Source organism: Anopheles marshallii, chromosome X (genome assembly GCF_943734725.1).
Source record: "Anopheles marshallii chromosome X, idAnoMarsDA_429_01, whole genome shotgun sequence".
In the NCBI taxonomy this organism is placed as follows: domain Eukaryota; kingdom Metazoa; phylum Arthropoda; class Insecta; order Diptera; family Culicidae; genus Anopheles; species Anopheles marshallii.
In genome coordinates, this window is record NC_071325.1 from 9191343 (window position 1) to 9260306 (window position 68964).

The 68964-nt window shown below is 46.5% G+C and overlaps 11 protein-coding genes across 11 annotated transcripts in view; 6 read left to right on the top strand and 5 right to left on the bottom strand.

The window, feature by feature from the left end:
* Window positions 1-5890, bottom strand: part of LOC128712665 (uncharacterized) — a 9976-nt gene extending 4086 nt beyond the window's left edge. The window contains exon 1 of the mRNA XM_053807556.1: window positions 5852-5890. Within this exon, the coding sequence (XP_053663531.1) occupies window positions 5852-5890 (39 nt within the window). The remainder of the gene's footprint in view (window positions 1-5851) is intronic.
* Window positions 5891-15217: 9327 nt separating this feature from the next.
* Window positions 15218-18685, bottom strand: LOC128719000 (syndetin). Its single transcript, XM_053812624.1, has 4 exons — window positions 18632-18685; window positions 15988-18504; window positions 15802-15914; window positions 15218-15614 (listed from the first exon to the last, which is right to left on the bottom strand). Exons 1-4 carry the CDS (start codon window positions 18683-18685, stop codon window positions 15218-15220), a joined length of 3081 nt encoding a protein of 1026 aa, XP_053668599.1.
* A 984-nt stretch (window positions 18686-19669) lies between these two features.
* LOC128709824 (inhibin beta chain) lies at window positions 19670-20770 on the bottom strand. The gene is made up of 2 exons (XM_053804846.1): window positions 20561-20770; window positions 19670-20500 (listed from the first exon to the last, which is right to left on the bottom strand). The coding sequence occupies exons 1-2, from the start codon at window positions 20768-20770 to the stop codon at window positions 19670-19672; spliced, it is 1041 nt and encodes a 346-aa protein (XP_053660821.1).
* Window positions 20771-21345: 575 nt separating this feature from the next.
* Window positions 21346-22609, top strand: LOC128708772 (uncharacterized). Its single transcript, XM_053803755.1, has 5 exons — window positions 21346-21437; window positions 21518-21690; window positions 21768-22016; window positions 22092-22254; window positions 22324-22609. Exons 1-5 carry the CDS (start codon window positions 21346-21348, stop codon window positions 22607-22609), a joined length of 963 nt encoding a protein of 320 aa, XP_053659730.1.
* A 675-nt stretch (window positions 22610-23284) lies between these two features.
* LOC128719012 (carboxypeptidase N subunit 2-like) lies at window positions 23285-25007 on the top strand. The gene is made up of 4 exons (XM_053812635.1): window positions 23285-23302; window positions 23370-24165; window positions 24247-24416; window positions 24495-25007. Exons 1-4 carry the CDS (start codon window positions 23285-23287, stop codon window positions 25005-25007), a joined length of 1497 nt encoding a protein of 498 aa, XP_053668610.1.
* A 975-nt stretch (window positions 25008-25982) lies between these two features.
* LOC128707586 (E3 ubiquitin-protein ligase Hakai) lies at window positions 25983-27144 on the top strand. The gene is made up of 2 exons (XM_053802547.1): window positions 25983-26940; window positions 26999-27144. The coding sequence occupies exons 1-2, from the start codon at window positions 25983-25985 to the stop codon at window positions 27142-27144; spliced, it is 1104 nt and encodes a 367-aa protein (XP_053658522.1).
* A 2259-nt stretch (window positions 27145-29403) lies between these two features.
* LOC128713239 (regulator of nonsense transcripts 2) lies at window positions 29404-33213 on the bottom strand. The gene is made up of 2 exons (XM_053808102.1): window positions 29809-33213; window positions 29404-29730 (listed from the first exon to the last, which is right to left on the bottom strand). The coding sequence occupies exons 1-2, from the start codon at window positions 33211-33213 to the stop codon at window positions 29404-29406; spliced, it is 3732 nt and encodes a 1243-aa protein (XP_053664077.1).
* A 662-nt stretch (window positions 33214-33875) lies between these two features.
* LOC128719023 (phosphomevalonate kinase) lies at window positions 33876-34525 on the bottom strand. The gene is made up of 2 exons (XM_053812646.1): window positions 34428-34525; window positions 33876-34362 (listed from the first exon to the last, which is right to left on the bottom strand). The coding sequence occupies exons 1-2, from the start codon at window positions 34523-34525 to the stop codon at window positions 33876-33878; spliced, it is 585 nt and encodes a 194-aa protein (XP_053668621.1).
* Window positions 34526-36849: 2324 nt separating this feature from the next.
* Window positions 36850-39096, top strand: LOC128713252 (TATA-box-binding protein-like). Its single transcript, XM_053808112.1, has 3 exons — window positions 36850-37884; window positions 38041-38293; window positions 38750-39096. The coding sequence occupies exons 1-3, from the start codon at window positions 36850-36852 to the stop codon at window positions 39094-39096; spliced, it is 1635 nt and encodes a 544-aa protein (XP_053664087.1).
* Window positions 39097-43706: 4610 nt separating this feature from the next.
* On the top strand, window positions 43707-45507 carry LOC128712941 (uncharacterized). Its single transcript, XM_053807809.1, has 3 exons — window positions 43707-43828; window positions 44349-44653; window positions 44753-45507. The coding sequence occupies exons 1-3, from the start codon at window positions 43707-43709 to the stop codon at window positions 45505-45507; spliced, it is 1182 nt and encodes a 393-aa protein (XP_053663784.1).
* Window positions 45508-47504: 1997 nt separating this feature from the next.
* Window positions 47505-55449, top strand: LOC128708977 (protein virilizer). The gene is made up of 4 exons (XM_053803963.1): window positions 47505-47564; window positions 48635-53622; window positions 53835-54697; window positions 54797-55449. Exons 1-4 carry the CDS (start codon window positions 47505-47507, stop codon window positions 55447-55449), a joined length of 6564 nt encoding a protein of 2187 aa, XP_053659938.1.
* Window positions 55450-68964: the final 13515 nt, after the last annotated feature.

The window sequence follows — 68964 nt, forward strand, 5'->3', positions numbered from 1 at the left end:
AGAAAACGAGAAGGATCGAAGTAATCGCCGATCGGCCGATGTAAATCGCCCGCGGCAACAAATCGCAAAAGGAAAGGAAAAACTTACCCCACTCTCCCCCCCATACCTTCCACTGCCTTCCAGCCTTCACCCCCGCCCCAGCACGGACTGCTCATCCACGTACGCGAGTGGAACGAAAGAAGCGCACCCGCAAAAACCCATCCCCAGCATGCAGCAGCGGCGAACGCGCCAACAGCCAATTTCATGGCCATCCAAGGCCGTTCAATGTCGTTACCGTGGGCACACGCTAAATCGCTCCTTTTTGGCCTGCCCGGTGCCTCGGAACGGAAGGAGAAACTTCTGTGCGCGCGTCTTCGCGTTTGCTGCCTTTCGGACGTCCGTCATACGCTGGCTGACCCGCAATTGGGGTCTTTTGGGGGGGGGGCAATGAGTCTCCCTAGACGACAAGGTTCAGCTGCGGTTGCACCCGGATTCTAAACCCGGAACCATGGCATGGCGTCATGATTAATAGGGCCAGCCAGCCGGGAGTGCGCAAAGCGCAAACAAAACACCACTCAACGGCAGACCTCGACAGCCTCGGCTGGGCAGTGATTCATGCCAGCTGTGAGTGCAACCGCGAATGTCCCGGGCTCCGTTAGCAAGACCGCAATCGTGTTTAGGTTCCCGGGAGCAGGACCAGCACCGTACCGTGGCCTTTGCAATGGCCTTCGTACTGCAGTGACCACCGATTACCTGCCCGGCCCCGGTGGAGGAGGGATTGGTTTGGGCAAGTGTTCGCATGAATGGGCAATATAATTAGCAGTAGCGGTAGCGCTCGCGCACATATGCGGCGCGTGGGTGTCGAGTGGGAACCCTTCAGCAAAAACTCAATTCTGTGGCCCTGAAATGCTTTTTGCACGCCGGCCAACAGCCGGGGCCGGGAGGTTTGACAGTGCGCTCTTGCCCGGTCGCATGCTCAATCTAGCGGCGGAAAGGTTTGTCCGGCTGTCTGAAAGGCCCAAACCTGCCGGATACGTATCAATGAAGCGGTGTCTTGGCCGGTCAATTACCGCAACAACCGTCATCCGCCCCGGTCCATTGATGAGCGTTTCACAACGGCGGTAAGCACGCCGTCTTGCAAGGGCTCTCCTTCCCACACCCATGTCGCAAGGGTGCTGGTGCGGTCGCCATTAATCACCACAGCGTCGGCGAAACATTCAGCTGGCTGCCACCTGAATTCCTCACCCGAACTGACATCCGAGGTCCGTAGCGGTCATCCAACATCAGCCGGACCGCAATGAAACGCCAAACACTTCCCGCTCCGAACGCGAACAGAGGTGGAAGGGAAGGCATTGCAGGTCCAGGCATGGCACAGGAAATGGAATCTCTTTCTGTCCAGCGCCAGAGTGCGATCTGAATTGCGTCAAACGCCGCACAGACAGTCGCTCAGCACAGCATTGTCTGAAGCTCAAACGTCCAACTCCATTAATCATGACGCAAATCATCCTTTTCCGGAGCATGCCCGCAAAACTGTGACGTATGTCAAACGTCAAAAGTTCGGGTGCGGCATCCTTAACGTAGGAGATGGAGCAATAGCAGGCGAAAAAACTGGATCGTGACCCTAACGCGTCTCGTCACACCTTCAAACAGTGCTTCGTCCAAGCTCGTGGAGACTGCACATTCCAGAGCGTTTTAGCGATTCCCGGGGACGGTGGAAATGTCACCTCAGGTGCGTACTTGAGCGTGGCTTTGACTCCGTTAGGCGACGTCCGAATGGAAAGTATCGCATTACCGCAGAAAAAAAAACCCCTTGTCGATATGCCAGCCCGGCTGCACACCGCAAGAAGTCGGCAGGCAGAAAGTCTGTCAATGTCAGGTGGCGCAAAAACTGTACAAGCACAACGCCACTTCCACGTGGCGGCGGGGAGTTCTGAGTGAGGCAACCTAATTTCTTCGGTAACTCAACCCCGGCCCGGTGGCATCCGATGCGCGCCGGTCTCATTTCGGTAAGGCCTTGCACTCGATGCCAAGCGATACGCGAGGGTGCCCCGCGTGCCAATGCGGTGAGACGCAAACCGATTGCGTTGGCGCTCCACACCTCGGTGGCATTCGGCGAGGTACTTTCACGTCCATAAGTCCATGGGCATTCCAGCGGGAATGCGAGATTCTAAAGATCTCCAAAACATGTCGAACGCAAGTCTTTGCGAAGTTACTCCGAAATCCCAAAGGCCCAAAATCTTAAACTCCAAAATTGGAGTTTAGCCGTCAACTGTACTTGACAAGTCGATCAATCTGTCAAATGGCGGTCCTAACTTTGTGTCATTTTTTTTTATTATCTGTCTTTTTCCTATGGGTCTTTGCTACCTACTACTACGCATAGTAGTAACAGGGTCATTAAAATCCCAGTAGCCCAACACGCAGTAACAAAGAACGAATCCAAAATATCGCCTTCAGAATTCAGAGCGAAAAATCGAAAGTACTGCCAGTAGCCGCTATTAATCGCGCAGAATTAATATTCCCAGCAATCCCGCTGCAAAAAAAAAACAGAACAAGCTTCATCCGCTCCACAACAGCAGAGGACCAAAGCCGCCGGCCCTCGCTAATTACCATTTTTGCAAACAAAAAAAAATGTATCGCTCCCTTTCATTCGCTCCTGTGCTCGGCCGCTCGGTTGCAATGTCTGCCACCGCCACTTCCCTGTTGGCGGCACAAGGATAAGGAATTTTTGGGAGTGTTGCCCACCGGTTGGACCGTGAGAAACACACGACTCGTGCCGATGCAAAGTGATTAACGCTGCGCCGTTGGACCAGGGCAACCCGGTCACCTGCCGCGATGGGTCCTGCACGGGTGCTTCGCACATCCAAGCGCCATTCTGACTGGCGAATGATGCAGGCGATAAGATAGCGAGATAGCTTGGTGTCCCCCCCCCCCCCCCCCCCTCCGGGGGGAGGGAGTTGCAAATTAGGTGCAAACGCTGACGCACCTTCCAGGCGGGCAATTGAGATGGGGACCGTGTGCGTAGTACGGTTGGGTCCTCAATGGAGTTGCGCGGTTACGTAACGCGGACACATATCTAGAACCGGGTCGAGCCTCGGGCCGACGGTACACCCAGCCAATATATCATGACGGAAACAAGACGTCTGACAGGTTGCCTTACTTCCTTAGCCAGCTCCAAACGGACTGTACACTGGTGGCGCGTGTCACCAGGTTGCGTCGTCCGGTAGATAAAACTGATGTCATCACGAACTGTTCTCCGTGATCCACTCTCTCTCTCCCTCAGGTTTGTCTTCTCAAGTGGCGTGTGAAGTGAAAGCATTGTATGTCCACCGGCCGGAATCTCTGTGGTGATTTCGGTGACAAATCAGATGCCCGCCGCTAGCTGATACCGAGCCCCGCGGTAGTCTTGGGACGCAAACCTGTATTTCCTTTCAAGTTCACAGCCGAAGCTGTACTGCCCCGTATCGCAGCACGGGGCAGGTCCGACCATCAGGGAGGACTTGCAAACTTGCCCAGAAAGAGCGATCGGCTGCAACACGCCTCTGCGTTCTAATTCAGCGCATTCGGCGCTACTGCTTCCAATGGGACCGGACCTCTTTCCCGTCCGCCTAGAGACGTGTCTCTCGCTCGCTCTCGCTCCTGACGGGGGGAGACCCAGAATCTTGACTTGGAGTGCTTGGATCGATCCAGTTTGTTTTTTTTTTGTGCTTTGCGTTCCCTTCCCATTCAGGTTTTCAGCATGGGGACTTTTTTTTGTCGATTGTCACACGGCTAGTGCTGATCGGCTCCGTAACTGTTTCCTCGTCATATCTGACATATGTACGTGATCACTGATCGATCACGTGATCCTACGAGCCTGACGGATGACGTACCTGTAGCATGATCGTCCAGTGCTTCGGCACCAACCAACGCCCAAAGGAGGTACCTTTCAGACATTCAATAATATGCTGCTCATTCTTCTGGCAAGCGATCATCACATTCGTTCTACGCCACTTGATTTTCAACACTTGTGGTGTTACAAATTAAAACCACAACAAAAAAAAGCCCCAATAAAAAATAAAATGCATACCCCACTTACAGGCGAAGCGGAATGGAAAAGTGAAAGTCACTCCACCCGCGCGGTTCGCGTGAAAACCGAACCTGTGGTCGCCCTTATTTACCACGGGGCCCCCCGTTCCGCCAACGTGGGTACCGTGCTGCTCGCGAAAACAAAAATTCCTTCCAAAGCACCAAACCAACAAAAAAAAATCAATGAACCACTCTCGGGAGGGACACACCATTGAGCCATTTCTGTTTCCCTTTTTGCCACACACACGCCGAGGGGGGAAAGAAGGGGAGGGGGGGAGGGGAAATAAGATCAAGGTTGAATACTAATTAGTTCGCGCGCGCAGCGCCCAGTTCCTCCAATTGAACGGAGCAACACCAACCGAACGTAAACGAAACGAACAACGGGCAAAGGAACTGCCGAGCGGCCACCCTAAGTCGGTGGCGGTAACCACAGCTAACCGTTCGCACGATGAAAGACAAAAAAAAAAACAACGGCCCACCACGGATCCTCGAACTGTACCAGGAACCTTTCATTATCAGGCGCCCTGGTGGTGAAGGGTGAAGACGCACGTAACTCCGCTAGGGGAGTTGACTCCCTGGCTGGTTGAAATTTCGTGCAGCTCCTCTAGCACGGTGCTACAGACGATATTTTCGATGGCGAGGTGCGTAATAATGGAAGCACTTCAAGTTATAATGAGTTGCTGATACGGAAATGGATGCCGATATAGCAACTCTCAACAACGACTCTGTTGCTTACAGATTGCCTTTTACATCTCTGCAGTATTTGGTGGACTGAGCGAACGAACTGAAACAAATCTGAGGTCTTTTAATAATCTATTAACCGCTGGAATGTGTCGAGGGCCGCCAGCAACGTGTTGGCGCTGGTACAGTTATGGATACGGTGGGAACGGTACACGCAGCACAGCTGGCCAGCTGGCAGAAGGTCACGGCTAAAGACACGCTTGTATGCATCGCAATGCGCATGCAACCGGCATTATGCTTTCACCCACCACTCGCACGCGTACCCCGAACAGGCACGGCGAGTACGAGCTGATGTTCGGCGAGCAAGAATGCACCGCGTCCAAGCGCGGCTTTCGCACAACATTCCGAGGACTCGGTGCGCGTTCGCACGGAACCGATCGGAACTGGCAGGCTGTGGCCCGCGTCTAGGGCAAGGTTAGCGCTAGCGATCTTCATCGCACCGGACGTAAGGTCCCTGTGTCCCATCCTCGAACAGTGTCAACCTGTCAAGCTGTCACGCAGGCCGCGCTGGGCACGGCTGGACAACTCAATGGGGCGTCCCTGGGTCCCCCTAAAACCGCACGCTGACATCAGATGTCTTATTCCTTCCGAGTGCCCCCTGGCCACTAATTGATGTCAATGGCGCACATGGGGAGGGAGAAAAAAACGCCTCCTTCACGAGCGAATGGCGTGCTTTACCAAAAAACGCTAGAACACGCACAGTGCAACGTAGTTACAACATCACTCGCGACTACCCGTGCAACTGTCAGTGGAGAAAGTTCCAAACTACCATTGGAAGAGACTCCGAGAAGTCCGCCCGCTCCGGAAGATCTCGTACAAAAACGATCGGTTCTAACGACTTCCACGAGATGATCTCCTTCTTTGGCCCATGGCACTGTGAAAGCCCGCGAATCCCGCTCGTCCAAACTCTGCCTCACGTCAAACGATGTCCACTGAGTCACCACTGCCTTGGCCTTGGGTTTCCCACGGTTTAGTTCCCCGTTCCCGGGTGGGGGGATTTTAGGGAGTTGTGTCACCCAAACGCGGAAAATCCTACCCGCTGTCAGGTTTCGGCAGCAAAACTTACCATTAAAAAGCAGACAATCGAGGTAACGATCTGTTCCATCCTCCCGGCGGTGCCTGTCGTCATGCGAAAAAGGCGAGTAGAGTGAGAGAGATCGTGTAACGCTCCTGTGTGTTCCAGCCCGATGAGGACGCGTGGGTCCCAACTTTGACGTTTTATAGCCGCGTCCGCCTTCCCTTTCCGGCTACCTATGAAAGACTTCCGTGCTGTGGCAGTTTCGCAGTGTTTCCTTCTGTTGGCACCAATTACTTCCCGCTCGACGGTGAGGAAGTACGGCAAAGAACTGAAACTATTTTCTGCCGCTGAGCTGATAACACGAGTTTCGAGTACTAGAACCGTTGCGGAATGAACTGAACGTAGTAACCTCACACGCACGCGCACATTTTATGTCCCACCCGGGGATACACAATGAAAACGGATTTTTGGAACAAACACTAAATGAGACTCCCCTTCAGAAGCACAATGTCAACGTACACGCAGAAAGCTTAACGCTCTGTTCTGTTTACAGTTTGTCGCTGATTGCTTGTGCCAGCTCTGGCGCACACTCCGACCCAGTCCTAATGCAACGCATTCTCGATAGCAGGGCAAGCGAAGGCAAGGAAGCGGTCCGTCGACAGCACCAGCACGACACGGTTCTGCTGCTGGGGCAACCGTCGCTCCGTTGGCTGCGTCGACCGGCAGACACCAGGCAGCACCCTAATGGCGGCACAGTACACGGGCCGAACCATATTGCATTCTGCTTCAGAACTTCAACACCGATTCCAGCAAATATTCGGGCAATAATCCCCAGCACATCACAGTCCCGGCCCTGCCTAAAGGTTGAGCTCGTCGCGCTAATGAAGTTGATTGATGTGATCACAAAACTCCGCACTTTCCCGCTAGATGGCGCTCGTGCCCGTAGCTCCGTCACTGTCCTGGTAAGCTATTGGGGTGCGATTAACTGCTCCCAAAAATCTGTTCCAGTCGCGGGCGACTTCTTTGTCGCACGGTACCTCCGCAGTATTCCGGTTGATTGGCAGTGTCCTTTCTTTCCGCTGATGGATCCATACAATCGTACACGGGTACCGATCGACCAACCAAGCCGCTTCCGGGCAAACTGACCGCACTGGCCGGACAGTGCACACAAGCACACCCTTTCTCTCTGATATGACGGTATCAGCAGATGAATCGAACCTCACCGCACTGGCGATAACAGGCGCGAGTACTCCTCTGCGGCTCGGAGCGATCCCGAGGCATCTATTCTACAGCGCGGACGATTCAGCACTGACAAATGCTAAGTGAAACAGAAATTAAATTGGCACGATATACATATTTTGTTTCCATTCTCGCTGCTGCCGAGCGGGCTCCACCACCCAGCCCACCACCACCGTCACCGCCACCTGTCGCTTGCTGCAAGTCGCGCTGGTTGCGGTTGGGCGTCGCTGGCTAGCCACCGGCGGCGGGTGCAAGGTACAGGTACGGCGCTGCTGGTGGCAGCAAGCGGAGAGGCCTTTACGTTCGTGCGTTCTCGTTCTGCTCCGCTCCTACGGTGGTGAAGGTCCGCTGCAGGTCCGCGCACACGGTACGGTGGGAAGCTGCTAGGAATGCGGAACGGGGGCAATAGGATGAAGCTACAGCGGGAGGCGCACCCGAGCAAGAGTGTGAGCAAGCGAGAGAGTGAGAGAGAGAGAGAGGGAGTAACTGGCAAAGCGCAACACCGCACACGCCACACATACCCGATGGTAAGAGCGCACGGGCCACGGAACGATGTGTTGCGGCTGATCGCACTCGCGTGCGATCGATCGCTTTACCTGCACACACACTCACACCCATACATGTACGCATATGAGCGATCAACGCTAGCGCTAGAGTGGAACGCCATCGATAGTACCGTCGCTTTAGACAACAAAATGGATTCTGCAGAAACAGAGGACACATCGGGGAAAGTTTGGGAACGTTACGGTGTGGAATCCAGCTCGGAACAGCTTGAGAAGCCGTGGGAAAGTTCGGAGTAATCGGAAGTCCCAGTCAGAACTTTTTTCTCACCGCACCAAGCTTCTCCAAAGCCTTATCGTTTGCTGCACTGCAAGAATTCGCCGCTCTTACCCGGACGACGTCTATTCCTGTAGGACGCGAATACCTCAGCACAACAGACCCAAGCGCTGCCCGTACAAACACCCCAGCCCAACCAGTTATTGGCAAATGTGCGAACTATCCCATCCATTACCGTGGGCTATTGGCCCCTGTCGGATGACCATTAAGCGTAAGCGGCGCGTAACGCGGTTGGAAAATGACAACCAAGTGGTTCCATCTTGCACAAATTGACTACACCGCCACGAATACCCGAGCGGGAGGCGGGACTGCGAAAACAGGATCACCACAAGCAACCAAATATAAAACCAAAAAAAAAAAAAACAAAAGTAAGCGTAGCTGCTGCATCGTTGCGGATCCGCGTACCGCCAACGGGGCGAGCATCCTCCAAAACCGAAAGGGAACGGCAAGGTAAGGCGACTTCCTTTCACTGTACCAGCGGCACCGATTATGACGAAACGTGTCTTCGCGCCTCAGCTGAGCGCGAAACGTCATACGGGCAACGTTCCAGGGAGTCAAGTTCAAGATCACAAGGGCGTTAAGGGAGTTGTTGGAGTTTGGTTTGACGCTGGGGCACGCGCCTGGTTACGTTGAACTTCAACCGCTGGCAGAAGTTCGGAACTCCCGATGTGTCCTCCCGGTGGCCTTGAGTTGCGTGATGCAATACGGACATTCCGCGCTGGATATCCACGGTGGTTGCTCAAGATCACGGACATACCTTGAAAACTGGTTACTCCGGGCGCCCGGACCACCGTTTGTCAGAAAAAACCTCGCCACGACCATTGATTGACAATCTTCGCCGCGCGAGTTCGGTGAACGCTTCGCCAATCCTAGCATGATCAATTGACGACACGGGTGCGTCGTTGAACTGGTAAACCCATCCAGGGAACCAGGGTTCAATACCTTGGGACATCTCGTGTAGGACCTTTGGGCAGGACGGCACGATGCGATGGGTGATAATTCGATAATTCAATAAACGTTCCTACTCCATTCCATTCCATTCGCATCGTCACCCCGGAGGAGGAGTCCGCATTGCGTGCGAAAGTATCCCAGCACCGGTGCACTCCGGGTGCGCGGTGGTCTCGCACCCATCTGCTAATGGTGGCTCCACTACTGCAGTCCGTATGTTTTAAGCCTGGTGGTCTTTAAGCGTAGGCAATGCTAATGGCATTGCCTGCGGCGGCTGTACACCTCCTGCCGGGTGCGAAAATGCACTTCTGCCACGAAGATACACGCGCCCTGGACACCGCCCAAAACTGCCCCAACTTACGATGCTCAATTGCACTCGTAAACCGTACCCACGGCACCTCCATTAAGGTGCCTCACCGTTGCACTGTCCGGTTTTTAACGCGCTCGGGGTTTGACGAACGACATAAAATCCTGCAGTGCGCACTTCACAATGTGTCCGCCCTGAAGATCGCGCTGTATCGCTAGACTGTGCCGCGCGGTACTGCACCAACTCCAAGCGTGCTTCCAAATATGTAATCCGTCCGAAGGAGCCGGCTGGAACCCCTTTCCAGGCTCCGCTCTTCTAACTGCGCAAATGTCAACCGGGGATGATGGAGTTGGTTGGCGGCAAGTTCCTTCCAGCTCATTGAATCGGAAACACCGATCGTGTGACGTCTGAAAGGATCTGTCCAAACAGTATCCACAGCAGCCCGGAAAGATTTATACAGCGCTGTTATGTTTGCCTGTTTGCCAGCTCCATCCTGGGCGTTCTTCACAATCGTTCGTGTTGTCTTTTTTGTCTGTACCTTCTGCATTCCCGACGATCTATCTCGGTGCCGGGTTTTCTATATCAAAATTGGTTTTGCAACAAGTTTAATAAGCTAGCAACGCCACACTCCAACGACAAAGTGGTTCTGGGACCTGTTTAGCAACAGGTAGCATTCCCGGCGAAGGTCCACCATTGCACGTTTCGTTCGTCTTCTGCTGGACGCTTCTGTGTTTTGTTTTTTGCTGCTTCTTGCGCACCGTGCTTTGCGGATCCATTTTGAGCGTGCGTTTGTTTTTAAACCTTACCTTACCCCACCGGCGATGGTACAACCGTCCCGGTTCGGGTTAGGATTAAACACACCCTCCAAGCAACCAGTGTGTACGGATAGTCTTTCCGGTACGTCAGGCTCTCTTTACAACCACTGGCTTTTTTTTTTGAATTATGATAATTTGCACCGATCAGGCGTGGCACGAAGTTCCGCACCACACCGAATGGTATCGGTTGACCTTTTCTGCGCCAGCGCGCTAAAAATAGCCGGCAGAATTGATAGCCTTCGTTTGATGCACAGGAACGGTGGCGGAGATCCCGAAGGTGGACCATGCCCAGCGCTCGCGGCACAATTTGATCGACTCGCACGAACAAATAGACGCAACAAATTAAAAGCAAAAAAAAAAGAGTCACACAAACACATTCTTAGCAAGTGGAAGTCTTTCAAGTGCGCTGGTACGTTCTTGATCGGCCACCAACTTTTGGACATGGTCCCATTTACTGCACACCGCGTCAGAACGTCCCGGAGGGAAACCAGTTTATATGCCGTGCGCAAAGGAACCGGGAGAAGGAGGAAACCAAGCCGTTGGATCCTCATCGTGCTGCGCTGATGATGAATTCGACATCCCGTGCGTGTGTGCAGAGACATGCAGCCATCATAATCTTCATCCTGTACCGGAAAGAGGCGCCAGCCTGGTTCCAATTAATCAATTAAAGCCACCACAATCACTGGTAACAACATTATTTCGCGCATTATTTGCATATTTAATCACACACTCGCCACCCAGACCCCGTAATAAGTGGCCACCCGCTGGGCAGGGATGGGTTCGATTCATTCCATTGCAGGGATTTCCCCACATCGTACCAGAGTGGAACAGGGTGGAAGTACAATAGTCGAACACTCCTGCAATTGAACGCTGATTGCACAAAATGGGGTTTTTTTTTGCCCATTAATAAACGATCGATAATACATTGGTGACAACGTAACCTGCCCTACGGGATCTTCGACACTGCCGGCGGCAATTCGTGCTGCGGACGCCGGAGTGTGATTGCGTAGAGATTCGCTCGGCAATCCGTTTAACTTTCGCTACGGCCGTTACGGTGCGACTACTTCCGTGCAGCGATGATTATACTGGCCGGACCGGCTAGACGCCGTACGCTGAAAGACGAGCCGTCGATAAGGCGCAGCCAGTCGAGACATCGAGCCATAAGGGATTGGCTCGACTAGCACCAACTATCACTGGGGTCTGGAGCTGTGAGCTGCAATTAAAGCATTTATGAAACAATGAAGAGATATTCTAGCGTTTATCAAGAATTTGGACGAAACCTCAGGTAAGCCAGAGTGCTTGGAGCTGAAGTTTATTGGGTGGCAGTAAAACAAAGAATTGTAAACTGGAATATGGTTTACATCTACAATATTCTTCAAGGATTTCTTCCAATCTACTTGGGCGAAGGAGTAATCATAATGAGAGTCAAAACCTTGGAAAGTGACTTCCGAAATATTCAGATGTAGCGGAACTCTTGAAGTGTCGAAATTCATATAGTCTAAACCTGAAGTTCTTCAAGGATTCTGAAGAGGATACGTCAATTTCCAGTTATCTTAATTAACTAGCACCTTTCAAAGAATTTCAAAATATCCTAGAGACAAACTCGTTCCTCACAAGAGTTGGGACTCATCTTTGTCACGCTTTATAAAAAAAATACGCTGGCGCATCTCTTCCACATGCGAATACCTTGCGGAAGACAACCAGATATCGTTATTAACTAGCACCTTTCGAAGAATTTCAAAATATCCTAGAGACAAACTCGTTCCTCACAAAAGTTGGAACTCATCTTCGTCACGCTTTATATAAAAATACGCTGGCGCATCTCTTCCACATGCGAAGACAACGGCTAACACGAACGTCCAATGAATCACCCATGCCGTCGGGAGGAATTTAACCGGACGGGTAAGTTTCGAACGCGCATCGAGCGTAAGGAATGCTGAGGTGTACTGGACATTGCTTCCAATCAGTCGTGCGGGGAGTGGGTATTGCCATCGTTCCATCAAACAGGTCAGCTAGTGCACTCAAGATGCTAAGCTGTTACGATTTACGTAGATGCTTCCAGTACGGATCGAAGACGGATAGGCACAATTGCACGGAACAGCAAACGTAACAACACTGCCACCGTTACTATTATCTCTGCGTAGCAAACTAAAATACCTAGAAGCAACATTCACCGGGTACTTTAGGTCGTAAACTATTAATGCCATCGCGCAAGGGCACTGTTTTTTAGGACACCCGGATCATATTTGTGCATGGTGGCCTGAAGAATCTACTTAGGGTAGATGCGTAGGCAGCTAGATGGGCAGCTTCTGACAGGTGAGTAGCTGTCACCAGCACGGGAGTACGCAAATAGAGCAAAACGGTTCCCGCCCAGCCGGTATTAACGCATGCAAATCGGCTACGTCTTTAATGCAAAACTGTGCTGCTCACATTAATTACAATCGTTTCGCGCCGCGGCCGAGGATTAAGACGGGTCACCATTTTTACGATTCCGCCGAACGCCGGTGCGTATATGGATTATAAATTTCCTACTTGTTCGCACCGCCCGGCCGCGGTGACAGTAGCCGATGCAGGAAGTGCATTGCGCCGAAGTGTTGCTGCACGGTGTTAATACCACCAGAAGATCATGCAAATGCCACCCGAAGCGATCACGCGCCGCGGAAACCCTTTTATTTTTTTGCTGTTGTTGCTGACCGGTGGAAAAGAAAACACAATTAGCAATCCTTTATACCCACGGCAGTTGCCTTACCCGCGTATCAGCAATATGAATATCAGCGCCGTACCGTGCGGGTGACATGTGGCCACGAGAACGGCAAGGTACAACACGAAATCGCATTCAGCACCAGTTCCCGGCGCAGACCATTCTGGTAGCCTAATTTATGTTGGTTTTATTTTTTTCCATTCGTGCGACATGCGTGCGTAAAACCGTGCGGAATGTGGTGGACGTGGAGTGTAAATTTTAATTTACGACCTGGGCGACCACCGACCGGGACACCGTTGCGGTTTGCTGATACCGGGTGGTGTATTAAAGCAGATTTGTAATCGGTTTTACGACGCTGAGATTAGGGTGAAGTTTAATGGAGTGTTTATTTTGCGATCGGACGGGTGACAAAACGCATGTAATCTTCGCGAGGTGCTTAAAGCGAACTCAAGGCATTCCAGGTATATTATACGGATGAATTAAAGATGTAGTTGCAATGCTTATATGCAATCCACCGCACATAATTGGGTCAAAACGTGGAATTTCTTTGATCCAGTAATGGTACGACGACCGGGCCAATTCAAGAGGTGAGAGATCTCTCTTAGCTTATCGTACCAGAGTTACTGGAGGTGGTCTGCAGTACCTACCGCACCCTTATTGGTTAAAGTTCCATACGTTGGCAAGACTATTTTACACCGAAACTCAACTGATATTCATTCTTCAGCTTCATATTTTTACACTTTGTTGGACAGTCTTCAAAACTGCATCGAGACACCCAACGAGGCAGAGCCTCTTGAGGTTAAGGTTGAGGTGTTCTTAGAAGGTTAGAATGTATTCAGAACAACTCACCCCCCCTTTTCTGCTTGTGGTGACGGTACGTCAAAGTACGGAACAACTTCCACGTTGTTTTATGTTGTGTTACTGTTTTGTTGTTGTTTGTCCGTCTTGTCCGTCTATTTTGGAAGGCGCTGTCCGGCCATCATCGGCTTTGATCTAATTATTATAATTTCGACGCGTACGCTTCGCACCAGTACCTTTGGTTCATGTCCGTGTGTGCTGCAAGCATTCGTTCCTTTCCATTTTTTTTTTTTTTTTGTTGCTGTTGTTCTACATCTTTACAAGTGACTTATGGGCGGTCATAAATCAGCCAGAAAATAAAAAAAAAAACACCTATATGAGAACCGTACCACTAAAACACAGCACCGCAGAACCGATGTTTGCTTTGGAGCGTTTGTGTGCTTTGATGAGGTTTTCTTAGTTGTGTTGTAAAAGCTGTTATTACAGCTTCGGCTTAACCGAATGACTCGAATGTCCGGACTTACTGCATCTCTTTAATAAAAAAAAGCATACCAACATCCTTCGCGTTGGGTGTGGTACGGGCTTTACTGCCCACAATTCGCGAGTAAGAATTTGCGATCCATAAAAAAAAGAGGAACATATAAAGTTACCTTACAAGACAAACAAAAGTACACCCTAATACTTTGTGTTTTTTTTTTCAGCTCGACATAGGTCAATTGATCAGATGCTGACAGATACTGCCGAACATGGAGTGTGAAAATAATAAAAAAAATGTTTAAACTAGCTGCAGCATGTCTGAGCTTCACAGAAGAATTAAAACCGGACCTTTATGCATATATTTCCTCTTCGTTGAGATCCATTATCAAGATTTCAACGTAACCATATACTTATAATCCATTCCAAATACCAAGCTGTGAATGGTAACACCGGCAAATAGTACTAGAAGCTGCTTCTAGTACAATTTATCTCTTCCATTACGCGCTTATTTAACAAACAAAGAACTCTATGTACAAATCAACAATATTTTACCCTTTTCATATACCACTGTTTTCAACCATTTCTGGTCTGTTGTCTTTTTATTTCATCAGGTGTTAGCTTACAATTAAATAAGATTCGCTCTAAAGTGCGTTCCGGGAACATAGGAAACACGAAACGAAGGGGTCAGCCATAATACTGCATGATAATGGGTCCCTTCCTTCCGATAGGATGCGTAGTTAGCTTATCGTTCCACCGGAACCGGAATACGTACAGCGGAAACCGCGTTAAAGATAATAACGAATGAGCATATAACAATCATAAACTAAACTAACTACCAAACGATGAGCATACGCTATATTGCATATAGGAGAGAGAAAAATACACAGACAAGAGAGGACAGTAAAGAGAGGAGCAGTAATTGAGATTGAAAATGTAAATTAATTGTAATACAGGTCATGCGGTTTTGTTCGAGATTTCAGTTTTTGTTTTAGCTCTTCTAGAGCTGGTTTGTCGATGTTGACCGATCCTAGTCCTAAATCTTATCGGGTTATCTGTGACTGATTGATTTATCTATAGCCGTAAGAGGCTAGGGAAGAGACGATACCATTCGAGATTAGAACCCAGAATGGGCATATTGTTACGTCAGCGACCGTACTGTGAGAACAGACCGATGGGGCTAAACGAAACATATATAAGAATAATCAAACATAATGCACATCACTACACCTAATGGAGGGAAACGTAACAAAACAAAGCGATAAAACAAATACCGAACAGCAGGGCTACACTGTTTAGCCGTCCTTTTTCGGTCCATCGCCCAGCGACGAACCATCCCCGGACGGTTGCTGCTGGGCTGGGGATGAGTTAGTGGTGGGGATGGACGCAGCGTTGATGGGATTACTACTCGACTCGACGAGCGCAAGCAGCCGTTGGCGTGTTTTCTTATCGCTGCTGCACGCACACTGTACCAACCCAACCAAATGCTTCGGCGAGTAGCCGTGCGGTTCTAGCAGCCACTGTTCAAGCAGATCCTTCGGCAGATAGTACGCCTTTACGTACTGCTCCACGTACGCCCGATGCTCCGGATGTTTGCCGCCCGATACAATTTCCAGCAGCGACCAGAAATGGGTAAAGTCAAGCTGCATCAACGCCCGTCCACCTGCCGAGCACTTTTTGGCGTTCGAGAATCTGTTTGAGATGTTAAAGAATATTAATAATACGGTACCTGAGCTCAAGAATTTCTGGCAATTTTCCGATGGAGTCAGAAATTTTTAACAATCTTTTGGGAGAATTTTTAGTCCAGAAACATATGGGAAATAGGGGATCTGGCATTTCTTGAAATTTTTTTTAGCGAATTCTTGAAACAATAAATTACCCCTCAACGAGCATATGCGTCAACACGTGCACAAAGCTATCCCACAGTACATCTTGTGGCAGCATCACAGTGGAGGTTTGTTCTTCCAGCTTCATGGCAAAGTACTGTATTCCCTGCAGATAGAAGAATGGTTGAGCAAAACTGGTCCCCTTCTTATGCAGCTTTGGTCAAACTTTGATTACTTACGCGATTGATGGTATCGATGTATGGTGAGTGTTGCACATTCACATGGTTCACGTCCCATTTCACCTTGGCCATCGCGTTTAATACCGCCTGCAGATCGATAACGCGTGCGGTCGAGCACATGAAGATAGGCTTCCGTACATCCGGCACGTACTCGGTGGTGCCTACGAGATATTCGCGCAATGCTGCCTGCGTCCAACCATCTTCCCCACTACCCGCCGGTATCGTCGTCAGCGTTCCACCAAGCAAACCCCCCAAATAGCTCTCCATCTGACGGAACTGGGCGACAAGGGTGACACAACTCTCGGACGCCACGATACGCTTCTGCAGTCCGTACAGTGTGTCGGGATCGGTAAGATCTGGACGTACCATCTCGTCGGACAGGGGCCACACACGGCGCAACTTCGGTAGCAGCTCCGCTTGGATGCGCTGCATCGCCGTCCTTAGTCGCGCACTGGACAGGTTATCGCGTGGCACCGGCAAATCGGCCGAGAAAAGGTCATGAACGGAGTACAGATAATAGTCGATCAGCTCCGCCATCGAGCGCACGATGTGGGGTGTGATTGGGTGAAGCAACTTGCAAAAGTACAGATACCGTCCAATGCAGCGCAATACGGTCAGGGAGGTGTTAACCACGACGATCGGTGGAGCGGGCGGTGACTGTGGAGATTGCGCAAGTTGCGATTTCCGACTGTGTCTAGGGGATCCCGGCGAGCCTGCCGACTGTTGCTCATTGTTATCGCTACTGTCCTCCGAGCAGTAGTAGGACGATTCGTCCGCAATCCCGGCCAGTATATCCTCTTCAAGCATCGTACTGTCGAACCCACCATCGAATGGGGAGCTTTTTTCGGTGAAGCGTAAAAAGTACCCACAGGAACCGTACAGTGAGCTTTCGTCCTGCGAGTGCAACGATGAGGCACTGTCCGGGAGCAGCTCCGTTCCGGCCGGGCTAGTACGAGCGGCGGCCAATGTACCAACAGCCGTACGTGCGAGCGCATGCCGAAAGTTCCGATACTCCTGCAACTGTGTCACATCGTGAAAGCTACCGATCGGTACCCACACCTCATGGTCGAAGAATAGCCCAATCTCCTCCAGGCAGGACGCATGGTATCGCTGAAAAAACTCCATACTTTGGCGCTGCATCGCTCCGAGCAATTTTTCCGACCGGCTTTCGCAGAATTCTCCGCCCACCTTTTTGAGTCGTTGCACAATCGCCAATATCTGCACGAACTGATCGTACTTCAGTGCGTACAACCTCCCGGTGCCGATAAACACGCAAACCTTCGCCTGGATGTCATTCCACAGCCGAAACTGTCCACTCTCAAGCTTCTGGCGGATGTACTCCTGCTGAAAATTGGCCGACGAACGGTCCGGTGATATGTCACCCTCAGCACTCGGTGCCTTTTCGCACAGACAACGATTCTGATGCCAGCAGCGTATCTGATGGTAAGACACCAATATCTTCCAAAATGCCCGGCAAAGCGCGGTCAAGCAGTGGACGTAACGGTCCATCGGCACACACTCGCACATCTGCTCGTAGGTGAGCTTTTTGCTCTCCTCCACGCTAACCTCCATGTGCTGGCGAAGCACGGTAAACGCGGCCGTATGTACGGACGAGACAAAGTTCATGTGCAGCTGATCCATCGCGATCAGCTGCTTGCCGAGCAGTTGGTACGCTTCCTGCAGCTTCTGGTAGCGAGCCGGTTCGAACTCGGACGGCATCTCGCCCAGCACACTCTCCAACTGTACCTCCGTCAGTAGCAGCGTATCCTGCAGCTTGTGAGACAGTGACTCCACGCACCGGTATTGGTGAAACCGCTGCGACAGGTTTTTATTCTCGAGCAGTATCGCAATCGCACCACCGTAATCCGCATCGGTAAGCCTTCGCTGCAGGCGCTGATCGATGGATCGCATGCTTTTCAGTGCGTTTAGCGTGCGCAACAGATTGACCAGCGTCTGGCGCTTCTTGTACGCCGCCAATATCTCGAGATTGGTCGTGGTAAGCAGCAGCTTCGAGGTGTCCAGCTTAAGCCGCGCGGTTCGACACATTCCAATTGTATCCCGTAACAGTCGTTCCGTTTCACGAATGCGCTGAAACTCCTCATCGCAGGCGGCTCGCTGTTCCAAGATCAGTTGTAGGACCTTTTTCGAGATAACACGATGCTGACGCCGCAACACACCCATCGACTGTTCGATCGATCCACAGTCGAGCAGCTGACCAGATTCGGACAGTTTGCGCAGCTCATGCAGGCCGGTGTTGCTACCACCGTCAAAGTAGATCGCTTCGGTTGATTCCAACACTTCCTGGTCTGAGGCAGCCTGCTCATCCGGCTCACCTGTCCGGCCAGATATCTCTTCCGCCCAGTCGTACTGCGGCATGCCACTAACCGCTGAAGTAGGAACGTTTTGGATTGAAGCTTTCGCGTGCCCACCCGGAGCAGGCGTTGCGGCTACACGGGCAACCTGCTGCTGGTGCACATAATAATCCGTGAAGCCCATCTTTGGAATCTTTACCTCTTTCTAAAAACGACAAAACAACAGTAGCAGCGTATAAAACACAGTTTCATTGAACATTCCAAAGAATTGCAATCCGGTGGTGAAAGTTGTTATCCAGCTGATCACCACCTACACATACACACATACAAACCTTTTTGTTGATCAGTTCCAGCACTTTGTACTTGATTTCTTCTACCTTTTCCATCGCTGAAACAGGTTGAGTTGCGGTGCGTTGATGGGCGTACGTGATCGACGGTTGGCCGAAGGCAAAATGGTTTCGCTTTTGTTATTGTTGCTGCTACCTGCTGTTGCACTACTGTGAATCACCATCAACCCTTCTGCAGGCCCGTACTGCGTTTGTTCTACAATGCAGAGAACTACCTCGTACGCATTGTCACACCATTTACGAACATTGCACTGTGAAAACTATACGGGAGAGATTTTTAATTAACGTTACTATCGCTTTTCCCGGTACTTTCCTAAGCAGGAAAAACTCTTCCCCATATGCACTAAACTAACCCCCAGATCGTGTTGTACATAATCAACACATTAAATAAAAGAAACAATACTTGACTGTTTCAGTCATACGGTCATACCGTTGTATGTGTTGGTATTGTTTGCTGACACACTGGGCTGCCCGTTTATTGTTCTGGGTCCAGCACTTCATCGCTTGCTAAAGCAACGTTTACACGTTCGTGGAAATAATTCAAATTTTAACTGTAACTCGAAACGTGCTAACTGAAACGTGTTTGTGTTTAATTTGATCCAGGTTTGGGTTATACTATCTACTCCATCAGACAGTTTTATAGCAATAAATCAGAAGATTTAACAAAAAAAAAATAACACCTAAATCTAGTTACTTTAAATGTTGCTGAAGTCTGCCTATTTGAGATTCATTTGAAACTGAAATTCAGCATCATTCAGCAATCTCTTTGAAGAAATCGTTACTAAAAGTGTCATCACTGTCTTCACACCTCCCGAATACCCAACTGAAATCACACCTGAATAGAATACAAAATGCGATCAAAAGTATAACGCCCACATACTGTCAGGCAATATGATAAAAAACTTCCACGCGATATTATACATCAATGTATCATTCGAATAACGTATAGAAATTTTATTAAGCATTGCTTATTGCAAATCACCGTCAAATTTCGTATATGTGCGTACGTTGTTAACCATAAGTTCACGGACAACCACACTCCTCCACGATCATTTTTGCCAAATCCTGCTTGATGATGCGCCCATCGGGACCGTAAAATATAAGCGACATCGGCGAGTACTTTACCGGCGCGCAGCATTGATGTATACCGGCCAATCCTGCCCCACCGGCAGCGCCACCCGCACCACCACCGCCCGATTTGTGGTGCATCTTGCCCAGTCCTCGCCCACCAACATTACCCTGCCGACGGTACTGATCAATCACGTAATGATACTCGGTGCTAAACTTATCCACCAGATGGCAACTACCTTTGCAGTAGTTCGCATAGTACCCGTGCGGTCTTATAATCCAATCGTCCCACTTGAGTGCCTTAAAGTCGACGTAAAACTTCTGCTTGCAGCACTGCTCGTTCGGAGCACCGGTGCAGTCGAGGGCGCGGCGACGCAACCGACGGACCTGCGTCGTGTCCAGGCTCACGAACAGATGCGGCCGGTTGTAGTCATCATCCGTGCCCTCGCCATATTTGGCCTTCCGTTCCTGACTTTTGGGATGCTTTACCTTCATCATCGAACGCGGTGCACCGTTCATCATCACCAGCGGCTTCTGCTTACGGCTGCTGTACAGACCGATGCGCGCGAAATGGTGCAACTGGTGATGGTTGGCCGCATGCTCGAAGATGTGCACACGGATTTTGTTACCGCAGCCGGAGCAATCGACGAACAGCTTGAGACTGTCGTTACGCTTTTCGCCGTGCCACTGCCGGACGGCATTGGTCAGATCGATCTGCTGCCAACCGAGCCCGGACTCGTGCGGGATAGTGTGCTTGGCGATCATTTCCGTGTGCTTGGAGAATTCCTGAGAAATTTGATGTCCAAGTAATCTTGACCCACTCAAAACGAGACTGGCGATTCTTACCTCTTCCTTGCTCATCGTTTCCGCCGGTTTCGACCCGTTTATGATGCGAAACACCCACAGTATCAGCACCTTATTGCCACCGTGAATGCTCCAATGGTTATCCGTTCCGGACATACCACCAGCACCTTTGTTTGCTTTACTTTTCGGCTTCAGTTTGAGCTCTAGTCGAATCCAGAGTGTCGCATTGTAAACCCGCATCGTAGCATCCATTGACGATGGGATCGAGTTAAGGGAGGGAAACGTAAAGAACTGATGGCCAGGAATGGTTTCACCTTGAAACGGTCATAAGGCAACGTCGGTAAACAACATACATCACAAGTCAGTCAGGTTAGGAATCGGTTAAATTGGAGGTAGAATGCGTACAACCGCATCACAGACATATCACATTATGGACTAAAACAAATGCCATTTACATACTGTTGTAAGGGGAGTTTATTAGACATCATAGCGAGATAACTCAATATCACAGTTTACCAAAAAAAAACCATTATCATCTTACCTATCTGCTGCAAGTTTCAGAAGCGCTAGGGAATGTATCCACTACATATCAATCGATATTATCAAACCCGTGCTTACATACCGTTGAGAAGTAGATTAGGGTAATGGTGTATGTGTTTTACCTTTTACCTGATGTGGGCTCGTGTTGGTGTACGTCATCCATCATGCTGCAGATAACTGTCGGCGGTGATAATACCATCTTCGGTAGATGGTGGAATATTAGCAACAAATCAGTTACTCACCGCGCTTACTACTCGGCACAGTGCATTCATCCACTCGTACCAACCATGCTGACGACGTTCGCCGGAACCTTAAGCTGCCCGGTGGCCACCGGGCACATCTTTCAAATACGGGGCAAATCCATCGATGACGCTGAAAGGTAGACGGTCTTATAACCTGTGAGCTACATCTGTTATAGAGCGCTTTTTTCTCCATTCCCTTTGGTGTTTGTTCGAACAGAGTCGATATTGGGTTTCAAGCAGACAAGTCGAACGATGCGGACGCACTGTTGCACCTGTCCATACGGTACGAAGACCAACGGATAGTGCGTAATGTCCGGTTGGGTGGAGTGTGGCAACAACCCGAACAACACGGAGATCCATCCTCGAAAGTGCTCCAAAGGATTAAACCCGGTGCGACATGTGGTTTGACGTACGTGTGTTGTAGGTGATATTAACGCTACTCCCAACATTTCAACCACATCCACCAGGTAACGTGTTCACCGTGTACGTGCTCGTCGGAGACCAGCAGTTCCACATCGCATTCGAGGGCAGCCATGTTTGCTCGTTCCCGATCAAAGGCCCGTTGGCTGTAATGAAAGCGATCACAATTACGAAAGACGTCCATCAGGTGCTGTGCGTAGACCATCGACAGTCGTTCCCATTCCCGTTCCCCGCACTGCAGATCGTCGATAGTGCATACTACTTTTCCAACGATGTTCCCAAACCATTCCTCCCAGGTATGCGTAGCCACCGTTGCGTTCGCGAACGCTCTCCTGTCTGGTGTACATTAGCAGCCACTTTTACACTTTCAGGTCACATCATCATCCTGACTGCAATCCCGTTCGGTAATCCGCGCGGTGGTTTCATCCTGAAGTTTACCGAAAACGGAAGCAAAAAGCAAGCGCTACACTTTAATCCACGCTTCGATCCGCACTACGTGGTCGTCCGGAACTCGCACGCATCCGAAGCCCTCGAGTGAGTATGGCTGCATTGTTGCCGCATCGCCAGCGCTACTAGAACCTCTATTCCTTTCTTTTGCGTTAGCTTCCGACAAGAGGAGCGATCTGGCGGATTTCCCTTCATTATCGATCAGCAGTTCAAGCTGGCTATCGGGCTGGCGGAGCAAGAGTTTAACTTTGCCATCAACGGCAGAAAGTTCGAGACGTACACCTATAAAAACCAGCGTCAGCTGGACGTCCTCAATGGGTTTCACATTGAGTGCCAGAATGGTTTGCAGCTTGAGGTGACCGCTGTAGACCACTACTATTCCGGGGTGCCCAACTGTACCGGGTTTGAGGAATACTCCGATCTGGACGTGGACATTATGTAGTGAAAGTTACGCTAGCGGTAGCTAGTTACTTCATACTCGGTACGATATCTTTCGAGCCTATCAGGCTGTAGGTGTGGAAAAAACTGACTGTCATCCCTTTTCCCTTCCCTACATGTTTTTTTTTTTGCATCGGGAGATTTTGTAAGCATGCGCCATGAAGGCAAAGTTGAATCAGACATCAGCATTTCATATACCCGATTCACATAAAGTTCTGTTTCGAAAATATACATCCACAATGTGACAAACATCAGCAACAGTTCGTTATCTTATTTATATATCGATAAGTGATTAACCTACACGTTTGCACGATATATGGACTAGCTCCTTAAAGCTGCTTTACTGATATTCGACAGATGACCAAAGTCTAGGTATGGTAACCCAGCAAAAATTACAAATTCCACGAAATTCTTAAAAAAACACACACAAATAATGTGTAGCGAATGCTTCGTTATCTGTTCATAGCTGTAGATACACATGAACACGCAACTACCACCACCACACCCAACGCAGTGCTATCGATGACAAACCAGCCAACCAAGATAAGATAATGCATTGTACCAGATAACAGATCGAAAGGCACAAGCAACCAGGTGTAAAGTATGCTCTGTCTAAGTTTGAATACAAAACCCAACTGCAGTGAAGTTGTAGTATTGGTTTGTTCGCGCTGGAGAAACAATGAGAACACTGAGTACCGTAAGACGACACCTACTTCTATTCATTAGCGCTGTTCAACTGCCTTACATGTCGTTTACTTCTGCAGATACTAGTGTTGTTGGTGATTTTTGAAGCAGTAGCGCCAGAAACCTACGAAGATGGGGCATCCATTTGTGATAGGTGCGCGTGCGTGATCGCCAATAAGACGGCTAGCGTGCTGAGTTACGATTTGCTCGACTGCTCGCGAAAAAATGTTCAGCACATGATCGGCAGCTGGCCGGAACGGTTCGACACCACCGACCCGGAGCGGGAGATTGTCCTGTCGCTGTCCGGCAATAACATCACAAAGCTGCAGCAGATTCCTGCCACCAACACGACGTTGGTGTTTAGCTGTCGCCAGTGCGGCTTGGTAAGTTTGGCCGGTGGTCTGTTTATAGATACGGCCAATATCTTGCGCGTCGATCTCAGCTTCAACCAGCTGTCCGGTGATGCGCTAAGCAGTGATGTGTTCCGGGGACAGTACAATACGGCTGACAGCAGCTTACTATTGTCGTTGGATGAGCTGGATCTTGCATCGAACGTGATTACGCAAATCCAGGACAATGCATTTGAGCATATTGTTAGCTTGCGTCATCTGTCGCTCGCTCGGAATCCACTCGGGCAGATAACGGGCACTACGGCAAGAGCATTGGCGCAGTTGGTAAATTTGGAGCGTCTGGATTTATCGTACGCCACGCTGACAGATATCGACGATACGGTGTTTGCGGAAATGCACGCGCTCAGAGAACTCTACATTCAAGGCAACTTCTTCACAACGATACCGCAGGCAGTGTATCAGTTGATATCGCTGCACCATCTGGACCTTGCCGAAAACCCTATCGAAGTTCTTAACTTTGCTCAACGTGAGTGAACGATAGGTTCTTTACCACTGCACATTGTTGTAATTAATGATTTTCATATTTTAAAATATCTTCTGCTTCTAGCACTGGATCAATTAGTTCAGTTAAACATCAGCAGCATGACAGTACTGCATACCATTGAAATTGAGTCATTTCAAAACGTAAAACTGCTACAAACATTGACTGGACGTAACAACTCGGCGCTAGAAGTGTTTGACTTGACCGTATTGCAACACATTTCTTCCCTGAAAGAGGTATGTCTCATCCACCTTTCATGAACCGCTATATCCTACTTCACCCTATGTGTTGTTTCCGCTCTTCCTATTATTCAGCTGGATCTATCACAATCAAATCTTAAACACCTGCATACACCGTTAGAGGACGGTACTACGGAACAGCAGGACAAGAACGCTTTCAAAGGTGCTCTGGAGGTACTGCTGCTGAGCGAAAATCCATGGCACTGTGACTGTGCCCTTCAGCGGGTACTGAATTACGTACAATTTGCTAACCTACCAGACTACGATGAGGTAGATGAAACGCGTTGCGAAACGCCCTACATACTAACGTCACTACACCTGTCCGATCTTGCCTACATCGAGGTGTGTGATCAGCCAGACCTCGATGGACCAAACAGTCCGGGTTACGAGAAACCCGCCTTCCTACGACCTGGTGCCATCTTCCTGTCGCTACTTTCGGTGGCCATTGTAGTCGGTCTTGGGATCATTATAGGACTAGTAATTGTGTGTCTAAAGCGAAGGCTCAAGGCGCAAGGGTTGGGATTTACATCGCCAGTTCGGTATACCTCGGTAAGGGATAGCACAACGTCGGCAGTATATCAAACATAACACCATCCGCAATATAACACACACAATATGATGCAAAATCAGTTGTTCAACATTACAATGTTCGCCATTGGATAACAGGTTAGAATTAGAATAATTTGTACTGAAAGTATTGTATTGAGTTGTCTGTATAATATCAGCAAAGTATAGTAGTAAACATGTTCAACCAGTAGTATACTTATTGCTTCTAATTTAACATTACACTCTTAGAACGAGTTTGCAGATGAACACGTGTAGGCCTTTTTTTCGATTAACGGTAAGATATCGAACTGTAGTGTTATTGAATTCCACTTCTATAAAAGAATTTTTGATTGAAATAATCTAGTAAATATTTGTGGGGCGCAATCAATATTCATGTCCTTGGTCGAATAACGTTGAAACACGTGCTATATTTAAATTGCTGTAAATATTGCACACAAATTGCAGATCCATTTTTACAACGGTACACACAAATGCACAAATGTAACCCACGAATAAACTGTCAAATTTGACAGTTTACAATGCCCTCTCGACAGTAATCACGTTGACACTATAAACAAAGCAACCGAAAACAAATCAAGAGAATAAAACAAAACAAGGACGCAAAAATTCCTAACGTTGTACAAAGAAAGGCGCTTTATGGTGGGAAAAAAGTGAAAAATAAGGATAAAGGCGTATAATCCCGTCAATTAACGAAATAATATAGCTGAATTACATCTTGTATTTGTAAGTATAGCTACTGTACAACTTATCCAGCTGCGTCTGAAGCCAGTCCTGTGATTATATTAATTTCCTCAGGTTCTTCACGGAAGCAATCGTAATTGAACAGCATTTCGTAAGGCGAAAGTGTGCGGTCAAGTCTCTTCTCTTCCTTTATCATTCCACTGTTAATAACTCCACAAGAAGTTGGGGCTGGAAACGATATTGAACGATCATAGAATTCAGAGAGAAAGAGTTCGCGTGTTCACTGCACCTATTATTACACCGTCGTACAACACCATGGATTCGGACGATGGTAGTACGAAAAAATCGAGCCGAGGACGTGGAAAGACCAGAGGCTCCCGAGGACGTGGTCGCGGTCGTGGTCGTGGACGTGGAAAGAAAGCTACACGAGTAATCTCTTCCGAGGAAGAAGAGGAAGTCGCATCACCCGAACCGGAAAAGCAGCATTCAGCTGCTGTCAAAGAATCGGCGGTGATTGTACCGATTGTACCGGACCCGCCCGCCGAACCGAACCCGGAACCATTGACGAGCATTCTACCGGCGCCTGGTAGTGCTCCGCTTATTATCGACATGGAGGCAGACATTTCGCAGTTGGAAGCACCCACCTTTACGACGATAAGCCGTGGTCCTCCGGAACCGATGCTGCGTCTGAGCTGGAACCACAAGGTGAACCTAATCGGAGAGAAGGTGTTAAACCCGATGATCTATTGCTGCGATCAGTGCGACAATCCAATACTTATCTACGGTCGAATGATACCGTGCAAGCATGTGTTTTGTCTTCGGTGTGCACGCTCCGAAACATTCAAGGTGTGTCCACGCTGCAACGAGAAAGTTGTCCGGGTGGAACAGACGCGCCTCGGTACGGTATTTATGTGTACGCATGGTGGCACTCGGTACGGGAATACTGGCTGTCGCCGGACATACCTTTCTCAACGAGATCTACAGGCACACATTAATCACCGACACGTTACAAATCCGGCCCCACCGGCACAGTCAACGATACAACCGCTGGTTATACCGTCCCCACAACAAACCGTCTCGATTCAGCCAATGGAACTGTCACCTATGAGTAAGATGCTGTCGGAAAAGGTAAACTCCGGTGGGGTTGCCTCATTGCGCAAAAACTCCAGCGAACAGCACAGTTCTCCACGGTCCGGAATAATGCGTCAGTCCGAGCTGGGCGATAGTTACTACAATTACGGTAACTCTAGCTCGTACAGTACAAACCATTCCGGTAGGTAAAGTATAATTTATGGTGCGTTCAGGTTTTTACTGCTTTTATATGCTTTTAGCTCCGAATCAGCATTTGTCCCGCGCCAGTTACTCACCTTACGCACATCAGACATCATCTCCGCAACAGCAACAAATGCAACCGTCTACGACATCATCCATATCGTCGAACCACTGGAGCCAATCCACCAGTCAGTACTATCGTTAAACTGTACTGATGTTAATACGGTTTTGAGATGTCCAAATTTAAGGTGTTAATTGAGTAAGATAAATCGAACCGTATACTTGTTTATAAATCATACAATGTGGTTCCTGATGTACCATTTGATGTTATTTTTCCACTTGGTAAACCATGAAGTGCAACCATCGAATACGCATTCGATACGGTTAGCGGTAAAGATCTCGCTTCAATTTTTGGAGTGAGGATGTATATAATATTTAAATACACAAAAAGCGTTGTATTGATTTACGCTTAAACTGATTGGAAATTATAAAGATAGTAAGAAGTTCAACTGTAAATGTTTATTTTTCTCAAATGAATAGATCTTTTCACATTGATTTTTTTTTCAGTAACTAGCATGCTCTAATGGTTTTCATATTTTAAGATCATTTAATTATTCAAGATTATGCAGACATAATATTGAATATCGTAGGGTTAATGCTATCTATTCCATCAATGAAACAAATAAGATTTGCACATCATCAATGAACGATAAAAAGAAAATATTTTCTCAAAATTTTGAATATTCTATTCGATCAACACTACATTCTGTTGAGAAAAAAATCTCATTTGAATAATTCTTACGTATGCAGGAGTCTAGCTATCATACTTCAGATAAATAAAAGTAAAAAAAAAACATAAATGGCAGACCAAGACATTCAGTGTAGTAACACAGTAGTATTCCAAAAACTATGTTTTACTTCATATTTATTTTATTTGGTACTTTATATAACTTACTAACATAGTCCATCATCAATAGGTACGGTTTTTTTTTCGTTAGAACGTAAGACTGTCTCTACACAGTTAGCGATTGTCGCAATTGCGGCTGCGACTTTGTCAAACTCTATACATGAGTCGTCACATCGCGACATTTCGCAATTTTTTTTGTTTTTTTGTATAGAGTATGACAAAGTCGCAGTCGCAATTGCGACAATCGCTAACTATGTAGAGACAGTCTAACGCCTGGCCGTATCGACTTATTTTACCACGTAACCGGATAGTCAGTCCTTGCTACGGGGGATTAGTCCGGGATGGGATTTTGGTCCGGTGCGTTCGTGTGAAGAACGGCGCCGCTACCATCATGCCACCGAATTCCCAAGAACAATAGGTACGGAGACACGATACAAATCTTTAACTGCAAATCTTACCCATACCATCACATACAGTATGAATGAAAACAAATTCGCTTGTGTTTCATGTTCAAACGATACAAATCTTTTATGGGCATGTTTACCTTTTTCCGGCTACTGAGATCAAACCTTATGGCTGAACATATGGCTGAAATTCTAAGCGGTTGTCAAAAGGTTGCAAGCAAAAGATTTGTGTTGTCTAGTGTTGGGTAAAGTAGCAAAATTCAGTGTGCTGTGTGCACAGTGCTTGCTTTAAGCGCTGTGGAGCGCTGTTCCGTACCAAGACTATCATCCCACTAGTTTTTTTGAGAATAACTCAAAAAGTTCAAGAGATAGAGTAACATGGTGTTGTACAAAATTGTTCGGAATAAAAAAGTGCGTATTTTCACGTACTACAACACGTGGGGAGTCGTGCCAATTACGGATAACTTTTTGACTTCGCTCCAAAACTTATCCATAATTGTATCCACAGTAAGAAACGAATGGATCTATTTTGTTTACCGCATTTTATAACGTCACTAATATGTTGTTGGGATTGTTAGAGTTAGTGTTAGATATATTGGGGTGATAGAGTACAATAGTGTTTGGTACGAATTTACGAATGGCCTAATAGTCATGGCACGGAATGTACCATGCATAAAATTATGCTAATAATGTATGAAATGATGCGTTTTTTTTTTATTCCAAACAACTTTGTAGAACAACGTGTTCGCTTATTTCTTAAACTTTTTACTTAAACTTAACTTAAAAAACTAATGGGCTGATAGTCAAGCTGAAGCTGATTGTGCGCACAGTGCTGGTGATGAGCACTATCCGCACAGTGCTTGAGGCGAGCACTGTGCGCACACTTCAAGCACTGTGCTGTACTGTGCGCACAGTAAGGTGTGCTGTGAGCACTGTGCGCACACCAGCACTTTACCCAACACTATTGTCGACCAAAGTTGGCCAATCTTTTCAGCTCAAAAAGATTTGTCAGCTCTGCTCGAATACATGAACACAAGCAAAAAAAGTTTTGCAGAGGGTGAAAAATCGAGAAGGAATTGTATCGTGTGTATGAAATTGTATGAAAGATGGCCACCCTTAGGGGAGGGGGCCCTTGTAACATACCATCCATCCATCAATGAAAGATGGCATCGAGGTCCGGTACACCCTTCGGATGTTTAAACTTGGCCGGTTTTAGTGGTCGCATTCGCAACGGATCCGAGGTACGTGACGGTTGATTCAGCGACTCCTGGTAGTCCTCTTCCTCAAGGCGTTCAGAAATATTTAACGTCAGCCGTTTGACACTATCCTTCTCCTCCTGTAACTTCCGCTCCTGTTCGCGTATGTACTGTGCCAGCGAACTATCTTCCGGTGCTTCGAACGTTTTATATAGTTGCTGCTTGCCCTTTCCACGTATCATCAGCGCGAACGGTACGGTGTCTGATTTAACGTTCGTAGGTTCCTAAAATTAATGTTACGATTTTATAACCTTTAAAATTTCCAATTACGATTGAAAAGTTACTTAAAACTATTTACTTACCTGTAGCTGATCGTAGGTTTTCTTCGTCTCATTGCGAAATGTGATTGGGATCGGTACATGCTTGGGATTGACTTTGGCAGAGTCCTTTGCTCGTTGCTGACAATACTCCGATGCCATCCGCTCGAACTCCCGCTCAAATTCGAGATCTTCTGGTTGCTTCTGTGGGGGTGGTTCCGAAACCACCTCCAGTTCGCCTTCCCGATCGTCATCATAATATTCGGGATCCTCTTCGTTATCATCTTCCTCGTCGTCCTCATCGTATCCCTCAAGCTCCTGGTCCGCGCCTTCCATAGGAGGTGAAGGCGTATCGTCATCCTCATCGTCTACCGTGTGCCGCTTACCGTTCGGACGCTTCGAACCGTATCCCTCGGAAATGTCATCGCCCGCATCGGACGTACAATCGTCCGATTGTAACGAGTCTTCATGATCGGATGACTCCGGTGCATCACTTATCGTTCGCAGGCTATGCTGTCCATTAGAGTCCTGATCTTGGTTCGTTCGCTCCAATCCCTCACCCGGGAAAATCTTCTGGCGCAACGAATTTACTGCTTCTTTCGCCTGCTCGAAACTGGCATAAAGTTTCAATTTTGGTCTCAAACTCTTCAAGCACTCACGGTACATGTGATCCATAAGTATCGGGAACAAATCTTTCACGGTCGGCACAGCGCCCGGGGCCGATTTTTCTTCATTGTTTGCAGCTCCGGCACCACCAGCACTACTCCCCGTAAAATACGGATGGGATTTCTTGTACCAGTAGTACTGTTGGAAAAATACGAGAAAATAGTCAAGCCTGCGACGATTCTCACCCGTGGTGAAGTACTGCCCGCATGTATCCAACAGCACACATACCAGCTTCAACCGAAACAAGGACTCCGGCGGATCGACAACCGAAGGTGGCCCATCATGCGAAAGGATAATTCCGAACGAAATGATCGAGTACAGCGTGTTGAGAATGTTATCCGAGTCGACCAGCTGATAGTTGTACAGTTCACCCAAGTACTTTACCATCGCTACACGGCGTTGCGCTAGCTTGTTGTCATGTATTTCCAATCCTGCCCGTATATCCTCCAGCACTGTATCGATCACATGGATTACGGCCCGTTCCTGATAAGAATTCAAACCGGCCAGTAAGTCGGCCAGACTGCGAATCAGATGGTAACGAATATTATACGCACGAGACAGGCACCGTACGGCGTAGTTGAACGTTCCCACATCGTCCCAATTTAGGCGACGCAACAGCTGTATCATTTTATCCACGTTCGCTTTATCCAGCTCTTTAAAGATCAGTTGACGGATGTATACATGGATGAGTGGACGTTCCTTTCGAGCTACCTTCAAACCTTCCGGTCGCTTCACCAGATAGTAGACATTCTCCACCTGTTGCACATACCGTTCCTGCATCGTGGTGTTCATCTTCAGTCGCATCATTTGCTCAAGAAATGCGTTTGTACGCATACGGCTATCCGGACAGTTGTAGAGATAAACACCACACACCTCCAGGAACGCACATGTCATCTCAACGTGGTGGTGCTGGAAACTGTGCAGCAAACATCGTAAGCAGTATAACGCCTCCAGTTTCTTGTAAATACCGAACTTTACCAACTCTCCAATGTAACGGACTACCTTGATCTTCGTCTCGATGTTGATTTGATCCTTTTTCTTCAAATGATACTTGAAATCAATCTTCAACATCTGGCACAGCTCATGGGCAACATCGGGCGATACTAGGTCGATGATAGTGACAAAACGCGCGTACATCGGTAATAGATCCAGCCGGGTACGCTGCACTCCGAATAGCACCTTCACCAATCGCTTTCGTTTGCTTTTCGTATTCAGATTCAGCAGGAAGTCGATCGCTGCATTGTCGATTAGCTCACGGTTGACACAGTTTTGCAGGTTTTGCACGAATTGCTCGAAATAGCGCCGGTTGCCGTAATTGCTCGGTGTGCCGTTTCCACCACTGGCAGCCATACTGCCGGAATTCGCTCCATTTTTCAATGTTTCCTCTTCAGCCACTTCAGGATCCACGGTAACTCCCGCATCTTCCTCGTCATGCAGTGATGATGTAGACTCCGAATAACTGAGATCTCCATCCAACTCTGGCATATCCGAGTCAAGCGTTTCCTCCGTGACGGGCGGACCGGCCAATATGTTCGGTACCAAATCACCCGTATCCTCGCTGTCCTCTTCGTCATCCTGCTGCTGTTGGTCTTGCAGTTGTTGCTGCTGCTGTGGATTCTCTCCTTCGCCGCCTGATTGCTTTTTATCGCAGTAGTTTGGTAGAAATTGACGCAGATCGGGCAAATCAACATAGAATGATTTCGTTTCCTCATCTCGCCAAGGATCCAAGTTACCAAACTGCATCTCCTCGCCGGCCCGACCATCAAGTACGGACCCTTCAATCGATGGTCCCGTTTCTTGCAGTTCCTCCAGCTGTGGCATAGCTTCCCCAAGCAGATCTGCCAACGTGCTGGTCGATGCGTGCAGCTTTTCATACGATGCCTGCAGCTGAGCCAATTGCTCACGTTTCTCTGCGGTTACCTCGCCTTTTGATTGCAACATCTTGCGCCGCGATTTCTCTGCCAGCTGTACCTGCCGGTGTTCCGATCGCAGGTGTTCGGCTAGCGACTGGTAATAATCGCGCAACAAATTCCGCAAATTACTTTGCCGATCCGGTGGCAGCAGCGGTGACACCGGCATTGTAACTCCATACTTTTTAGCCAGCTCAGTCATCCGTGTTGGTACCAAACCGGCATACTCATCACCGCAGTGCTTACAGAAAGATAGCACAATTGACAAATTCACGTGCTCTTCCTTATCCTGTGTGATCAACCCGGTCAGGCACGCACCGAGCAGCGGCAGACCCGTCTTGTTCGAAAAGATGCCCATACTGATCAACTCCGCATAGAATCGCAGATCGACGCGCATCTTACTCGGGTTGGCCACTTTCTCGCCTGGTTTAATCAGCAGCAGTTTCTGCCAATTCTCGAATAGCGTCGGCGCAAAATCGGCATAATGCCGATGCAAATGATTGCAAAGCGTTAACACTGCTCCAATGTCACTCATTTTTAGCTTCGCTTCCACCAGTGCTGCACTTACCTCCGAAATGTATTTCGTCAAATTTAATCCAGAAACATCCTGCATTAGGGATGGCAGTTGTTGGGCAGTGAACTGTTTCAATCGCTTCACAAACGCCGTGTTCTTCTTCAAACTCGAATCATAGCGGAAGAAATCCTCTTCCGCTGGTCGTTCCGGTGCTTGATTTCGTTGGCGCTCTTGTACCTTTAGCTGGTAGCGTCCCTGCAGGCTGGCTACAAACGCTTCCAGTTCTGCTTTTTCAGCGTCCTCGTCGACGGCCATGCCAGGCTGACAAACCTCTCCACTTTGTTCAGCACCGTTCTCCATGCTTCCTACGTGGTTCGATCGAACTTTTTCAGTCAGCTGCAATGCGGTTCCGTTTCCGAGCCTAGCTAATCTGTGAATCAAATTCGCAACGTTTAAAAAATAAACACTGGGCAAGTAGATCACATTTGTTTCTGTTTCTTCTGTACTTATGTAGACGGGTTTCACAAAACTGGTTATGTTCACCCTCTAATGTTTACCATATAAACACAGTTTATAACTACAGGCTTAAAGATCGAATCTGATATTATTATTATTATTCTTAATGTTCCGTCTCAAACAGGTAGTTTTTTTCTAATTCTACTTTCATGTAATTTAGTTAAAACTACAAAACCGTATATCTGCTAATGAAGGCAAGTCATTGCTATAGTAATATTGCTTCAAGTTCAAAATAGTGATGTGATAATTACCCTGTTTTGCGAGAGATAACATTAAAAACTCTCATATTTCTTTAATGAAACAAATATCTTTCGCTTACATTAACATTTACGTTAAAGATCAGTTTATAATTTTACTTTTATGACCCCAACCACTTTCAATAACAGATAACATTATCAAAATAAATATATACTTAGTTTAACCCTTCAAGTATGTTCCCTGTGCATATTTTATGTTGTTTTGCTTTGCGAGTGCTCTGTTTTCGTTGAGATTTTCTTTTCCGTGAATCATTTCTTTTTGTTCTCCACTAAGCTCTGTAGAGTTGCTAACAGTCCGTCCACATCATTCGCATGCTCATTCGTCAACAGCAGATCCCACGAACTGTAGTTGTCCAGATCGCACTCCGACTGTACGTCATCTATGCCCGGTTGAAATTGCCACCCGCGTCCAGCACGCACCGCTTCGCTCGTCTCAATTCGCACCGTTCGTATCCGTTCAGATCCGTACGTTTCCTGGAAGTAGCGCACATCGGTCTGTCGCCGTACGTCACTCACGATGCAGATGCTGCGGTCGATTGAGGTACAGGCCGCTCGACAAAACACACCGTAATCTTCCTGCCGACGTGCATCGCTCCACTCGATCATCTCCTTACGGTATCGCTCTTTGTACGCGCCGTCACCAAGCAGCTCGCTTAAGTCCAAACCCTTCCAGTCAGCCCAGTGCCGCTTGATCGGTTCTGAGATCCGTATAATTTGTGCTTCTTGCGTACCGAGCCTAAAAATAATGATAATAAAACCCATGAGCTCGGAATAAACGCGATCAAATAGATGTTCTCGTACCTCTTCAGCAGCGCATCCGCCAGGAAATCTTTGCCGCATTTCCGTTTTCCACTCAGCAAAAGTATAACTCTCGGTACGGTACCCGGTAAATTATCCATAGTGATGCTTTATGTTGCGGATTATTCTTACCCAAAAGGGGGACGCTTTCTCCAACGGAATTGAAGCTCGCCACAGCACACCCAACGGGAGGTGGTAGTGCTGTCATGTTGTGACAGATCCCCAGCGGCCTGTCTAAATATTTACAACTCCAAATAAAACGAACAGTAAAACTCATTTAATGCAGGAAACCTTTTCCAAGTTTGTTGTCTAAATTGTAAACGATGAACAATTTACAACTACACTTCATGCACAGCTACAATAAATCACTAATAAGTTGAATGCAAATCACAAACAGACAAGAATTTGATTTCTGGCGGAACTTTCAAAATTGTCTCTTCTTTTTGAAAAGAATGCAGGGTTGGTCATACAAAACGAATACAGGTAGTAGGCGAAATACGCGGTACCTTCTACACGTGGATTCGAGGGTACAGTCAATACCCCAGTTCCGCTACAACAGCGTATCGCGGTTCGATACTTATTTGTCCTGCTTACTAATACCTTCGCTCGAGGCAAATTTCAATGAATTTCTTCGTTTTTAGCTTTGGGTAGGACACAAATTTGCAAAACGCCACCGAACATATGATGATATCTTATGTGTCTTTTCTAGGTCAAATCGACGCTAAAACACAACGGTTTGCTGGTGCACCGTGCAAAGGGTGTAAACCCCTCGACTCAGCTGATATAAACCCACATCAGACAGGTCGAACAGAGGCAGATTGACGGTCCTGACGGCGCAGTCTTATTTCCCAGCACGAAAATGGCTGAGTTGTGAGCGTTGCTCTTTTAGCAATATTTCCGGTCGATTCCAATGGTTCCTTTTACACGCCGAGCATCTTCTTGAACGTTTCGTATCCCCGTTGCGCATTGGACGCAGATTTTTCTCACTACTCGGTCAGCACATCACCAATGCAAGTGTTCCTGCCGAATGTAATTTAAAGGGAACAAAAGGGCAGACGAACGTACCACGGAATCTCGAACGGGGAAGAGAAAATCGTGCCAATCGAAAATACTGCATAGCAGCTTAAAGCAGAAAAGTCCGTGGCCGTGGTGATTGGCAGCAAACCCTAGATTCCTGTCCAGAAACAGTGAAAGGATACGCACATGCCGTGCAGGTTCCAGGTCACACGATTCGATCGTTGACTGCAAAAGGGGAAGGATTGCAATAGACGGGAAGGTGTATAGTGCCTGTTAACCTGTTAAGTATCATCTACTTGTTAAGTGAACTTCGCACACACAAACGGAATGCAACGCCAAACCCCAATCACGCCTAGTAAGTACTAACCTGCGGAGGGTTTCACATAATTTTCAATTGTTTTATTTTTCTTTCTCTCTGAGCTATTAGAGGATTCTGTTATTCATTGAAACCACTTCCTGCACTTACAATTGAAGGAATTTGTACGCCCCCGGGAAGGAATGTTCGTCCCCAAAAGTAATGAAACGTTTTCGACGTGCACGGTACGGTTCCGTATTGATTCTATATCCTTTTTTGTTATGTGATGCATAATCTGCTATCCTTAGATTGGCAAGGATATACATTTGCTAGTCAAAGGATATTATGACTACTACCGTACCCCACGGATATCGTGGAATGATTTGTGGTACAACACAATCTCTTTCTAGGTATTTCCGACATCTCCAAACGAGCATTTATGTTGAATTTGTATGAGTCATGCAGCGTTACAAGACGATGAACTCACGAAGCGATCATTGATTAATTTGTTTGACCTATACATCGCTGATTGCATTTTAATGGAGAGACGATTCCAGTCGTTCAAGATTGATAACAATGAAGCGTGCTTTGAAAGTTTGGTGTAAGCATAAATTTTATATAATTTTTGTTCTTTTTGTGAAACAAGTTATAGGTCCTAAACATCTATTAATTATCACTCAAACGAAGCTCTACATGCCTGAAAGTGGCAGCATATCCCATTAATTAAGTTGCAATAATGATTTTTTTCTGTACGTCAATTAACAACGCAAGGACTGATCTTAATCTACTCTTTAATGAATGTGCGATTATCGAGAGAAAAACGAAAAGATTGTTTACTGTTGTGCGCATTTTATTTGTTTAGATAGAAATTCGTCAAAACTACAGTTTTTTTCTTCACTATTTCAGAACGACCATCTATCAACGCCTAGAGTGCCGTTTTATTTCTTCGTTGTGAAAATTATCAAATAACAAAACCGAGAGTAATATTAAGGGATAATCACTTCTGCGTATAGTTGGGATAAGTGTAAATTGACGATCTAGCCAGGCGCAGCAAAGAGCTCTTACGCACCTTACTGTCCTGTCCAGTCACCCAATAACGACTGTTGCCACTTGATGCATAGCACCTCTCAAGGAGGTAGTATGGCTGCTACTCTACTACAGCAGAAAACCTTCATGAACGGTCTCGCTGGCGGTTCGTCCAGCAGTTCTGGCACCGGCAATACGGATGGAAGCGTCAGCAATCCGGCAGTGGCTAACACCGGTACCTCCACGGCTATAGTAGGCACACCGTCGGCAGGTGGTGGTGTCGGTATAGTGAAAACGTTTCTGCCCGTTTCGAAGACGCTCATTCATCACCTGCTGCCTAATCATACGCTGCCAACAGACCATCACAATTCCAGTGGTACGCTGGTGCATCGCGGCAACAATGCCACCGGCGCATTCGTCGTTGTGGCTGCACCAACACTCGATAACATAAGCAACAATCATCACAGAACTGAGCAATATCGAACAAATCGTGGTACGACTAGTGTAAGTACATTTAACATTCTATCACCGAGCGGCTGTGAAGATCCACCCGCCAGTGCGCTGGATGAGATCTTCAGTCCTTTACCTCGTGCGGTAGAATCAACCGCGCAGCCTTTGGAAATCGATAACGATTGTGTGTGGGACGCAATTGAACCTCCAGCGCCCGTTGGACAGCAACAAACCACCGCACCAACCAATCATGCCTCAATCAACTCGCACCACGAGATGGACAGTTTACACGGCGATTTGCATAATGTCGACGAAAGGGAATTGATGGGGAGTTCAGGAAATCCAGACGGATCAGCAGTCTGTCCAATTTTGCCTACTGAGCAAACAGAACGTTCCGAAACAAAGACCGAACTAATGCCAGCCGTGGTGGAAGCCGGTGAAGAACAGGACCCCGAACCGGAGCCGGAAATAGATATTGTCATCAACAATGTAGTTTGCTCGTTTAGTGTTCGCTGTCATCTAAACCTGCACGACATCGCACTCAATGGTGATAATGTTGAGTTTCGGCGTGAGAACGGCATGGTGACAATGAAATTGCGGCGCCCATACACGACTGCCTCGATCTGGTCTTCAGGGAAGATCACTTGCACGGGCGCAACATCTGAAGATCAGGTATGCTAATCGAAAATTCTTCCACGACACACAGACACCGCTCTTCTCCTTTCCCCAAGTAGTCGCTCCGGTTCAGGGGCCATAACATTCTGCTCAAGGCTTCCGAAATGCTTGGCCCGCCACTGATGCTCACGGATATTTTTTTTTGTATTTCAGGCCAAAGTTGCAGCACGTCGGTATTCGCGTTGTCTGCAAAAGCTCGGTTTTAACGTGCGGTTGCGGAATTTTCGTATCGTCAACGTACTCGGCACTTGTGCCATGCCGTGGGGTATCAAAATTGTCAACTTCTCAGAGAAGTACAAAAAAGACGCTAGTTACGAGCCGGAGCTGCATCCCGGTGTCACGTACAAGCTGCATTCGCCACGTGCCACGCTGAAGATATTTTCCACTGGAAGTATCACCGTTACCGGTAAGTGTGTCTAACAACGCAGTATGCTTGAATTAGAAAACATAAAGTTTATGCCACTTTGGCCGCATCAGTTAAAATTGAGCTTCAAATATTAAATTAAGACGAGTACAAAAAATGATATCATGAAATTCGAATTATTCACAAAATATTAAAACATAACCTGCTTTTTTACTAGTATTTTACTTAATAAAACTTTTGAGAGCATTGTAAATTTTCATGTTAAAACGATTTATAAATCCGGTCAAAGTGGCACTTCTCTAACGATGGTCGTTATGAACTTAAATAATTGTTATAATTTTAACATTAGTTAGAACCTTAAAATCTTTAGCTTAAATAGTAAAACTACTTGGAGTGAACTCTTACGCAAAGATGCTAAGCAGAAGAACCATTACAACAGACACTTACTAGCTTAGCTGCACGTTAGCTGATAATAACCACTTTCATAATTTTCCACAGCTGCCAGTGTGGCGTTTGTGCAATCAGCAATAGAGCACATTTTCCCGCTGGTGTATGAATTCCGCAAAAAGCGTACTCCACACGAACGGCTTGAACTGCTCAAACAGCCGCCCGTCTTCGATCCGAAGGACTTTGATCTACCGGAAGACTGCGATCTCGATCCGGCTGGTGCAACGTGCCGAGCACCGCTGGAGGACGAGCAGGAACAGCTCGGCACGTCGGAAGATTATGAAATGCGGCAGGAAGATACTGCTGGCAGCAGAAATGGTAACACCAAAGCAATAGACAAAAGCAATAGTATTAGGACAGAGTGTGCTGTAAAAGGGGGGCAACGTTTTGCGCGCTAAAGCTGTGCAGGCAGGAACCATTTCGCCTGCTCCCAATCCAAATTTTGTAGTTGAATCACAAGACGAGATCATTATTCTACTGATGCTCAGTGTCGCAGGTTTACCCTCCTACACACCTACACCGCGTACACGAAATTCTTTAAGAGAGTAATAATCTTTATCTCGGATCTTCCATTACACACACCCACCCTTCGGTAAAACAAAACTAAACCCTAAACTTTTTATCTCTCTTTCTCTCTTATTCTCTCTATCTCTTACATTTACCCTTATTACATACTCATGATAGAAGGCTGCGCTTCAGGCCTGGACAGGTTAAGCCGGAGCAATGTAGTTTTTTTTCGTTTTTAATTTGTACCATGCAAAGACCAGTACCTTTGTACTGCAAAGCATCAGTTAACTTTTTAACGTCTGTTGCTTCTACGACCCAGTTATATCTGGTGGAAATTATGTTTAGTGAAGGGCCCGAGGGTGCATCATTTAATTTTCCTATTTCCATTTTTTTGTGTATTTATCAAAACATAGAACAAAATATCGTGAATTCATGCAGTATAACAGCTGCAAATAGAGTTTTGTTTCCGGATTGCTTTAACCGGAGTCGTTTGTTTAAGTAAACCAATTTAATAAGAGACAGCGTTTCTTAAGAAAAAGGGCTACACTGCCATTTGCCTTTTGCCGGTGAACAACTGGCGTGAGTCGGTACTAATTTTACTATCCCGCTTTATATACTCATAGGTGCGATATTAACAAATATTTACGTTAACCTTTGTATAGGCGATAGACTTTTCCGCGTTTTTTTCCAGTGTTACTGGTACACCGTGGATAACCATTTAACTGTTAAATAAGAAATTAATTTTCACCTTTCAAATCTATTTAGTAACCAAAATATGGGTTTCATTGATATCATTAATTTGGCCTTGTCCTTTATTTACGAATATTTCGATATTTTTATTCAAATTCTATCGACACTGGATAACAAAATTATATTTTCTGTTGTAAAAATTTTAAAGTTTTTTTTTTGTAATGAATGGGTATAGCATTATCAACTCGTTTTGCAAGCCTACTAGAAGTGTAAAATTATTTTAGCATAAAAAGACATTCAAAATATGGAATGGAATTAATGAAGAAACCCGCGGACAAGCCTATCATCCGTACCAAGCCTTACATTTAAGCGCGCAGAAATAGAACGCGAGCAGCGCATCACAAACTGCCTGAGAATGAGGTTTAACTAGTAAGTGAGAAGTAAGGGAATAATTTAGTTATAAATAGAGCTTTTAATGATAAATAGGCTTTAGCGTTACAAAAGTGCCCCGTAGTGTAAGGTCGTACAAAAAAAACCCCTGTACAAATCCGCATCCATTCCGGTTGCGGTGTTCGGATATCCGCAATGCAAAAAGCAATAACCGTAACGGACAAACACATATTAGTTCCAGTTGGACCGTGTCATCATGTATGACGTGAAAAAATACCAGATTTTGGGGGCAAAAAGGTGGCGAAAACCCTGTAACTCTCCAACGTCTTAAGATGAAAAGATCTTCCATGTGGTTTGAAGTAATCACTCAACGTTGAGGTGTTGGAACTCGAACTGTTGCACATTTTCTAGTTAATTCGTTTTACTTCTAGCTGAATCATTTGCGAGGTACAGCGTACTGCGCAATTTCCAAAGCGTGCTGACACAGTTTGTAAATTCCGTTCCAATCCTTCGCAATTAGGTTGCAACGAAATATTTTACATATTTTTTTCAAATCGGTTTGCTTGTGCAAGTAGGTTATAATTAGCGGGCATTGTTGAGTATTTATCATTATTGTTTTAGTAGAGCGTTTTGTGTAGTAGCACAATGTGGAATAGGAATCATGTAAAGCATATCGCTTAAATTGACGTACCGAAGCGATTATAAATGAAAGCTGGATAAATATGTGAAGTGGAGTGGAGAAAAAAATCATAGTAACCAAACAAACCAAGTGCTTGCAAACGGAAGCGTTTAAATATAAGACTCATAATCTCGGAATGTTCCCTAATGACGGTTCCACGGTACCGATATGGTGAAACACATAAGAAACAAAACTCGTAAAACTGCGTGCGCGTGCTGTAATCACTGAACTGAAGTTATAGATGATGTAGTACCAATATCTATAGCAGTAACAAAACAACATTGTATCATGGTAATATCAGACAGTGGCAAATTCAGGCTGAGCTATCCTCAAATCGAGACACAGATCACAATCGTAGTACAGTAGGCGTGATGAAACCAAAGACTTACATTTGTATTATGCACACATCAAATAAAGGAGAAACGAAGAGAGAAACGCTCATAGGAAAATAAAATGTGCTTGCGTTAGTTTTTGATACGCAATATTTCTAATGAGAAAACGGCAGTTAAACTGTTCTGTATTGTTTGTGCTTCTTTATGTTGCAACGGAATGAAATTGCCACAAAGACCTTGGAATGCTTTGTGCAATTACAAACCCTATAATGACAAAAAACGAAGTCCTGTTTCGATGAAATCGTGTTAGAATAAACACAAAAATATGGAATTTATGGCAAAATATTACATTTACATCGATTCTGTAATATTAAAATCTTCAGTGAGGAGCATTTCTCTTCATTTCAACCATGAATCAGCTCTCACAAAATACATGATTCCTTCGAGATTTACTATCAGTTTTTCATATTAACTATCGAGTAATCGAACACTAGCTATACTTCGACTGTAAAGCGATACTTATTTGTATAAGTTTATTATGCTAAATACAGATAACCATGATTCCTTGGTAATTTTCGAATCTTTTCAAATTCATCATTCCTTGTGGTTGCATAAAACTTTAAAGTTTTATCAATCTACGAGGAATTACGAATCATCAGAATAGAGATTCAGAGTCATTAATTCAGTTTATGGTGTTGTGCGGATTTATGAATCTGAATCAGATTTATCCAACGATGATTTGCCTGTTTGATACAGATTTTTGCCTGTAGATGCAAAGCCAAACATCATTCGGACGCATGGTCACACGTTCTGCCTCTGCACCTTGGTCACACGTTCCGCATCTGTCAAAGCCGCAAACTGTCAGCTGACAGCATCGTTCATCCCCAAAACCGAAATGATACCGAACGGACAAAACCTGCTCACGGCAAAGGAGCTCTCGCTCAGTTGACTTTGAAGTACTCCGCTTCGCAGTAGGTGAAAAATCAAAACAGAAGACACCCTTTTTCCGGGAGGATTTACCCATACGCTATACGCAACCACGCTGAACGAGGCGTATATTCGTTTTTGCTGCCAAACAACACGATCAACCAGACCAGAAAGTGAAACATCTGTATTCCTGCGGAAATCGTGTCAAATATTTGCCACCGTCGTGCTGTCGACTGTGAAGGTAAATAAATTGTGGCCAATATTTTTCTCTGCCCCTGCTGCCATACCGTGCTGTTCTTTGTTATGAAAACGGTACGGTGACATTTTCGTGGTTCCCGCTTAGCAATTTCCTACCCACCTTGCGTCTTTCATTTCCCTTTCGTTCGCGAGGGGGTGGTTTGACGCGGCGAGTTACTCAATCAGAATCCCTCCCACCGTACGATTCCAGCGCGTGAGCTGATAACGCGAAGTTGGTAAACAAGAAATTACGTTTCGCAACGGAATCAAGGCCAATGCCATCGGGTTCTACACTGTTGACGGGTGCGTTGTGGGTGTGTTTTTGAGCGTTTGCTGGCCTCGCATGTACGCAGTGTCCGCAGATTAAATGCGTTGCGAATTAGAAAGGCGCGATTGACTGTATACGACTAATCAACACACTTTTTGCTACAGGGTAAGGAGCAGACAGTTTTGATGTGGTGGGAGAGCCATCCGTTTCAGATAGCACAAAATAGCAGCAAAAAGAAAATTTAATAGCCACTCAAAACAAGTTTCCGAGATATTCCGAGATATGTGATATTCGCCCTCGGCGTAGAGTGCCCCGAATTTGCAAACAAATGTGCTACGCGTACAAGAGACGAACAATTTATGGATCGTTACAATCAAACCTTTACCTTCAGTTGCAAACAAGCGGCGCGACAGACTCGTTACAAGATCTGGCACAAATTTCATGCTCCAAACCCGGACAAAATCACCCACCGACGAGGATTTGCCCATCAAAAACTACACAGAAAAAAAAAACATTAATTTGTTCTTTGTTGTTTCGGCAGCAAAGTCGTACGAAGCAACGCAGCATTGGGAAATGGGTCAAAACCTGGTGGAAAGCAACGCTGTTAGTTATTTTTAAAACGAGATTTTTGCGCGTTTCGCAGTTGCAAACATCCTCATCCGTCGCGCGGTGACTAAGACGGAAACCGTGTCTCCGTACGAAGCCAAGTAAAACGCGTGTCCACATGAAGGGAAAACCGAAAAGAACGTCGCATCATGTGCGTCGTAGTCTGGTCGACCAGCAAACAAGTCTTGCGCGAAATGCGTCAACTCGTTTACGGCTCCCCCCACTAAAATGCCCTTTGTCTTGACGTCTTGGTGCCCTTCTTCCTGTTGTTGTTATTCAGATACTCATATCGTTCCATTTATCGCAGGAACTGTGACCGATTGACGAATTAGTGCAGAAGTTTCACTTACCGTTCGCTTTACCAATTGCAGCATGCAGATGTTAAGGGAGAAGATTGCCAAACTGGCCGGCGGTGTACAGCAAGGCATAGCGTGGTTTAAAGCCGGAGGCATCGTCAGCCCGATGGTCCTCATCTACGTATTGCACATGCTCTGGTAAGTGTTATTGCCATACCATAAACCCGTAGTAGAACTATTGAAAGGACTTTAACTGGAACACGTATAATCCTACGAAAATGTTAACTTTATGTTAACGAAAATGAAAACTTTAATCATCTGCCTAATATATCAACAGATCAATAGATCATCGATCATAAAAGATAATAGATGGGTTATAAATATGTTATCATTTTATTTATTATGGTCCTAATATGTAAATAACTGTTTTGGAGTTTGAATAGAAGAGCTCCAGCTACTCCACGTCCACTGAGGAAGTAAGCTTCTGAAAATGGAAATTTCAAATTGAGCTAAAGAATCATAGAGGATAGGAAAAAGACTATTGATGATACATGTTTAAATAATGCATCAATTACAATAAACCATTTAACACCAGTTGATATGATATTGTTAACAAACACGATAACATCACACAGAGGCGTAAGACATTAAGGTTCGATGCTCAACTAACATGATTCTTGTGCACCGTTCGAATCTTCACTTTCTCTTCGGAATGTAGGCCAGAATTTCGCCCATTCAGTATCCTGTTTGTGGTTGCGATTGGATTGCTCTGGGATCGCTCAGCAATGGAGCCGTGTCCATCAATAAGAACTTCCCCGTTAGGAGATATCTGTGCCAAGATTTGGGCGCTACGTACGACTAGACCTATCAGTATGGTGGTTGGCAGTGTAGCGGGCCTGCTGACGCTTACCTTTCTAGTTTGCAACGTATTCCCGCTGTGGTTGTCCCTGGCAATGACGGGTTTGCTTGTGTACTGGGATCGATGGCAGTTTGACGTTGCAGGTACGTTCAGCAATGCACCAAGTGAGTATAATTTCTTGTTACTGTTTTTTGTTTATTTACCCGCTGAAAGTCTTCATCCGCTGCATAACTAATCGTACGTATATATAAATATTTTTTTAGGTTTGCGTGACACGATAACTGAGCAGGAGATTGACGAATTCGTGCCGGAACTGACGGAAGTGAATCGCGTCCTGTTGCAGGAAGTCGGTGAGCAGGGTGCAGACACGAACCCCTTGGTGGAAGGTTTAACACCCGGTGCGATGAGCAAAAACAAAGCCGAAGAAGACGAAGAACGTTACCTCAAAACGCTCATACCGGAAGCAAGCTGCAATGATTTCGAATCGGCCGAACTGAGCGGGTCCAGCAGCGACGAACTGTTCTGTCCCGAGGGCCCGGTAGTGCGAAAGACGGCCTCCGGTCGGTTACACACCAAACATCACGCCGAAAAGCCGATCGAGTTCAAGAGCAGTCACTTTAATGCGAACAGTTCCTCCGACTCGGATGACAACATGTCACGGGGTTTGTGCTTCAATGATGAGAGTGATGCAGTGAGTAGACGCCCTGGAGGCAATAGACAGCAACCGGATATGATGATGATGATGAGCGCCGGTAGCCTCGCAACCAATGTCCTGATGGACACGATGTGCAAACGTTTGCTGGACGCTGGTGTGCTTCAGCAGCAACCACCACACAGCGTCCTACAGTCGGTTGGTTTCGATCCACGGAATCCGCTGGTAGCCTCGATTGGTAGCACGATACAGGCGCTACGGGGGCAAACGGTACAGGTGCCGGAAGAGGAAAACGACGAATCGACCGATGCGGATGAGGATAGCGATTTCGAAATGCTCAACTCAGAGGAACTGAATAATTTATGAACATGAGGTTCTGGTTTTTGTTCCAGGGTAGATCCGGTGTGAAAGGTAGAAGGGGCGTTGGAAATTCGTTTTCGTTTGAATGCCAATTTACGGCGTTTTGTTTGATCGCTTACGCTGTTTGCTGGTTTGACCCTGTTGCCATCCCGAGAAAAAGGGCTTACCGAATTGCCCTTTGTTTCTGTAATTATTTGAATTATGTGTTATGTCTTTAATTTAATCAACCTAGTTTAGACATCATTTTACCGGAGATGATCCACCCCACACTACTTTACACTTCTTTCACTTGTGCAAACAATTATTTTTATCCTTCACGGCTAATGGTGATACCAGGGCGAAAAAAAAATGCGTCCAAACGATGCGAAGTAACTTATCTTACCAGCTTATATTAATTTGACTAGTTTTGCAACCACTACATCGAATGTAGCAGACATCGTTTTAAAACGACCATATTACGAAAACACAGCAAATTGTGTTTGTTTCAAGGATGTTATTCGGATTACATTTGAAATGTAACCATTTATTTTAAATTTAGCCCGCAGCCCGTTGCCCAAACTTATCATTTAACAAAAACTATTACTGTGCACAGATTTTATTTGTTTTGTCGTTTAACGTCCGCTCGCCCGACTCGGCTCTGTGCGATCATTACCCCCGGGGGAGAGTAAAACACGGTTTTCCAGTCTAGTCTAACTTTATGATATGAGTGCAAATCAAGAAATGTATCGTATGAATTTACTCAAAACAGCAGTAGAACTAGTAAAACATTGTTCGACAGAAACATACATGTATGAAATGTGATATAAGTACATCAGCGAAGTAAGGCTTCTCCAACGAAGTGCTAATAAATGTTAAAAATGAAACCTGCTAAGATTTCCCAACTCTGTAAGATTCTTTTTTTACCATAGTTTTAATCAATTTCCTGTACTCAGTTTTTTCGTCAATCCCCGTACAGGCTTAATCATCAACTAGATCGATGTGTATTATTGAAGGTCCTAGATCTCTAGTGGGGTTATCCAGATATTCAATCCACAATCTTCGTGGCGCTAGACCGTGTTAGACAGACTAACTCACTATTGTTACTTTAGGCTTGATCTATTGTCTGGTGGTCCAGTTATTGACGTACTTCGGTGTCTCAGACTAAACGTATGATGACCTAGAGACTTTAAATAACAACTCTCGCGAAGAATCACAGCTAGATATATTCGAATGCTGCTTTTATACAGCCGGAGATAGCAGCTACGACGTGGATGTGAGATAAACAAAAATTGATTTCCTGAAAAATTGCAAAATAAAACTGGCAAGCTACTTTGCGATATGGCTCATTCAATACTCATTATGTATTGATTTTTATTGAAAATAGCTACGATTTTACACAATTGTTTGCAAAAACAATAATGAGACCACCATCCGTTGAACGCCTATTTCAAAACATTGGCCAGTTGTCAGATTTCTCGCGTGCAGTGCATCTGACATATCTCTCACCAAAAACATGCTGTCTCTTCATTCAAAACATGCTGTCAGTAAAAATCTCAACAGCGATCTCCGGTTGTGTAGCAGCTGCTGATTAGAATTTACAGCAGCATTTAGATTTACCGCCGTTATAATTGAGGTAGAAATAATGATCCATCTGGTAGCCGCACTATTGATCAATTTCCGTACTTGAGAAAATTTGTGTTTCAGAGCTGGGAAACACCCCGTATATACGAACCGCATTTTTGACGTAGGGAAATGCGATCTGTCAATCACTCACTTCCTGACTGCAAAGCGGGCGTCCCAAGCCATTGTCTGTTTCCTTAGCGAAAGAGTTTAAAAACTGTTCATACCGGAAATATTCGCCTCATTCAACCAGTGGCGTTCGTCGACGAATAGTGGTGTGATATAGTTTTATCACGGTTGAATCACGGTTCCACAATAGCAGTGATGTAGTGTAGATGTAGTGTTGAAGGGTCTCCAACATTTGTGGTGTATGTTTGCCAGGGCGTTGCTACAATAGATAGAAGATGGAGGTCGAACTACCGGAGCTCCTGTTTTTCGACACGTTTTCCCACGACACCTACGAGGTACGTAGAAGAATCTTTTTAGTTCACTCGTGAGGGTTCCAGTACGTGATCGAATTGAACGTAAACCCGGTTCCAAATCTACTAAGAAACCACCCGCCGATGCATTGAGATAGTTTCGCCACTCACACACGTACAGTGAAGGCTCGAGAAAACACATAATAGATGCGTTACGAAATTTGACCGGTTTTTAGATGTGGTGGACAAAAACTTATGCCACTTTTCTATTAAAGCAAAAGCATGTGACTCATGAAGTAACGAAGCAAATATTTTCCATGACGCATAATTTGCCTTTGTGCTTGCAATGGAATGCAAGGTCTTTCGGCATTGTGTGAATCATCATCGATCAACCATTCCAGTTGCGGCAACAACCAACACACATGCAGCTAAGATGGCGTCGGGTGTAGAAATTACAAACAAACAATTCCCCCCTTCAATAAACACTATGGCGATGCTTGGAGCTAGGAGTGCACAAACGTATAGTTCACAGAAAAGGTTTTGTGTAGGGTTGTGCCGGTGTGGTGAAAAAAAAAAATGAAATGGTTGGTCGTCAAGCTCAACAAAAAAGCCTAGCTTGAGGAAACATTTGTGTAGATGTAGAAGCGAATGTGCTTGCGATGCGCGATGGCGATTTTATTGCTTTTGAGGAATGTCGCAGTTTTCCGGTTCGTTTTTTTAACATGATGCTTCAACTCCATCAACCCTTCTCCAGTACCGAAACGAACAAAGAAACATTCACCAGCCGATGCCGATGGCGTCATGTGAGGATGAAAAAAGAAACATAAAACTATTGCAACAGTACACCCTGCTTCTGGTATGGGTTGGTTGAAAAAGGGTTTAGGGTCGACGGGGTGGCGAAGTTCGCTGAAACGCAAGTGGTAAGAAAGCAATAAAATTTGCGGTTGGCTTGGGGTCTTTCACGAAATCGATGCTTTCTGGGGTTGAGAGCTCCATCCAGGGACCGATCTTTGCCCCGGGTGACCGGTTTGTTTTTATTGCGGGTAAGCTGTAAATTTTTTCTAATTTTGCTTTCAATGTTCCTTCTTCTCCGGTTTGCTTCTGCATACTTGTAGCAAAATTTGGATCTTGTGCAGTTTCCGAAACCGGTCTATATTACGGAGGTGCGCATCATACCGCTTGGGGCACGAGTTCATGCCGACTTTCCGGGCGGTGTTCGACTGGGCGCTACCAATCCGTCCAACTTCCACATCCAGCTGTATGTGAACGATCTGGGGAAACCGGGTGCACCGATCTTTGAGAGTCTTGGTGAGCTGGAATACAATCAGAACAACTGCATCCATCTGCAATGCAGCGGCGGGGCTACGGGAACGAGCGATGAGTTTGTGCGACGCATCCCAACGGATGGGTTGGTGCTGAAGGGCTGGTATACGACGATGACGCTTGCTGTATACGGCATCTTAACGACGAGCATCGCCGAACCGATTGTATCGCCGCGCGAAACAACGCCCCAGCCCAACGAGCAGCTGCTCGTTGTGCCGGACCATCACCATCATCAGCATTTACTGCATCATCATCATCATCTCCACCATCATGGTGGGAGTGGCGGTGGCATTGCGGAACCGTCGTGTGGGGGTGGCGATTGGATACAGGAACCGCCGCTACCCGGCCTGGTGACGACACATCCGTCGGAGACGGTGTTTGTGCAGAAGGAGTATCCGGAGGATGACAGTGAGGACGCACCAAAGGATCCGCGTCCGTATGCGAGGCGGGCGGCGGCTGCAGCTGCCGCTGTTATTACCCATCCAATGCCCGCGAGTGCTGCGAGCCCACCGGAACCGATATACGAACCGCTCGAGGCAGGCAAGATTCTGCCCGGTGAGTGTGAACCACCGTTGCCGGAAAAGCGCTCCAAGGCGTGCCTACCATCGGGTCGACCGGTTGAGCCAGCGGTTCCCCCGTATCCGTACGAACGGTCACCCCGTACACGACGCCACAGCAGTCGGGAGGAGTTCTCATCCCGTTCGCCGAGCCTGTGCAAGGACTATGGTCCTATGTCAGCGAGCGGAAGCGGTAGTGTGGGAGCTGGTGGTGCCAGTGGAGGAAGCAAACAGCGCGAACAGTGGTCGCGCAGCCCGGACTATGGCGAACAGCAGACAGCAGCTCCTCCACTGTCCCATCCACCACTCCCACCACCTACATCCTCCTCCTCATCGTCCTCCGTTGCGCATCGATCATCGCGGCGATTGCGAAGCGGTTCGTTCGAACGACCCCGTCGCGAACCATCTTTCGAACGCATGGAGAAGGAAGACCGACGACCCCGGCCCCGATCACCGATCGATTCACCGAGGAGGCCACGGTCACCCGATCGGAACGAATCGTCACCGGACGAGGAGGAGGATGTAGTCGACGACGTGGAGGACGTGGATGATGATCTCGACGACGATATCGAAATGGACGGTAGCTTCCATCGAACGAACGGGAAGTATAGTGGAAAGCGCAGTATGCTGATGATGGAACCAGCGATTGATACGATTCGTCCACAATCGACGAAGCAACATGCATCTTCCAGTCGCAGTTCGTCGCAACATCAGCATCAGCACCATCAGCATCAGCACGCGCAACATCACTATCACCATGGTCATACGCATCAACATCATTCCAGCGTACATCAGCTACCGTCGCATAATCATCATCAGCAACAACAACAACAACAGGACCGTGTTATGTCACCACCACCACCACAGGTACATGTTCCGTCCGTGTGTGACACGGTATCTTCTGCCTTAACACCGGTTGCATCTCCAACAACGATGCTGATCGCACCGGCAGCGAACCTGCCGGACGAGGACGCGATCTCCGTGACGGAACAGTTTGAGCCGATTCTGAGCGATGAAGAAATACCGGAAGACTTCGATTACGAGCAGGACGGTGCAGCAGCAGTGACAGGAGGGCCGCCCAGTGGAGGCTACGAACACGTCGACGAAGCGCTCAACAAACAGTTCGATCCATTCTCGATTACACTGGAACGTTACGTTCATCCCGGTTCGATCGGCGACGAACCCGATCTGGTTCGTCAGTTGGGCCACGGCGAACAGAAGCTGATGCGTCAACTCGAGCAACTGCTCGGGCAGGGTCGATATGGTCGTGATGCGACCGCGTCATTCGAGCAGGAAAGTGCCGAGTGGAAGGAACGTTTCGTAGACTATGCGGAACAGTTGGTGCACGTGTTAGGACAACTGTTGGGGAAGGATGACGTGCGGGACGCTCTCCAGCAACAGCTCGAACGCTGGATAAAGGCCGAATGGGCAGGCGTTACGGATCGGCTCGCTAACTGCATCTGCGTTGGGTTGGATTTCGAGCGAGCAATGGTCCAGCCGCAACCGGCGTTTAAGCTGCGTCACATGAAGAGTGGCATTCGTTTGGCAGAATTTCTCGGTCCACACGAACAATTTATCGGGCTGCTGCTGCACACGCCCGATCATTTCAATCTGTTCGATCGGCTGCTCGGACTCTACTCGCAGCCGCACATGGCGCTCTCGATCAAGCTGATGATAATCCGCACCATTTACGCGTGTTTGGATACGCGCAACGCTGTGCATTATTTTCTCTCGCCATCGTACAACGGTTACCAGATATTGCTCGATTTGCTGCAGGAGAATCCATCGACGCGTATCAGCTTTGCGCTCAAGTCGCTGTTGCGCAAAATTTCACTGTACGAAAATCTCGAACTGATCCACAGTACGGTTGAGGAGCTATACGTACGAGCCGGGGAAGGTGAGCAGGAAGTGCAGGCAAAGGAACGGCAAATACGAAGCGACCAAGAGCTGCTGGAACTGTTGCGCAGCGCACTGACAGAGCTGACCACTGCAATATCACTGCACGAGGTGTCGCTTGCCCAACCGAAACGCTTTCTGCCGGTCTCGGCAAAGTTTGAGATACACAAGGATATTGCGTCCTCGCTTAACGTCAGCCGAACGGTGGTGCAGTTCTTCAAGATACATCGGCTGGTGGAGTCGATGGTGCTGCTGCTCGATCTGCGCATCACCCCGCCGGCACTGTGTGAGCTGGTTTACAACCTTCTCGCTTGTATGCTGAAGAGCATGCCGAAGCTGCACTACCTGGTGGATAGCTTACCGTACACGAATCTGCTACTACGGTGGCTTTTCCATCGGCTACCCCCGGCCCTGAACGGAGGATGTGGCGATAGTCCGGTGCAACTATTGGTGATGTCGGAGGAAATGTCTATTGGTGAACTATCCCGACCGCAACTGCTGGGCGTGGAGTTGGTCTATAAGGCGCAGACAATCTATCACCTAGAAGCAATCGCCAGTACGAGCGTGGTGCGGGGTGGAGATGTTTCTTCCACCTCCCGAAACGCGGATGAGATCGAACGAGAACGGGATCGTTTGGTGGAAAATTTGCACGACCTGTACGAGCTGTCGTGTGGTCCCGGAAGACGCTTCGTCGTGGAGGTACTGTCGATGGACGATAATCTGGCCGTGCTGCTCGAACTGGTCGAAAAAGAGCAGCGTGTCGTACCGAAGGAGGATGGTTCCGGCAGTATGCTTACCGCTCCGGCTACAAAGCACAAATCCCCGATCGTCGGTTACTGCGTGGATTTGGTGGATTGTACCGTACGGCATGGTGAAGCGGTTGGCTACCTTGCCCAGCATGGACCGGCTCTACTCTCGCTGGTGAAACAACACGAACAGTTTGAGCCGGGTATGAGTGCGACACTGCAGGAACTGGCCGTGTATCTGAAACCGCTCGAACTGCACGATCTGTTCGCGTACATCGATATTGGTCCGCTGGTGGAGCTGATGCGCCGAAGCCTGGAGTACGTTACGGCGTTTCCCGGCGATCTTATTACGGCGCTCCGGTTGGTTCGACTGCTCGGCATACCACCGTACGACGATTACGAGCAGCCGGGCGGGCACGCCGAGTTCAAGTACAAATACACGCTGCTACAATTCTACTCGGCCGACGGGCAGGCCCTGCTGCTGGCCATTCTGGACAAGCTGACGCATCACTTCGATCAACCCGCGATACACACGTCCAGCTTGGCGAGTCAACAGGGCGTTCTGCTAACGCAGCTACTCTGTCCGCTCGTGTACATCCTGCGCAAGCTCGTGACCTATCTAATCGAGTGTCGCAACACGGAGTTCCGCGACCTGACGCTAATTGAACCGCTGCTGCGCACGTACACGCTCATGCAGTGCGTACCGATACACGCTGCGGCCGGACCGGACGCACGGCAGGTACAGCGAGAAGTGGTACGGATACTGCTTGCCTACACGCAACCCACACCGCCCGAAGGGCTCGACACGAACAACGTACACCGGAGCCTGTGGACGCAGATGGTAGGCGAACTGGTACGATTTACGCTCGCCGGGCCGAACTACTTCCTGCCCGGGTTGCTGGTGCTGTCGGAGTTGCTACCACTGCCGCTGCCCATCCACTGCCGGCAGCCATTGCTGCCAGCCGAGCTCAGTCGGCTCATACAGGAGCGACAGCTCTGGTCGGCCCATCTACACCCGCAGAGCCCGGCCATCGGCGAACTGATCCAAACGCTCTGTACCTCGAGCTACACGCCCATGCTGGCCGTGCTCAGCCGTGTGTGTCTGCAGCTTTCCGACCTGGCCCCAAACATGACGCTGCTCATCTCGAAATCCCTAGCTGATCTGATCGTTCAAGAGCAGCTGTTGCCGTGCGGATTGGCCAGCACGAGCCACGCACGGTTGGTAAGCTTCCTCGCAACGCTGGTGTGCCATGCGTCGGTGAAGATATCCGTACTGTCCATACTGCCGGGACGCATCATGGACATGTTGATGGGTGTGTTGCTTAATCCGGGCCAAACACCGGCCCATCAGCAAACGCAACAGCACATCTACCTCACGTTCCAAAGCCTGTTCGATGCAGAGATTGCGCTCATGTTCGGTGACACGATAGATCCGGCGTTGCAATTAGCCTGTTCGCTGCCACCAAAAGACATCATCGAATCGTTCTGTGCTGCGTGTACTGTTAACGTAACCTGCGCAGACATTGGACTGGGTGTTCTAATGGCAGGATTGCGCACAATGCTGCTTTTAACCGAGCACGAGTAAGTAGACGGATTGTATTGCAATTTCTAGTAATCCTCGCCTTTCAAACCCTCAAACAAATCCCACCTTTATTGGGATTATTACTTAAAATTTTCCCATAATTGATAATACCCTGTTTGGTGCATCACTGCATCACATTATCAGTCTTTGCTGGTTGTTTTCACAGTTTGAACGATCTGTAGTGATTATATTCTTCTTAATTTCATTCCAGCACCACATACGTCATACTGATGTCAAATATAATGCGCAAACGGGAAGGATGGTGTGCGGTGTTGCACAAATTTTTACGCAAAGCAAAAGAAAGCTCAGAAACGTACAGGGCACTGTTTGCTCTGTTGTGCGACTTCTGGCGCTCGCTTGTCACGTTCGACAACGACGGCTGCGTGAACTTGCCGAAGCGTACCGTGAAACTCCCGCTGGAACAGCTCGGCCAACTGATGCCGCTGTACGAGGAAGGTGATGAGGATGCGTTACAGCTAATGCTTTCATGCCTTGAAGAGTTGATGGCGTTGTTTAAGGGCGAAGAAATCGCCGACAGCAAGAAACCACCGACCGAGTTAAATGATTCCACGGCTGCAATGGACACTGCTGTACCGGCACAGACAAGAGCAACCGACAGTTTGTGCGACAACCTTACCTACCTGCACACGCAGGTGAAGATGGAAATAACCAGCGCTAAGTTGGCCCAGGGCAAGGCAGCTGTAACGCCAATCGATTGGAGTGTGGTTAGCGTCGATCCGTTGCCGCAAGCCGAGGGTATCGTAACGCAGTACGGTTCGCGCAGCGTTTACCTACTGAGCGAAGATTGCGACGAACAGCTGAAGGCGACGGATTGGTTTGGGTTCACACCATGCGACGACGATCTGGAACGGGAACAGATCCCTTGCGATCTGCAAGATCTAGCAAAGGTCTGCCTGGCGGGTGAAACAAATCTTACGGCGGATTGCAAACGTTTGCTGCATTTGTCCGCATCACCACACTCCAACCGTGACCGTCTGACGACCGCACCATGCTTCCGGACACGTCGCGTCGAAGTCGAACCGAGCACTGGACGACCGGAAAAGAAAATTTTCGGTAGTACAGTATTTTCGCTTTTATTAATTTTTTTTATACATTTATTATTTTTGTCAAATGCTAATATATGCTGTTTTACCCGTTTTCGTAACATTTTAGCTACACCGTTGCGTGGTCGAGGCTTTTCGCGCACTCCCACCACCCGTGGTGATCTATTTCGCTCCCGTCCCCCCAATACTTCCCGGCCACCCTCGCTGCATGTGGATGATTTTCTTGCACTGGAAACGTGCGGTGCACAACCCACCGGACCAACCGGGTACAACAAGCTATCGCGCGACATCATCACAATCCGCGGTACGAATCGAAGCCGTGGACGCTTTCCCGACCGTGGTGCCCGCTCGGGCGGCGGTGGTGGAGGAGCTGGAGGTGGAAACTCCAACGGCAGTGGTGGATCCGGTGGCAACGGTGGCCATTGGCAGAGTGCACCCAGTGGTAATAGTGGCGGTAATAGTGGAGGTGTAGGAGGTGGCATGGGAGGTGGTTCCAGCTGCTGGTCATCGTCCGGTTCGTCGCAGATGCACGATGGTGGTGGCGGTAACGGCCCAGGCAGTGGCAAACACTTCGGCCATGGACTGTCCGGTAGTGGAGGCGGAGTTGGTCCCGGCGGTACCGGTGGCAGTAGTGGTGGTGGCGGCGGTGGCAGCAGTGGTCACTACCGAGATCCGCCCAGCCATTTTGGTGGCTCGCAACGATCCCGTTCCGGTCGTGGCTTTAACCGGTACAGCGTGCGGGCGTATGCACGACAGATCTAAATTGCAACGATGCTGGTGAGCTGTTGAGCTGAATGATTTATTGATATGGGTTGCGCTAAGGTAAAGACGATACATTGCTATCAAGGTTAACATCAAGGTTAGGAATAGAGATATAGGGATATACAATTTCCCCGCTTCTTTGTTTAAGCTGTACTGCATGACGCACGATTACAAGATAAAGCTCCAGAGAACTAACATTTGTCAACTTCGCCTGCATTATTGGAAAATTCTTTTCGATCCTCGCTACGGAACAGCTCGTTTAGCCTGGATATATTTTTCAATTAAAACATTACTCGCTTTTTTTTTATTGGTGGTTTGGTTTGGATTACTTATCATGCTTCATAAGATTTGGCATGTTGCCGTTCGTATAGACTCAGGAGGCGAGACCATGGGACCTCTGTATACAGCTATGATACATTTGTTATAGGAAACTTCGTAAGGTCTTTGTTTTGCTTTCAACATTGACTGATGCTACTTTTTGTCGGGTTCCATCCGCACTGAGCATCTGTAAATTCTGTAAATTCCTTCGAAGATTTTGGGCTATCAATCCCTATTTGAACACCTTTGGAATTGTATTTTAATAAGCGAATTGTTTGAAGGCAGGATCGTTCAATTTTTTGTACCCTTGCTTTATATAAGTATAAAGTTATGTTAGTTGATATAAAAGAGAGGCAACACTTTCTCGGGATGTGTTGTCGATCTCAGATGGTCAGCCGGGAAGCTGGTCGCGTCTGAAGTCATGTTCTTTTATTTTTCCCTTCTTCTTCAGAAAAGTACCCTATCCAACGTATGCTCTTAAAACATCAGTTTTTGCTAATGATGCGGCCATGAGCCTGGTAGGCACAATAGCAATAAGAAGTAAGGAGGAACGCCTGTACGATCTTAGATAAGTCTTCTTTAGTTTTACAACAATGATGGATAGGGTACAATCTATTTGTGGTTCCATTTCTACGCCAATGCAGTATCAGCGTGGCGGCGTCTAGAATACAGCGAGAGGCATAGCATTCGAACTATCAATCAACAGAAGTAGGGAAGGGTATGAACTATGAGCTGAAGATGCATGATCAGAATAACATTAATATCTGAAATACTATAACATTATTAATTAGAAGTCTAGTTTTACATGTACGCTCTAATAATGCATTCTATTTTAATACTGCTTTCCGAAATTTTGTCCGAAATTACTCATAATGACGCTTTACTAACTGGAAGTAACTAACTCAGAAACTTTATACTTCGTTTCCGGCTTTGGGTCTATGCCTTCTATTTTATTCTTTTAATATAAGTTGGAAACCAACCATGCGTAAACAAAAAGGAATATTTGCTATTGTTTCGGTTCAATTGTACAGTCTCGAACTGCGTAAACAGATCGCAATAGAACATATGCTGTATCATACATCTTAGATAAGATTCCCTTTAGTTTGCAGTTACTATTTTATACGTTACTCGTCGTTTATGTTTGTTTTGTTACTTTAATGCTTGTACCATATATCTTCTATTTGATTTTAATGTGCTCTTAACGCTAGGACTATCTTCCAATCAGTATTTAATTTGATCGAGAACAGTCAGGCCTTGTTTCAATCATAATGTAATTTGATTTTGCATTTAATTACAATCAACTAGCTGGCAACCTTTTTTTTGGACCCGGAACCCGGATGCTACTTGTGTTCTGAAATAAATTTACTTCTGAAGTAAATTATACTTTCTCTTTTCCAATCTTCTTTGCAAAATTTAACCCTACCCACACCAGGCAACCGACAACGCATTCAACAAATACAATTATTTGCTAATGTTCCGGCCGTATTGTACAGTGGCGAGCCGGGTAGACATTGAGCAATAGGAGATAAGGAGGATCGTCTATACGGTCTTAGATAAGTCTTCTTTAGTTTTAGCACAAGGATGGGTAGGGTCCGATCCGTTGCGGCTCCTTTTCACCGCCATGCACCTGAAGTGTGTCGTCGCTAGAATACAGTGAGATGGACGGATTTAGGTTTTCGACCAACAGCTTCAAAGAAGACACTATGTTCTTTTACTTATCTACACTTTAAAATCACTTTCCTAATCTAACTATGCAGTATCTCTTTGTAATTTATTCCTAATTGCATGTCCTCTTTTGTTTTTGAGCTTGTTTTTCTTTTGTTTTTTGTTCAGATGTACAACATTGGGTCATGTAAATATGTATATCTAGAAGAAGTAATTCAAATTACGTATATATAGATAAGGCATTTTAGGTTGTAAAAACGATTACATACGTTGAAGACTCTATAATGTCATGCTAGTTAGTTGATCCTAATCCAGCCTCGTCCAAGACTCCTAATACCTTTTAAGATGTCTTATTTCCTTTTATACTATTCATTTCATAGCTCAGGGAGTGGGAATGTGAGTCTCTCTTCAACGAATGCTGTAGGAATTGAACTAGAAATTACTTTGAAATCCATGAAGTTCGGGTGAATTCACATAATCTCTTTTCAAACATTTGTGTTATCAACATTATGAATCAGTTCCAAATTATATTGCAGCTTCTTCAAATACGAGAGTTTCAGAATAGCGAAGATCCTTCGAAGAATTCGCATTCACTCGACGTTTTTTTCGGTCATGAAGCAGTTTAAAATTTTAGAACCAATTTCGACCAACTTTGCCAATATTGAGCATTTCTGGACGGCGAGGATCCTTCGAAGACTTCGCACTCCCGACCTCTTGTCTTCTTTACAAAATTAGCTCTATCCATCAATTTTTTTTGAGTGAGACATTTTGCTGATGTTCCGGCCGTATTGTACAGTGGCGAGTCGGGTAGACATTGAGCAATAGGAGATAAGGAGGATCGTCTATACGATCTTAGATAAGTCTTCTTTAGTTTTAGAACAGGGATGGATAGAGTCCGATCCGTTGCGGCTCCTTTTCACCGCCATGCACCTGAAGCGTGGCGTCCCTAGAATACGGCGAGAAGGACGGATTTAGGTTTTCGATCAACAGCTTCAAAGAAGACACTATGTTCTTTTACTTATCAACACTTTAAAATCACTTTCCTAATCTAACTATGCAGTATCTCTTTGTAATTTATTCCTTATTGCATGTCCTCTTTTGTTTTTGAGCTTGTTTTTCTTTTGTTTTTTATTCAGATGTACAATATTGGGTCATGTAAATATGTATATCTAGAAGAAGTAATTCAAATTACGTATATATATATATAAGGAATTTTAGGTTGTAAAAACGATTACATACGTTGAAGACTCTATAATGTCATGCTAGTTAGTTGATCCTAATCCAGCCTCGTCCAAGACTCCTAATACCTTTTAAGATGTCTTATTTCCTTTTATACTATTCATTTCATAGCTCAGGGAGTGGGAATGTGAGTCTCTCTTCAACGAATGCTATAGGAATTGAACTAGAAATTACTTTGAAATCCATGAAGTTCGGGGTGAATTCACATAATCTCTTTTCAAACATTTGTGTTATCAACATTATGAATCAGTTCCAAATTATATTGCAGCTTCTTCAAATACGAGAGTTTCAGAATAGCGAAGATCCTTCGAAGAATTCGCATTCACTCGATGTTTTTTTTTCGGTCATGAAGCAGTTTAAAATTTTAGAACCAATTTCGACACAACTTTGCCAATATTGAGCATTTGTGGGCGGCGAGGATTCTTCGAAGACTTCGCACTCCCGACCTCTTGTCTTCTTTACAAAATTAGTTCTACCCATCCGATTTATTTGGAAGGAGGAAATGAGGAGGAATCAATTTTGCTGATGTTCCGGCCGTATTGTACAGTGGCGAGTCGGGTAGACATTGAGCAATAGGAGATAAGGAGGATCGTCTATACGGTCTTAGATAAGTCTTCTTTAGTTTTAGAACAAGGATGGGTAGGGTCCGATCCGTTGCGGCTCCTTTTCACCGCCATGCACCTGAAGCGTGGCGTCGCTAGAATACAGTGAGATGGACGGATTTAGGTTTTCGACCAACAGCTTCAAAGAAGACACTATGTTCTTTTACTTATCTACACTTTAAAATCACTTTCCTAATCTTACTATGCAGTATCTCTTTGTAATTTATTCCTAATTGCATGTCCTCTTTTGTTTTTGAGCTTGTTTTTCTTTTGTTTTTTGTGATGTAGGTTCAGATGTACAATATTGGGTCAAGTAACTATGCATGGCTAGCAGAATTAAGTCAAATTACGAATATATAGATAAGGCATTTTAGGTTGTAAAACCGATTACATATGTTAAAGACTCTATAATGTCATGCTAGTTAGTTGATCGTCCAAGACTCCTAATACCTTTTAAGATGTCTTATTTCTTTTTATACTATTCATTTCATAGCTCAGGGAGTGAGAATGTGAGTCTCTCTTCAACGAATGCTGTAGGAATTGAACTAGAAATTACTTTGAAATCCATGAAGTTCGGGTGAATTCACATAATCTCTTTTCAAACATTTGTGTTATCAACATTATGAATCAGTTCCAAATTATATAGCAGCTTCTTCAAATACGAGAGTTTCAGAATAGCGAAGATCCTTCGAAGAATTCGCATTCACTCGACGTTTTTTCGGTCATGAAGCAGTTTAAAATTTTAGAACCAATTTCGACCAACTTTGCCATTTGTGGCATTATTGAGCATTTGTGGACGGCGAGGATTCTTCGAAGACTTCGCACTCCCGACCTCTTGTCTTCTTTACAAAATTACCCTATCCATTTGTCAATTCAACAAGAAAATCAAATCAATATATTTTGCTAATGTTCCGGCCGTATTGTACAGTGGCGAGTCGGGTAGACATTGAGCAATAGGAGATAAGGAGGATCGTCTATACGGTCTTAGATAAGTCTTCTATAGTTTTAGGACAAGTATGGGTAGGGTCCGATCCGTTGCGGCTCCTTTTCACCGTCATGCACCTGAAGCGTGGCGTCGCTAGAATACAGTGAGATGGATGGATTTAGGTTTTCGATCAAACAGATTTAAAGAAGATACTCTTTTCTCTTGCTTCTCTATGCTTTCTTAACAACTTTGGTTTATCGCCTGATGCAGCTTTGCTCGGTCTGTATTATTTTTTTATTTCAGTTTTTGGTTCGTTTTGATACCTTTTTAAAGGTTGTTTTGTCCTTTAAATGAATATGCCCAAACAAAAGAGTGTAGTGGCGATTTTACATAAATCGCAGTTACTAAACATTCGTTGTAGTTGAATAGGTTCGGAATCCTTCCCAATGAAGCGTGTGACACTCCCATGTATTAGTGATCTAAGCCCGGTTCCCATGGTCTTGAATAGAGCTATTCGGACAAATGCATCCACGGTCGATATCACAAATCTCATTTAAAATGGCAAGATCAATGAGCTCTAATTACTCTAAATCTCTATAACCACCTGAAATGGCAACCGTAGTTAAGACCGGAGAATACGGCCAACATGGCTGAAATAAGTGCAGTAAGCAATAGCTAAACAACAATCAAAGTCCAACAAAGTGAGTCCAAGATTGGAGTAGCGCATACCGTTCAATAGTCATAACAGTCAACAGTCATCAAGGGAATACGTTGGCAAAAAAGTCGCATCGTTAATTGTTACGGACGAAATGTTCGAACATAAAGCGTAGTTGTTGATCACCATATTTTCGTGCTTGCGCTGGTCAAACCGTATGTTTGTCCGGCAATAGTATCGTCATTTTAATGTATGCTATTATATTTACTCCGCGTTTCGCAGATCAAACTATAATGTCGCGTAAAAAAACCCTTATGAATACCAGCAGTGGCTGGTTTATTAAATATAAGAAAGAAGTTGTCTCACGTAGTATGTAAAGTTTGGCAAAATTTATCAAACACTGTGTTTTTCGATCATTTTGAAATTTATTTTGCAATGACTTTTGTTTGTCTTGCTCAGTGTACTGCGTCGAGAATAATAGTTTTTTTTTCCAAAAGCAAGAACAAAAACGACGTAGTCAAAACATTTCAGAGTTTAAAAAGTGAATATGAAAAGAATATGATATATGATACAAATTAAATATTGGCAACTAAATGTTTTGCAGTAGAAGAGAAGATATAAACTGAATCGTGAAGAACAACAACAGAACTTCTAAGAAACTTATGCAACAGCAAAGTAATATATATATATAAAAGATATCCAGAAGTTCTCAAGTACACATATATATTTATATATAAGACGTATAAAAAACCGTCATCTGTCTGATATATCGGAAGTATTATTTATGAGAAATTCGCATACTCTACAATAGCTAGTCTGAAGGTTCTTCGGCCTTCTTCATCAGTGCACTTAAAATTACCATCCCTTAAAGCAGTAGTGTTCAGATGCCAAAATCATCCAAGAATTGAATTATTTAACATCAAAGTGAAATAGAATAACATGATCAAACTAAAAGACATCCAGAAGTTCGCAAAAAAAACATCTATATTCACATATAAGACAGTTCATTTATCTGATATGACGGAAGAATTATATATGAAAAATGGAATTAGGCTCTATACTCTGTAATAGCTATTCTGACAATTGACAATCTCTTAAAGCAGTAGTGTTCTGATGCTAAAAAGATCCATGAGTTGAGCTATTCAACAGCAACGTGAAATAGAATAACATCGTCAAACACATATATATTTATACATAAGACCTTCAAAAGATCGTCATTTATCTGATATATCAGAAGAATTATTTACGAGAAATTCCTAAACCCTGCAATAGCTATTTTAAAGATTCTTCGGCCTTCTTCATCAGAGCACTTCAAATTACCATCCCTTAGTGCAGTAGTGTTTTGCTAACATCCATGAGTTGTACTTGAGAATTCGTAATAAAAACTATTTTGGCATTTAATGAGTTACTACTTACTTCGGGTGATTGCATATCGATGGTGACATTGGACGTGTGCCGGTGAGGTATCCGATCGTTATCAGTTGTAGATCTACCAAGCGTATTACTGTGTGTACCTCCACTCCCAAGCGGACATGTGTGCCTCGTATTCACACACTTATTACGTACCACGGTCAACGATGTGCGGTAATAGTGTGGAATGACAGCAGAACGAGCCGGCCAGTGTCTCTATCGTTATGCGGCGAAAGAAAGGTGCGTAGTGTAGTGCAACGTATCCACAACCCCTGCCGTCAGCGTCTTGGTCACTTTGTCACCGTAGCGTACCGTAGTGTTGGCCGCTGATTGAATAATGTGCCTTCCTCTAAAACTGTTTCTGATTCAATTACGCGGCAAACAGATCACTTCAGTGCAGCCTCGGACACTCGGTGCGCAAACACCCGCTGTTGGGTTGCGTGCAGCACACGGGCCCATCCTCACCCAATCGGCGATCGTGAATTTCTTCTAGAACGTGTACGCAAACACCCGAACAAGAGTGAAAGAGAGAGCGAGGAAATGGTGCGGCATATACAAAAAAAACAGACAAGAGGATGGTGCAGAGCATTATAGCGGCGGCATGAAGCGTTTAGTGTAGTAATAGAAGATGATTTTCAACTGGATCTCCTCTCGAGGTTCGAGGGAAGGCTGCAAATGCGGGCGAAGCCCCGGATTGCATGAAATTAATCATGCGAGATTTATTGCGCGTTTGTTTGACAGTTTTGTGCAGTGATTTCGCTGCCTGTCGGTGACGGCCGACTGTTGGAAATTGGCGCGTATCAAGCGTCCTGGTGGACATTCGGCTTAGGCTAGGAACAACCTCCGTAACGTCGGTCCAGAGGAAAAATGATAACAAAGTTTGTTTTTAATTAAAGTTTTACGCGCACAAATCAATGGTTCTCACGCCATTTGCTTGCCGATCAGCCTTCCTATTGTGTGTGCTTCAACCCTGCAAGCCTGCACGGCTTACTAATCTGCTGGCCACTGACGTACGCATACCGTGTCCGGTTGGAATTACGTGTGGATTCACCTGATTGGTGAAGATGTGGCCACACGATCTAACATTCAATGAAGCGAGAACCATGCCGACTTCGTGTACAGCTTTCCCTTTGCATCAGTGTCGCTTCCCGCTTCCCGAGAATATATTACTACCACACACACAAAAAAAAACCGATCCCGAACGAACGTTCGTAACAGAGGCTGAAATAATGAAGGATGTACTAACAGTACTACCGCAATACCTTTCCTATACATTCACAAAAAAAAAGTCTCATTTGATCGCGATTCCCGATCGAACACTCCGAACGCTTGTTCATTTCTTCCCTCACGCGCTCTCTCTCTCTTTCTCTCTTGACGGTTTGGATAACGCGTACGTGTAACGCTCGGCTGCGTATCATCTATTCAGCATCCGCATCTGCTGGTGAGCATCTCCGGCAATTCAATTCTCGCGAGTACCTCCACGCGCCTGAGTTCCCTTGGAATGGGGCGAGAGAATTGTGATGATGCTGTGCGAGTGTGAGTCCGGGGCTGTACGTTTTGTTCAACTCCCCCCCCCCCCCCCCCCTCCCTCTTCCCCCTCTCCCCCGCTACCGTGTGTCTATTGCGGATTGAACACAACGATTCCACCGAGCGCTGGCACTCTTCTACCAGTTGCTTCTGAGACGTTTGCGCAAACGGTTGCGCCGTTCCGCCGGAAAAAGCACGGTACGGCCCCAACTCACTTGACGTGTGTGGTTGTGCAGCGAACGAGAAGTGTGTGCCTTGTAGGTGCTTACCTGAGTGTGAGTGTGTGTGTGTGGGGGGTATGTGTGGTTAATTTTGTGGTGGTGTACGGGTGGCACATACCGGACAGTGCTTCGTCTGGGTTTTGTGCCGTAGTTCCACTTGCGGCAACAGACCGAAAAAAAGCCTAACCATTGCGAACGAAACAGCGTGAAGGTGCAGGGTCTCAAGCTAACCTGTTGCCTGTAGGTAGATTACGGTTTGTAGCTCCAGAACCCGCCCGGTGCGCTGGTGGACGAAACGAATGAAGGGAGGTGTTTGACAGTAGCGAAAGAAATTCAAAGCTCAACGATACAAATACGTCACTCCCAAATACAAACATCTATTCCCCGATCATACTCTTCATCCACATCTTTCGAGCACTTCCCTCTCCCATTCCCCCGGTTTGCGCCCCGCGATATCTCCCAGTTTTCTCGCAGCTTTAGCACGGATCGAGGTTTGTCGGTTGTTGTCAACTCCATTGTGTGATCTGCTGCCCGACGTAATCACTCACCGAACTCGACCATCAACTAATCTACCTACCTGCGTTGGGAGTTATCCAGTATTGAGTTCCATTGCCCATTTCTTCAACCACCCACAACATCCGATATATTCGAACAGTGCTGATCGGATCCTACTCCAACCAGTAGAGCCTTGCTTTTTCGGGAGGTAAGTAGCAGTACCATTTGTACTAAAAACTCGTGAGCTCCATACGGGTAGTCGACCCGATCGCTCTCACCAGGTGCCGAATCGAACAGGTTCAGATTAATCCACTGTGCAACAGTGTTAGTTCTTGCGACTTGATGAATTGCAGTATGTGAAGGCCTTCCTTTTTTCTAATTCGTTGCTTTTCTAATCATCCCCGAGCCCTCCCTTTCTTTGCCTGCCAGTGTTCACTCTTTTTTTCTTATATTTCTCGTCACGTTCTGATCCACTCACGCGTACTTACCTGCGTTTATCTTTTATCTGTGTCCGTTTCGTTGCGTGTCCTCCTTTGCGTGACCCCATACACACACATACACTTTTGCGCTTTCTTTACACGTTTGTTCTCCGCCCGTTTTACGTTCTCCCGGGCGGCTACGAGTGTCCCACGTGATCGTCCGATCTAGGGAAGTGTGCGCACTCGCCACCAGCGCGCAACTCTGTACGCTGTTCCGTTCTACTTTCCGGCAAGCTCGGTTGCCTTTAGCCACTTTGGACATTCCGCGGGGCCCGGTTGTCTCCGTTTCTTCTCGCTCTCATGGACGTGCCGTCTCACCCGTGGGCCAATGGTTGTCCGCTCCTTTTCGCACTTCCTCCACAACGGGTTTTGGAGTTTCATCTTGAACCTTTTTTTTTTTCCTCCCAAAACGTTCCATCATCAGCGCTGGGGAGCTTTTGCGTTCGCGTTTCTTCTTGTCAAAGCACGGCTCTGTGGTGGGTTTAATGTTTCCCCTCTCCCCCCACCCCTTCCCGGCGCCCCGTTTATTACTTTAACTACGCCTTTGGCCGGTACCGGGCGGCATCGATCGTGACAATGCGAAGAATGAATTTTGTCCATTTTTGGGTTTCTCTCAATGCTCAACCCAAACTCATCAATTTGCGCAACTCCTATTTGAGGGGTTTAGATGGGTTCGTTTCTTTAACGGTCGTTGGTGGCAAAAGCATTCGAGAAAAGCTTCTCCGTTTTTTGTTTGCCCATTGAGTATGTCGAGCTGTGATTTCTGTCTCCCTGTAAAACCTAAATCTCACATGTCTTCAAGCTTTTTTAGACCATTTTTAGTACTAGACTGTTCCAATGTAAGGTGTTCTCCACTTCAGAATTTTTTGTACAATGTCTTTAGAGGTATCAGTTCCGTCTCGCTATCCAAGCACCCCTCCCCCATCATCCCCCGTCAGGTGCTTCCCGGTAGTGAACCATTTTACTTGGCGAGTGCGCTCGTGCGTTACCGAAGCGTTACGCGGGCGTTATACTCTTGACATCCGCAATTACCGCTTGGCGACGGTGTTGGAAAGCAAACCTCGCACACGTACTGCCAGAGTTCAAAAACCTAAACCCCCTCCCTCCCCCCCCCCCCTCTCCTTCCTCCCCCTTCTTCCCATCGTTACTCCAGCTTTTGCAACAACCCGAATGTAACCAAGCTTCCCGGCCCGGCCAAAAGGCCAACGTGACATGGAAAATAAGAAAGTTCCTTCGCGCATCGCGTCACGCTCGGTAGGCAAATATCTACCCAAACGCTTTTCGTGTCAGATTTTTGCTGCTGTTGCTTGTGTGTTACTTTATTTTTTTTGTTTGGTTTTGTTGCTTCTTTTGCTTCTGCTCCCCACACACAATCGAACGTCATCATTGTCGTCTTGGTGAGGTGGTTGCCTGTTGTCTGCGGCACGCCAGCCTATCTAGCGCTGGTTCTCTCGGCCCGGGAACCGTTCGTGCGAGACGTCATCCAGGGTTTGGTGTGGATCGGTCTGCTGGCGGCCCGAAACAATTGTGTTCGTTTCGGGCCGCTATTTGGGTTCGATTTTGGCGGATCTTCCGCACGCATTGCTGGGCGGTTGGGAGAGACTATCCGAACGGGGGAGTGGCATCAAGCATTCGCAAGTTTTCGCTTCATTAGCATACCGGTGGCAAATGGTTAATAAGCATATGGCCATGGATGTCGCTACCTGTTGCCGTACGGTTTGTCCGTGCTGTGGAAACCGCTAGCGTTTTAGCCAGCGAGCGAAACTGACCGGTATCGTACCCGATCGTTCCGGAAGTATCAATCGAACGATATCAAACGGAACATGTGCATAAACACGGAACACGCTGTGGGTTGCTGCCGAACTGCACACTTCAATACTGCATACACAATGCTCAGTGCCTTTGAAGTTTTTCTTTTGATGTGCCCTTATGTGGGGTTGCTCACGCTGGCGGACGAATTGCTGAGATCAATGTAGAACAAAACGTGCGAAGAGCAAATTTTAAAGATGAAACAAAACGGCTACGTACGATGGCAGAAAACCGTGTGTAGAAAGCTAATATTATAACTTCCCGCAGCTCAGACAAAGCGTGTTAGCGGTAGGATGTCCGCCAGCTATGAAAGCATCGCTGTCGAGATATTCGTGTTTGAAGTTTTGAGTGTTGTGTTGACTGTGGCGCGTCTTCCGGATGAGCTAGACATTATAAAGAATTTTGTTTTTTACATCAACTTGTCTCAAAATTGTTAGATCTAGCAGAGCTTTACTATCCTCTTAAGCCTGTAAGGCCTGTAGTAAGGCAGATGTTGCAAAAATACGGAGGTTCTTCAATGCACTAGACATCAGCTTTATTGACGAACAGCACAATGATTCAGAATGAATGAATGATTTAAATCTTTGTAGGGAGTGAGTTGATTTAAATCTCCAAGAAGAATATTTATAACTCTTTGTGATTTAAATCATTCGCAATGTGCAGAATGATTCAGAATGAATGAATGATTTAAATTTTTCTAGGGAGTGAGTTAATTCAAATCTCCAACAAGAGTATTTATAACTCTTGGTGATTTAATTCATTCGCAATGTGCAGAATGATTCAGAATGAATGAATGATTTAAATCTTTGTAGGGAGTGAGTTAATTCAAATCTCCAAGAAGAATATTTATAACTCTTTGTGATTTAACTCATTCACAAAGAATTGAATCATTCAAAATAATTCAGATTTAACTCTTCACGGCGACCACCGATTTAAATCGCGAGTTAACTCCCACAAGAGTTCTTCACGACTTAAATCGTGAGTTAACTCTTGTGTGTGTCAAGAGTTAAAGGTCGCCATGAGGAATTAAATCGCGTGTTAACTCACGATTTAAATCATGCGAATAAGACCGCAGCAACCCTCCACCCCTTTGCTCATTTCAAATTATTAAAATCTTGAGGGGTGAGTCTAAGAGTTGAATCTTCATTCTAACGCTTTAACTCGGAATTATAACCTTGATAAGAATTAAATTTCCCAACTGTAATCAGCTCGTATGACTTCGAATCACTCGCGTGGGTTAAGTGTGTCGCTCTGTAACTAAGGATTACTTCCGTCTGTGCATACTTACTCTGACCTCTAGGGGAATAACCCAATCTGACCGATACCGTAAGGTTTGCCTGATGCTATGATGAACCTGCCCGGTGAGATAGCTGTACACAGTTACATGTAGTTGGTGTTTGTCATTTGCTTTTTTTTTCACTCCGTCTCCATGCAGCAATGACTAGCAAATGTGGAATCAAGTGGAAACCTTTGCTTCCAGGAGATGAATACACTGGATGGCACAAGCCGCTGCGAGCCAGCAGTACTAACAACAATGCCACACAAACAAATAATAATGGTACCTTTGTTAGCGGGGAGTTTGGGACGGTTTTTTTACTCTTCTTTCGTTTGCCGGGTGGATATACAATATAGACGCGGATTGTGGAGACAAATCCGCGATAAACGCAAACAATAATATAATGTCAGACTGTGGCTTTGTTGGGGGCGCGTGAAGGGAACGCGAAGAAGGGTTAGTTAGCGGATGGTTTCAAGCTGTGCAAACGCGAAGGTACAAACAGAGTTCTGCTCTCTCTCTCTCTCTCGCACCCCGTGCACGCGAGACGCCATATTATACGCTAATGCTCGTCTCCCGCGACCGTTTGTGTGTGCTTGAGGATTTTGATTAAAACGCTCACATCAAAAGCAAACCCCCCCCCCCCCCCCCCCCAAGAACACCAAGATTGTTGATCGTCGTACCGCGGAGAGTAGTATATCCAGCGGGCAGACAACAGGGCAACACGCAGTACAACAACATCGAAAGTCTGCATACGTGACAAAAGCCGACGGAAAGTGGAAAAAAAAAGATTATTTAAAACAACAACAAAAAAAAACCCGTAAAAAAAGACATAAACTCATCTTAATGTAACCACGGACGGACGGCACAAACAAATGGATAACACGAATAGGCAGC

Excerpts from the sequence above, each read along its gene's own strand:
- LOC128719000 (XM_053812624.1), bottom strand. The coding sequence starts at position 18,685 with ATGGAAAAGGTAGAAGAAATCAAGTACAAAGTGCTGGAACTGATCAAC. Across the intron at positions 18,505-18,631 it reads TGGAACTGATCAACAAAAAG|AAAGAGGTAAAGATTCCAAA; the intron begins GTTTGTATGTGT and ends TGTCGTTTTTAG. Across the intron at positions 15,915-15,987 it reads ACATCGATACCATCAATCGC|GGAATACAGTACTTTGCCAT; the intron begins GTAAGTAATCAA and ends TTCTATCTGCAG.
- LOC128708977 (XM_053803963.1), top strand. The coding sequence starts at position 47,505 with ATGGAGGTCGAACTACCGGAGCTCCTGTTTTTCGACACGTTTTCCCAC. Across the intron at positions 47,565-48,634 it reads TTTCCCACGACACCTACGAG|CAAAATTTGGATCTTGTGCA; the intron begins GTACGTAGAAGA and ends GCATACTTGTAG. Across the intron at positions 53,623-53,834 it reads CTGCTTTTAACCGAGCACGA|CACCACATACGTCATACTGA; the intron begins GTAAGTAGACGG and ends ATTTCATTCCAG.
- LOC128707586 (XM_053802547.1), top strand. The coding sequence starts at position 25,983 with ATGGATTCGGACGATGGTAGTACGAAAAAATCGAGCCGAGGACGTGGA. Across the intron at positions 26,941-26,998 it reads GTACAGTACAAACCATTCCG|CTCCGAATCAGCATTTGTCC; the intron begins GTAGGTAAAGTA and ends ATATGCTTTTAG.
- LOC128719023 (XM_053812646.1), bottom strand. The coding sequence starts at position 34,525 with ATGGATAATTTACCGGGTACCGTACCGAGAGTTATACTTTTGCTGAGT. Across the intron at positions 34,363-34,427 it reads GCGGATGCGCTGCTGAAGAG|GCTCGGTACGCAAGAAGCAC; the intron begins GTACGAGAACAT and ends CATTATTTTTAG.
- LOC128708772 (XM_053803755.1), top strand. The coding sequence starts at position 21,346 with ATGCTGACGACGTTCGCCGGAACCTTAAGCTGCCCGGTGGCCACCGGG. Across the intron at positions 22,017-22,091 it reads TCCCAAACCATTCCTCCCAG|GTCACATCATCATCCTGACT; the intron begins GTATGCGTAGCC and ends TTACACTTTCAG. Across the intron at positions 22,255-22,323 it reads CACGCATCCGAAGCCCTCGA|CTTCCGACAAGAGGAGCGAT; the intron begins GTGAGTATGGCT and ends CTTTTGCGTTAG.
- LOC128712941 (XM_053807809.1), top strand. The coding sequence starts at position 43,707 with ATGCAGATGTTAAGGGAGAAGATTGCCAAACTGGCCGGCGGTGTACAG. Across the intron at positions 43,829-44,348 it reads TACGTATTGCACATGCTCTG|GCCAGAATTTCGCCCATTCA; the intron begins GTAAGTGTTATT and ends TTCGGAATGTAG. Across the intron at positions 44,654-44,752 it reads TACGTTCAGCAATGCACCAA|GTTTGCGTGACACGATAACT; the intron begins GTGAGTATAATT and ends ATATTTTTTTAG.
- LOC128713239 (XM_053808102.1), bottom strand. The coding sequence starts at position 33,213 with ATGGAGAACGGTGCTGAACAAAGTGGAGAGGTTTGTCAGCCTGGCATG. Across the intron at positions 29,731-29,808 it reads AAACCTACGATCAGCTACAG|GAACCTACGAACGTTAAATC; the intron begins GTAAGTAAATAG and ends CATTAATTTTAG.
- LOC128719012 (XM_053812635.1), top strand. Across the intron at positions 24,166-24,246 it reads AGTTCTTAACTTTGCTCAAC|CACTGGATCAATTAGTTCAG; the intron begins GTGAGTGAACGA and ends TTCTGCTTCTAG. Across the intron at positions 24,417-24,494 it reads ACATTTCTTCCCTGAAAGAG|CTGGATCTATCACAATCAAA; the intron begins GTATGTCTCATC and ends CCTATTATTCAG.
- LOC128713252 (XM_053808112.1), top strand. The coding sequence starts at position 36,850 with ATGCATAGCACCTCTCAAGGAGGTAGTATGGCTGCTACTCTACTACAG. Across the intron at positions 37,885-38,040 it reads GCGCAACATCTGAAGATCAG|GCCAAAGTTGCAGCACGTCG; the intron begins GTATGCTAATCG and ends TTTGTATTTCAG. Across the intron at positions 38,294-38,749 it reads TGGAAGTATCACCGTTACCG|CTGCCAGTGTGGCGTTTGTG; the intron begins GTAAGTGTGTCT and ends AATTTTCCACAG.
- LOC128709824 (XM_053804846.1), bottom strand. The coding sequence starts at position 20,770 with ATGGATGCTACGATGCGGGTTTACAATGCGACACTCTGGATTCGACTA. Across the intron at positions 20,501-20,560 it reads AAACGATGAGCAAGGAAGAG|GAATTCTCCAAGCACACGGA; the intron begins GTAAGAATCGCC and ends CAAATTTCTCAG.